This window comes from Heterodontus francisci, chromosome 18 (genome assembly GCF_036365525.1).
Source record: "Heterodontus francisci isolate sHetFra1 chromosome 18, sHetFra1.hap1, whole genome shotgun sequence".
Taxonomy (NCBI): domain Eukaryota; kingdom Metazoa; phylum Chordata; class Chondrichthyes; order Heterodontiformes; family Heterodontidae; genus Heterodontus; species Heterodontus francisci.
The window spans coordinates 39,381,104-39,453,192 of record NC_090388.1 but is presented as its reverse complement, the minus strand read 5'-3'; the positions used below and the strand labels follow the sequence as shown (position 1 = coordinate 39,453,192).

Sequence of the window (72,089 nt, the reverse complement as noted above, 5' to 3'; positions counted from 1 at the left end):
GCATGGGGTCCAAGGTGTACTAGCTAGATGGATAAAGAACTGGCTGGGCAACAGGAGACAGAGAGTAGCAGTAGAAGGGAGTTTCTCAAAATGGAGACGTGTGACCAGTGGTGTTCCACAGGGATCCGTGCTGGGACCACTGTTGTTTGTGATATACATTAATGATTTGGAGGAAAGTATAGGTGGACTGATTAGCAAGTTTGCAGACGACACTAAGATTGGTGGAGTAGCAGATAGTGAAGGGGACTGTCAGAGAATACAGCAGGATATAGATATATTGGAGAGTTGGGCAGAGAAATGGCAGATGGAGTTCAATCAGGGCAAATGCGAGGTGATGCATTTTGGAAGATCCAATTCAAGAGTGAACTATACAGTAAATGGAAAAGTCCTGGGGAAAATTGATGTCCAGAGAGATTTGGGTGTTCAGGTCCACTGTTCCCTGAAGGTGGCAACGCAGGTCAATAGAGTGGTCAAGAAGGCATACGGCATGCTTTCCTTCATTGGACGGGGTATTGAGTACAAGAGTTGGCAGGTCATGTTACAGTTGTATAGGACTTTGGTTCGGCCACATTTGGAATACTGCGTGCGGTTCTGGTCGCCACATTACCAAAAGGATGTGGATGCTTTGGAGAGGGTGCAGAGGAGGTTCACCAGGATGTTGCCTGGTATGGAGGGCGCTAGCTATGAAGAGAGGTTGAGTAGATTAGGATTATTTTCATTAGAAAGGCGGAGGTTGAGGGGGGACCTGATTGAGGTGTACAAAATCATGAGAGGTATAGACAGGGTGGATAGCAAGAGGCTTTTTCCCAGAGTGGGGGATTCAATTACTAGAGGACACGAGTTCAAAGTGAAAGGGGAAAGGTTTAGGGGGGATATGCGTGGTAAGTTCTTTACGCAGAGGGTGGTGGGTGCCTGGAACGCGTTGCCAGCGGAGGTGGTAGATGCGGGCACGATGGCGTCTTTTAAGATGTATCTAGACAGATACATGAATGGGCAGGAAGAAAAGAGATACAGACCCTTAGAAAATAGGCGACATGTTTAGATAGAGGATCTGGATCGGCGCAGGCTTGGAGGGCCGAAGGGCCTGTTCCTGTGCTGTAATTTTCTTTGTTCTTTGTTCTTTGTATTCATTCCCTCCACCACCGACGCATAGTGGCAGCAGTGTGTACCATCTACAAGATGCACTGCAGCAAAGCACCAAGGCTCCTTAGACAGCACCTTTCAAACTCACGACCTCTACCAATTAGAAGGACAAGGGCAGCAAATGCATGGGAACACCACCACCTGCAAGTTTCCCTCCAAGTCACATACCATCCTGATCTGGAATTATATCGCCGTTCCTTCACTGTCGCTGGGTCAAAATCCTGGAACTCGCTTCCTAACAGCACTGTGGGTGTACCTACCTCACATGGACTGCAGCGGTTCAAGAAGGCAGTTCACCACCAGCTTCTGAAGGGCAATTAGGAATGGGCAATAAATGCTGGCCTAGCCAGCGACACCCACATCCCATGAATGAATAAAAAAATATACACACACACACACTACAACACACACACACTACATTTCACTGACCAATAAGTAGGCAGTTTATCTATTTCTGTGGTATCCTTAAACTCCCTCGGAGGGAGAACACAAAAGGGACCAGTGGATACTCACTAATTGTCTTTTTCCCCTCTTCCCTGGTGAAAAACAACCATATGCTACCTGCCTCTGATAGTAGTATTAAGATTTGAACTTTCTATGTGATGAATTAGTGAAATGAAGCCAAATCTGAATGTGGGAGTGGGAGCTAGATCCCCATATTTTGTAGTTCTTACTCACTCTGAAATGGAGCTTTGTTTATGTCTTCAAGCTGTTATTGTAATCTCCAAAATTTTAGGATCTGACTGAATTGCTTGATTTTAAAATTTAGAGATAAATGTTTCAATCGTCACATATTCTGTCATGTAAGGTATTTTCATTAGCTTACCTTATGCAGCATGAGGAGGTACATCATAAAATTCTTAAAACTCACTTAGATTGGCACTGATATTATTCCGGAGCTCCATTTGACTGCATATTCTGGCTAATTATTTGTGTTGAATTGATGGCAGCTTTAAGTTTTCAGATTCATCTGATGGTGCAATGCTTTGGAGCCTTGGCATCCTGCATCATGAAGTGTTGGGATGTGCATTTGAGCATGAAACCATGAGGAATGAATTACTGATGTCAGCAATGTCACCATAGAAAGACAGTGAGAGAAAGTGATGAATTTATTCACAAAATGCAAGGGAAAACACTTGTTCTATTCTTATGCATGACCTTCTGGCCAGCTTCAGAACAGTATTGGCAAAGATCTCACAGAAAGGTTCTCCCTACTCTCCCAGCCAGGGATTATGCAAGTTGCAGGGAAACCTAAGAAATGGGAGAATATAATTTTAAAAGGGAATCTCACTCTCAAATAAACAAGCAAACCAATTCACTGATATTCCATGAAGATGCTGACTTGCATTTATATCAAGTTAATAGCAGGCAAATTCTCTATTAAGTCAACTGGCCTGTCAACCCTCATTTCTGATATCTTTATGTCTGAACCTTGCGTATGCTGATATTTATTTTTTTATTTATTGATACAGCACTGAAACAGGCCCTTCGGCCCACCGAGTCTGTGCCAACCAACAACCACCCATTTATACTAATCCTGCATTAATCCCATATTCCCTACCACTTACCTACACTAGGGGCAATTTACAATGGCCAATTTACCTATCAACCCGCAAGTCTTTGGCTGTGGGAGGAAACCGGAGCACCCGGCGAAAACTCACGCGGTCACAGGGAGAACTTGCAAACTCCGCACAGGCAGTACCCAGAATTGAACCCATGTCCCTGGAGCTGTGAGGCTGCAGTGCTAACCACTGCGCCACTGTGCCACCCGATATTGATGTAGACTTGCACAAGTATGACAAATTAATTAGGATGCATGTATGAAATAATATCACTGCAAGAAAGTAAAGAAGCTGAGCAAATCAATGTTGCAAATCTGAGTTCTGGGGTTTAGGTAATGGCACTAGGCCCCAGTCGAAATATGGTATTAATTTATTGCTGGTCAGAGGTCAAACCTGTCGTAAACTTTTTCTGTTGTTTCCATTCATGAAAACAGTGACTACATTTCAAAAATATACTTCGTTGACTGTAAAGTATTTTGGGATGGAGTGAGGTCATATAAAAACACGTTTTTTCTTCTTAACCGACAGCTAGGTTTTGTCATGGAATTAAACTGCAGTGCCGGCAAGTTCTATGCATTTTACACAAGACATTGCATTTTGTAGAAAAATATCTCTGTAATGGAATCTCTAAAATCTAAATAAACATTCAAACTGGGCTAGTTTGAAGAACTGACAGAAATCTTAGCTTTGTTACTTTCTGGCTCTCACTTTTCTTTGTCAGTGGTAAAAGCAAATCCAGGATTTAAATCAAGTAAGGATGCCCCTATTTAGCTGGAGAAGGGAGCAGTAGTGTTAATAGTTTGGATTTGGCCTGGATTAGATGGAAAGCCATTTATTCATCTCTATGGTAACAGAGAGGCTGTAGAAAATGGTAACAACAGAGAAAAAGGAACAACATTGTGTTCTGTTACTGAGTGCTTCATTAAAGGAAAAAATCTATTCCATAGAGGTTTTGCACCAGATCCAAGGCTGTTGTTATTTTAGAGTTCTACCATTTCAAGAACTTGACATTACAGATAGGACTGAATAAATTTGCTTTTAAAATAGCATAAATCCAAACTAAGGCTTAGTTGTTTTTGTCGGCTTTCTCGGTAAAATGCAATAAAAATAAGTAATTCACTGTGTAAAACAAATATAACAAAATCTAAAAACAAAAAATGCTGGAAATACTCAGCAGGTCTGGCAGCATCTGTGGAGAGAGAAGCAGAGTTAACGTTTCAGGTCAGTGACCTTTCATCTCTGCTTCTCTCTCGACAGATGGTGCCGGCCTGCTGAGTATTTCCAGCATTTTTTGTTTTTATTTCAGATTTTCAGCATCTGCAGTATTTTGCTTTTATAACTAAATCTAACCCAGCTTGTATAAGAAAAACTAATATGGAAAGCAAAAGTTAATTAAATGTTTTTTTTAAAAAGATTCACAATAGCTGGAAAGTACTAGGCTGCAAGAAATGATGTGTGGTTGTAGCATATCTAAACTAAAACTATTGTACTGATCTTACCCAGCATGATTTCTTACAACTGTGGGATCCTGTTCTGTTACCTTGGCTGGAATTTTACGGACCCCCAACAAGCAGACTGGTGGCGGGGGGGTGGGTGGGGGGGGGATGGCCATTAAATTGAGTGGGAGGCAGAGGGGACCGTTCCCGACGCCTTCCCGCCCCCGCTGCAATTTTATGCCGGGCGGCGGCGGCGAGAAACGGCTGGCCTGCCACAGGCCAATCAAGGCCCTCAAGTGGCCAATTAACTAGCACTTAGGGCCTTCTCCCGCGCCGCTGGTATTTTACCCGCAGCGGCCGGACGGCAAAGACACTAAGAACACCGGCAGGTAAAGCGTGGCAGCTTCCTTGCGGGTTGGGTGGGGGCCCTCTTGATCAGGCACCGTGTGTTCCACGGAGGGCCGTCCCCAAAGCCTCAAACACCCCCACCGCACAACATTCCCGCACTCCCCAAACTGACTTCCCCCCCCTCTTGCCTCGCCGGTAAAGGCCTGCTACCCGACCCGAACCCAACGGGACCTGATGACATGTGTTGGGTTCAGGTCACTCTTCCGGTTCCGGCTTTCGGGCTTGGGTCGGGTCTGGTTCAGACACACAAAGTAAGTATTGAATTTTGCTCTGCTGGTAAGTGTCAAAAGTTGAAAAGCCTACCTGAGCTGGGAGTCCGAGACATCAAGGAAGGAAACTCTGAGTCTACGCAGCGAGTGAGTGAGCGTCTCTATGATGTCAACATGCTCATGGTGCAGCTTCCTGCAGATTCGAAGTCACAAGGTAGGTAAAGGGAACATTCCAGTGGTCGGGTCAGGCTCGGGTCGGGTTGGGTCAGGCTCGGGTTGGGTCGGGCTCGGGTCCGATGTGGTTCTGTCGGGTTCGGGTCGGGTTTTTTTTCCCTGCCCTGAGCAGGTCTTTACTCACCGGTGCCCAGCCAATTGTCCCTGGCGAGGCCCCAAAAACCTACCATCTTTCGGGGGCCGTCGTCCCTTCTTGCTTCTGATGGCTGGGTGTAGTCCCAGTAGTGGCCACCACTCCCGATGGCACTGCTGGGACTAAGAGCTGCTGGCCTGTTGATTGGCCGGCAGCTCCATTAGGCGGGACTTTCTGCCTCAAGGAACTGGAAGTCCTGCTGAAGATCAATTATGGACCTGGGGAGTGAAAAATCTCGGCATGGCTCCGCAGGCCCGGCGGAGGCAGGCTCACCCCCGCGTTTTCAGCCGATGGGTAGGGCCTCCAAGGCCCTCCAGCCTTGTTCTGAAATAAAAGAATGGTCAATTTAATTGAAATGTTTGGTTTTATTCTGACTCAAAATTGTTGATTGGCAAGCAAGAAAGTACTTGCATTTATATAGTACCGTTCACATCCTCAGGAGGTCCCAAAGTGCTTCGCAGGCAATTACTAATGAAATCACTGCTGCTTTGTGAGAAAACACGGCAGTTCATTTGCACAGAGCAAGGTGCCACAAACAGCAGTGAGCTGAATGGCCATGACATTAGGAGAACTTCCTGCATTTCTCTAAAAAGTGCCAGCGAATCTTTTATACCCAACTGAACAGGCAAATAGAGACATTTGTGGAAAAATTTGTTCGTGTAGTGTCAATTTCAGACTTAATTTGATTCACTGGGGGCAGACTACACTGCAGGCTGCTCCTGCATGACCCGCGCAGCATTCCCCTTTGATATTATTGACAAAACACGTGCAGGCTGTGCAGGTAGAGGCCCATGGTGCTACCTGCCCCCAGGAAATCGACATAGCCAGATGTGGCACTAGGCGAACAAATATTTCCCCCATAGTTTAATATCTTATCTGAAAGACAGTGGATCTCTGACTATGCAGCACTCCCTTAGCACTGCAGTGAAACATCATCTTAGATTAGCTGCTCAAGTCTTGAAATGGTGCTTCTGACTCATGGCTGACATTAGAATTAGTGGAGTGAAGACAGGAGACATTGAGAAACCATCCAAAACAAGAGAGGGACAGGATATATTGAGGTACTTACAGCAATTACCTTATCTATGGTGAGAAACAAAGCTAACTGCTGCCCGATCCTACCCCTTCTGAAGAGGTTAGTGAACTTTTTTGCAACACTGAGGATGAGTGGTGAAAAAGATTGTAATCTGAAATTACCCATATCTCGCTATTTTGAGTTAAATCTCAAATTATCACTGATTTTATTTAATTTGGGTTGCTTTAAATAGGGACTTCTGAGTTTTAGGATTTTTGAACCTATTTTTTCTTTCATCCAAAGAAATTAGGATTGATTATTGTTTAAGTCTTATATTTTAAAACACAGGGAAACTGCACAAGATTCATTTAAAATACCAGATATGTGTTTTGATGTCAGATGAACCAGTTTGTGGAAAGTTACAGCTTGCTCTATTTCAAACTGACAAAATGAATGCCTTTTGTCTCATCTCAGGCCCATTAGCGAGAACGGGCAAGGACACCAGGCAATTTGTTACTTCGGGCTGGATTTTGCCAGCCCATGGAGACTGGGTTGGAAGCAGGGGGGCCTGGAAAATAGGGGGAGCTGTGTCAGGATGGCTCCCTGATGCATTCCCGCTTCCGAGGAACTTTCACAGGGGCTGACTGGGAACCAGTTTGGCTGCCCACTCCACAGAGACGGCAGCCATTTTAGCCGATTAAGGCCCCTCTTAGAGGCTATTTTGCAATGGTGCCAGTCTTTTATCAACATCCGAGCAGCCCCCTGCTGTGTGGCCAAAGGCACCAAATCAATCAAGGTGGCCTCTGGGCGGTAGGCCGGGGTGGGGAGGTGGTGGGACGTGTTGCCACTGCAGCCGGAAGCTCCATGACCCAATGATGTGACCACGGGCAGGAAAGGCTACAGCCCCATCTGTCACTCGGCCTGCGGAGGGGTTTCCCCTCCAGCCCAATGTCCATACCGGCACAGGCCTCTTTATTTCATGCATTCTATGCCTTTGTGTTGAGGCGCCCCTACACTCACTTGCCTGTTCAGCAGCGTCCACTTCTCCTGCTGGAGCTGCTGGCCTGATATTGCTGCAGGCCCTCGGATTGTGCCTGAGCCTCAGGAGCCCACCCACCATCCTTAATAGGACAGTATGCGCGGAATCGGTCAATTAAGAGATGCCTTCCAGAAGGTTGCACCAGCAGGCAAGCTGGTGACATGGGCAGGCTTGGGATTCTCCATATGGGCCCGACGCCAGAGACCCGATGTCAGTCAGAAAATCCAAACCATCTCAGTTAGCTCACCTGTTGCGTGAGCACAATTCTATTTATGTGGACACTGCTCCACTGCTCCTTGATGTCAGAATTAAAATTAAGATAAAAACCCATGTTTGTGGCTCAGTTGAGTTTTAAACAAGAGACTACAAGGTGTAGACCTGTAGCCTGGAGATGAAACCTAAAATGCATTTAGGCATGTACAATTAGAAGTAACCCAGAAACAAATAATAATTTCAAAAACAAGTATCAGCCCACAGAAGGAACAGGACAGATGGTTTCTTATTAGTACCAATTTTTCAAGGAGAGAATGAGATTGATTGAAGATGTAAAATTTACTTTGACAGTTACTCTCCAGGCTCATTTGCTGTCTGTGAGATAATGCAGTTTAACAATTCAAATCTGGCCTCCTCTCACCAATCTTTCTTGCTCCACCTTCAAAAAGATTGGAGAAGCACGTATCAGGGAACTTACAAAAGTCACACTGGGGGAAACTTTCAACTGTCAGGAACCATGGCCGGAATTTTACACCCCCCACCAGCACACCCGCCCCCCCCCCCCACCCCCGCCAGGTTGGTGACAGGAGGGTGGGGACGTAAAATGGAGTTGGAGGCTTGGGGGGCCTTCCTGACCCGCACCCCCCCTCCGCTGCCATTTTATGCGGGGCAGTAGCGGCGGAAACGAGCCCGCCTGCCCCACGCCAATCAAGGCCCTTAAGTGGCCAGTTAACAGCCACTCAAGGGCCTCCGCCCACCACCATGGGGACTTTACCCTTGGCCGGTCGGGTGGCCCAGGCCTGAGAAAAGCTGCCTAACAAAAGCAGGCAGCTTTCTGACGGCCTGGGGGCGGCCCTCATGATCAGGCACCCTGTGCCCGACGGAGGGCTGCCCCCGATGCTGCAACCACCCCCAAAACCTAAGATGCCCCCCATCCCCCCAATCGAGCACCCTTGCCTTGCCTGAGCCCGACTGATCACCCCTGGCAAGGCCCCAAAAACATATCTTTTCCCAGCTCGCCCTTGCTCTTCTTGTTGATGCTGGGTTGCAGTCCCAGCAGTGGCCACCGCTTCCGGTGACGCTGCTGGGACTAAGAGCTGCCGGCCCGCTGATTGGCCAGCAGCTCCATTAGGCAGGACTTCCTGCCTCAATGAGGTTGAAGTCCTGCCTCAGACCAATTAAGGGCCTGGGAACTGTAAAATGCGGTCCAGATCCTCAGGCTAGGTGGAGACGGGATCGCCACCAACTCCCGTATGTGGAAGTAAAATTCTGGCCCATGTCTCAACTGCAAAATGCTTGATGACAGTTGAAAATTTGGTGCACCTAGTCGCTCACCTTCAATTGTCTTTATTGCTGCCTCACACTCTTTCCCAAAACATATAGGAGGCTGTTTAAATATGCAAATTGGGGTCCTACACTTGCTGTAGGACCTTAATTGCAACTTTTAAGGAGAAATGGGCAAAGCATGCATGGTACACACCAGCGCCACTTTCTTCAGACATTGAGAGGCCTAACCAGCCATCGGCAGAGTGATTGTTGGAGACCTTGCCTAAAAGGTAAGCTCTTAATTTTGAAAGACTTTTGTGTGGCTCATCTGGGCCCAATATAAACCTTCCAGCCCTGTGTTGACCCATACTTGTACACCAGCCCTGTACTATTACTCCCTCCCAATAGGCCTTACCTGCTGTCCAGTTGTGTGTAGTAGCCAGATGATTTTCCTTCTCACCATACCGGCGAACTGCAGTGGGGCATTCATTTGGTGTCCCCAGCTTGCTGGGAAATTGTTAATGATTCCCAAACCTGAAAGTGCAACCCAAGAGATAGTGTAAAGCACACTCAAAACTTCTAATAGGGACAATTGTCATCCATATTCCACATTTCCCTGTTAGTTTCCTATTATCAAGGGAAGTAGTAGGTGAACTACTGCTGCCTATAATTTGTTATTGTGGGTTTAATGTTTTAATTCCCCCAACTAGACAAAGTAGTATTGGATTCCTGATACTTTACTGGGGGGATGTGTAACCATTTTGCTCGATGATATAATCGAGGAAATATGATTACTACCCTTAATTACATTGCCAGTCTGATAGCGTTAAGCCAGAGCAATCTGTAATCAATTCCTGCTTAGTGGTGAGCACAAATTTATTTTCAGTAGTAGTCAATTATCAGGGATGTATCTATATTCCCCAATGATCAAGGTTCCGCTTACAAGACTCAGGCTTTCAGTTGTGACTTTATGAACAACTAACTTTTTACAGGTTTTAAAGCTAGAGGCAAAATCTGAGAGAACATGGTAATATCAAAATACCTGGCAATTATTCACTTTTTGAAATATAGCACAGTCCCGTTTAAAAGAAAATGACTATGTCCTGTTTCCCTGAACCCAGTTGTCTGCTTTGTAATCGTCCACTAAAAGGCGCACAGAATGAATTTTCCCCTTCTTCCTGTGGAGAAGCACTTTGCCTCCAATCACAGCTGATACCAGGAAACTCAATATGTGGAAAATTGTGAACTACAAACTACACTCTGGCACTTTGGACAACCTAACAGTTCTGTTCTGTTTATATAATTAGCTTTTTAGGAATTTTTTTTTCATAGTTAGTCTGAAGTCTTCAGCCAAGACATTCCTGTGGGTCAGAACACCCATTTATAGTCAGGAAAATGGCTCTTCTCAACTGGGTAATATCCAAAATATCCCACATTTGGGAGGGAAGCACTTAGCTGGAAAGTTATTTGAACTCTGTCAGAAATATTTGTAACAACATTTTATTGAATTGCATCGTGTACAGCTTTGGTGACATCACAGAAAAAAAAATCATGAGTTATTCTGAGCATTGTACGCATAGAGGATTTCATACATGTTTCCAATCTTTCTGTAAAATTACAATCTATATGGTAATGTTATCATAAAACATGCTATAACCAGACTTTGTTAATTCATTTAAAATTTTACAAAGTGGTGCCTGTTTCAGAAGTACGTGATAGTTTCTGCTAATTATGAGATAAGTGATTGTAAAATAATCAAAACTGGAGTGTGAAAGATGAATGTGTGATTGCATAATGAATGCAATTTGTCAAGCAAATATTTCCAATGTGCATGTGAGAGAGCGAGAGAATCAGAGATGTCAAGATTCTGATTTAAAAGCATGACAGTGAATGGATGAATTGATTAACCTATATGCAAGGTAGAAATATGTTAATCTGCACGATATCAAGAGCATTGCCATTTCCTTCCCACATTACTATATATATGGTGAATAGCTGAAGTCCCAGTACAGATCCCTGGGGAATACCACTTGTCACATCCCACCAATCAGCGAACAAACCCTTTATTCTTACTCTCTGTTTCTTATCTCCCAATCAATTACCAGCACCATGGCACTTTATTATTATTTCCTAAATTATTTTTCACTTTTCTTTTTCTTCCTGCCTTCCTGCACCAAGCACTATTTCCTTGTTAACCTACTTAGATGGCCTTGTCAATGCTGCTCTGCAAATGACTGTGCAAGAGGGACACATAAGGGGCTGGATTTTCTTCCACATTCCTATCTGAAATTAGGCAGGACCCCAATACAAAAAAGGGGGGAGAATTAGCCAGTGAGTTCTACCACTGTCTCCCACCCTGATCTTATTTTTGCTACTTAGAAAACCCGAAGAAGTGCTGGTCCAGGATAGTGGTGGTAACACTGGTGGACAAGAAAGAAATGGGCCAGGACTGCTGCTGGCCACCCCGTCCCCTCTGGTAAGGAAGCTGAACTTGGGTTCCTGGCCCATTTCTTTCTTGTCCACCAGTGTTACCACAACTATCCAGGACCAGCACTTCTTCGGGTAGTGGTGGTAAGGCTCTGAGCTTCCAGGATGGAGGTAAAGGGCCTAGTAATGGTCTCCTCTGTCCAAACAACTGCATCTGTAGACCTCAGTTGAGGCCTACAAAAATTTTATTTAAATTCTTCCTTAGGGCTATTCTGCCTCCTTTAGTGTTTGTCCATTTTCTGTAGTTCTGCGATAGTTGCACTACTCTACCACTACAATTTTTCCCTCTTGGTATTGGAAATCTCATTTGCAACCCAACCTGCATGCAGTAAAATCCAAGCCAAGAAAATCCATTCAAATCACAGTAAGGTTTGATGGGACATTTTAAAGTTCTACCCCACTACAACCCAACGCGAGATAACTTGTCCTCCAATCTCCTTCACTGGGCTGAATTTTATGTGCCCACTGCTAATTTTGGCGGCAGGTAAAAAAAAGGCGGCCCGCCCATACAGGCCACATGTCGCGGAGCCGCAATCTTCCGTGCAGCGGCTCATTTAAATAGCCAGGGCAGGACGCCCCACCCCCCGATCACATGGAGGGGGGGGGGTTGCTGTCCGTCCCCGGCAATGGCCTCAGCTGCCTGCGCACAGGCGGTGACGTCAGTTTTCAAGGGCTGTTAGCCCTACCGGCTACTTTAAATATTTAAAGGAAAAGTGAATTAAAAGAAATAAATCTCTTTTGCCCCTCTCCCACCCCCCAATAACAATTAAATTATTTGCCCTTCCCCCCCCAAAACACTTACATTTACCATCTGACCTTCTCCCCCCAAACTGCACAAACTTTCAGCAACAACCCTTCCCACCATCCCCTACACACATGACATTAATTTGACCCTGTTCCCCACACCACCCCCCCCACACTGATAAACTTACCCCTTCCCCCCTCCCCACCAGTGTGGTGCCTCGTTTCCCCGGATGGGGATCCAAAGGCACGGGAGTGCTGGCCACCAGGCTGAAGATCGCAACAAGACATCAGGTGGTGACGTGAGGTTCATTAATTCATTAATTTTAATCTATTTAAATATTCAAATTGGGGTCCTGTTGCAGAGTGGTGGGGAGAGGGGGGGCCGTCACAAGGCCTCGCTGCTGCTGGTAATATCGGGCTAGGCCCTCCTCGCGTCGGGGTGCGTGGCGGCCCTCTCCTGGAGGCATCTTCAGGCAGCACCCCTGCCCCGGAACCCGACACCTGGAGAGAACAAAATCCAGCCCACTGTGTGAGAAATGCCAGAGCAGCTCCAGATGTGACTAGAACCTCACTTGGGAAGTGCAGATGCAAACATGCATTCATTATGCAGTGGTATGAATGTTCCAATCCACCTCTTACTAATTTTTTTAAAAGGACATTTTTCAACTGGCGCCTCTTATTCAGGCTTAAATAAATTCGTAACCATGCATTATTGGTAATTTCATGTTGCTATTGAGATACGTCTGTCCTCTAAAACCAACATAAATTTCAATGAGGGTAACCCATTCAACATAGGAATGTAGAAGCCGGAGTAGGCTATTAAGCCCCTTAAAACCCATTCCACCATTCAATGAGATCATGGTTAATCTGTATTTTAAGTCCATCCACCTGCCTTGGTTCTATATCCTTTAAGAAGAAGACTTGCTATCTGATGGACCTGGCAGCCACACATTACTAGTGGCTTTGAAAGTCCCCATCGCCATCAACTTTTTGCCATCTGGTTACTTCCAATTTTTCTAATCTTCCCATTACGTATGGGCCAGCTTATGCTGTGACACAGTTCCACAGTAAAATCCCATCACTCTCCCCGTCACCCCAACAACTTGAAACAGGGACCCAGTCAAATCAAAAATGGTGCAGGCACACTGCCACATTACACAAACGCCTCTGACACTGGGACTTTAGGAATAGATTGGTGGGAGTTTAACCCTGCTGCAGCTCTTTAACCAAAAATCCTCCTGTGGAATCTTGGCTCCCCTTTATTTTTCTGTCTTTTATTCTTTCTTTCTTGGTTTCTTTCTGTCTTTTTCTCTCCTGGCTTGGTACACACACTCACAATCAAAATCACACTCACACACGCAGTCACACCTCATCTCTGTTCCAAAAATACATTCAGTATATACTTCACCTGAAAATAAAGTCTTTTACTTGATTGAATCTTTAGAAATTTGTCCTTAAACGTTTCTTCAATTAACATTGGAAAGCCTCTAGAAAGATAGGTAGCGACTTTAGAGAGATGTTTTATCAATTGGCTGAACTAAATGTTACTGATACATCCTGGGAAATTGTGTACGTTGCACACGTTCAGACCACAGGATCTGCCTTCAGCTTACATTAGCCACCATGCTAAGCAAAATTACCAGGGTGGATTTTTCTGTTTCGTGCCTACATGTAAACAATTGACTGGGCAACTTGTGGATGTAAAAGTGGGTGCGCTCTGTTATGGGTGTGCTATCCACCCCACTTGATTTTTCTCTACATGCTCCACCCAACTGATTATTTGTGGCAAATACAAAAGAGGAAAATCTGCTCCATTAAATCCATACATAGCCTTTATGGAGAGGCTGAGATTTATCCCTTCAAATAAAAACTTTAATGAAGGTATTGCTTAATTAGTGCATATATTTAATCACATTATTAGTGAAATTAATTTCCTGATGCTTTTTTTAAACCTTGTATTGGACAGTAGAAATATCAATTACTGAGAAAAATTGATGGCCAGATTTCTTTTTATCCTGACTAGTCAATAAGGACTGTTTTATTTTCACAATCCTTAGTTGTTCCACGCTGGCAGTTTTCTAGCTCCTTCCCTACTTTTGATTTACACATTCTGACCTCTTAAGTTCTACTTTGTTTTTATGTTCTTGGGATGTGGGCAAACTGACAAGGTGGAGTTTATTGTTCATCCCTAGTTAGCATGAGGGCATGAAGAGTCAAGCATGTGATGTGGGGATACCCTCTTATAAAGGGCCAAACTAATTAGGATGGCAGGCAATGTTCCTTCTAAACTGCGTGCCTCAACCCCACGCAGGCCTTGCACAAAGTGGTCCCTTTAAACTTAACCACATATATGTGTGGCTGCGCAAAAACATTTAAAGGGGTCATGGGCTTAAAGAAATCGCCTGTGCGCTCAAAGGAATTCAGAAAATATTGGTGGTGGGTTGAGTGAACGAGTTGGATTTTTACAGTGATCTGCCAGCTTGCAAGGTCTTTTTATCCCATCCTTTCCCACCACATTTATACATGCAGTTTCACAGCTTGCCTGGGTGGAAATTTAACTCGTGATTTCTGAATTACTATTTTAGTACCATATGCACAATGCTACAATATCCTGAATTTCTGCTGTTTTACTTTAAGCTAGCCAAAACAAGTGTGACAGCAAAAATATAATGACAAAAATCTGACAGCAAATGTGTCACATTAGGAAGTGTGACACACAGGAAATGCATGCTCGACACAAAACTTTCAGTATCTTAAAAGGATATAAGCCTTTTTAAAACCTATTTAGTGTGGAGAACTATAATCTATATATAATTTTAAGTAACTAACAAAGATCCATTTATGCTAACATTATTTTTTGTCTTTTAGGACCTGCCACAATTGTAACCTTTCCTTTCATTACATGAATTCTAAACAGTTTGGTTGATAGTTTCATAGAAAAATATATAAATAAAAGATAAAGCAGGTTATTTAAATGAATAAGGGAAATTCAAATGATACATACAGGGATTCAGATTTAATCCCAAAGTGTCTCATTATATAGTTGCAAGTGCAGCAATTTAAAAAAAAATGAACCTTTCCGAAGAGTCAACTGCGTGACTTTTACTCACTATATATTACATTTCCTTTGCTTACATAAATTGTTCTTTCAAAACAAATTAAATTAAAACTTAAAATGAAACTATCACTATTATTTGAAGGGTAATAATGTAGTTTCTTGCTGAAACTAGCTGAAGGAGTGCTGCACTGTTGGAGGTGCTGTCTTTTGGATGAAACGTCTCCGCTCTCAAGAGGATGTATAAGGGTCCAAGGCACTATTTGAAGCGCAGATGAATTCTTCCATTATCTCAGTGCTATTTGTGGGAGCTTGCTATGTGCCCATTAGCTGTCATGTTTTCTGCACATTTCATGAAATAATTAATTGGCTGTAAAGTGCTTTTGGACATCCTGAGATTGTGAAAGGTGCTTTAAAAATGCAAGTCTTTCTTTGAATAGGGCTCCATTTTCTTAGATGCATCTACGAAACATAGCTAACATAGCGAGAGCCCCATATCTCTAGGAACATTTAGCATATCTCGGAAACAGGAAACAAATCAATTTTGCCTAAGTTGGAGCTCCATTCCCAAGATGATTAGACAGAGTTCAATAATAATTAGAAATGTGTTTGATAAAAGATTGGTTACAAAATGTAGACATATCTTGACCTCAGACAGCCATATGGAGATTTTCTTGATCATTTTTAATGGGTACAGTGCTGATTCAGCAGAATGTTACCAGGGCTTCAAGGATCAGATTATGAGGAGTGATTACACAAACTGGGATTGTATTCCCTGGAATATAGGTTATGGGGTGATTTGATTTAGACTTTTAGAATTTTGAAAGGAATTGATAGAGAGAAACCTATTCTGCTGATGGGGGAGTCCAGGGCAGGGAGACATAACCTTAAAATCAGAGTCAGGCCATTTAGAAATGAAGTTAGGAAATACTTTTTCATGCAAAGAATGGTTGATGTGTGAAATTCTTTCCCACAAAAAGCAGCAGATGCTAGCTCAATCGTTGGGGTTGCGGGGAGAGTGATGGGATTTTACTGTGGAACTGTGTCACAGCACAAGTTGGCCCATACGCAATGGGAAGATTAGAAAAATTTAATTTAAAATGCCTACTTCCTGGTTTTGCTAAATTTGGAAAAGCAATGGATTGCTCTGAGATCAATTTTATTCCAAAAGCAGCCTTTTTAATTTTACATCTACCCTGACAGCAATTAGCAACACCCAGGCATCCTCTTACAAATAGTGCTGCCATGGTGTGAGAAAGCCTGTGATGCTGTGGGAAAGAAAAGGGGGGGATTTTAAAAGGGAAGAATGGGTGGGTTGGGGTTGAGTGTGACGTTAAATTTGGAGAAAAAATAATTGCAACTGCAACCAGTCTCCAACACACTCACCCCCGGGTAATCTGCTTGCTGGAGTCCGTGTGAACATTAGTGTATGAGGGTTGGCAATCATTTAAGGTGATAATTGAATGCAAATGAGGGCCTTTTTACTGGAATCTAACTTTCATGCAGATTTATCGCCTCCAACATAGGCTTCCCTGGGTCGGGAAACTGACCAGAAAAAGGAGGCGAGAATCAGGTGCACTTCACAGAGGTCTATCAACTTCGGATAGCCAGATAGCCCCAACATAAAGCATATTCAGTTTACAGCTGCTCTGTCAGTTCTCTCTGGCATATGTTTAGCAGAGAGTTCTTGTCACCATACAGGTTTTGGAGAATTTAGGAAGTTTTCAATCAGGTTGGGAGGTACCTTGGATGTTTTTGACTGTCCATCAGAAGAGGAAGACAATCACCATCTACAGCAGGAACGACATGCTGCAGTGGAATCAGAGGGTGTACGGGAGAGGCACTACCCACAAAGTAAGGTGTATAGACTGAGGTTCAGCTTTCTTGATTTCCCAGAAGGCTGAGGTTGTCACATCGCAGCAAGCGGTTGCAGACATCTGCAGCCTCCTGGAAGAAAACTTGCTATCTGCTGGACATGGCAGCCACACATTACTAGTGGCTTTGAAAGTCACCATCGCCATCAACTTTTTGCCATCTGGTTTCTTCCGGTATGCTACAGGAGACATGTCAGAGGTCTCGTGGGTCACCGCACATAAATGCATAAGGCAGATGACGGATGGATTGTTTGCCACGGCTGGGAGTTATATAAACTTCCCCTATGATGGCAATAGCTAGAATAAGCAGGCACTCATATTCATCTCTCTGACTGAATTCTCACAGAAACAGGGTGCCATCGATTGCACACACGTGGTAATCTGAGAACCACCACAACAACCAGGATTTTTTAGCAACCACAACGGATATTATTCTAGCAATGTGCATCTGGTGTGCAACCCCAAGGAGAGGTTCATGCAGTTATGTGCCAGATTCCCTGGGAGCTGTTATGATGCACTCATACTGCAGCAGTCCAACATTCCAGACTTTTCGTTCCAGGATGCAAACTTAAAGGCTGGTTTGAACGAGACAAAGGATACCTCTTTCAAGACTGGCTCATGGTTCTTTGAGGAACGCCACCAATGAGGGACAGTAGTGCTTCAACAAGCACCACATTACCTCCAGGTGCATCAAAGACCAAGCCATGAGAATGTTAAAGGTGCCTAGCTAGGTGCCCTTCAGTACTCACCAGTGAGGGTGTCCAGAATAATACTGGCGTATTATTCCCCCCTCCCCACCAGCGTCTCACCTCGGAACTCCAATGGAGTCGCTTCTGGTGGAATGCAAGATCGGCGTGGGACGACCGCCATCAGCAGGTGAGTAAATTTGCATTTCATTATTGCTCATTTTAATATTTAGATGAAGGCCCCTCCGACAAGCAGCAGTGGGGGGGGGGGGGGGGCGACCGCATGGAGCTCCCCCCACCACCAGTAATATCCAGTGGGGCCTTCGCGATGTCGGGGGTCAAGGCGAGCCGCTCCCGGCAGAATTTTGCAGGCCCTCCCGCCATGACCCCCGACATCGAGCGGCTCATAAAATTCATGTGTGTGAATGGGGGAGTTAGGCTAAAATAAGAAGTTATAAGGTCTTTAGACATAGGTTTATAGTAATAGTGTTTAAGATTTAGTTTGTCATAAATAGTTAATTTGATGTTGTCTGAAGATAGCTGGTTTAGAACATAGAAAATACAGCACAGAACAGGCCCTTCGGCCCACGATGTTGTGCCGATCCTTTGTCCTCTGTCAAGGACAATTTAATCTATACCCCATCATTCTCCTTTATCCATATACCTATCTAAAAGCCGTTTGAAAGTCCCTATAGAAGGACAGTTAAACTAAGGACAGTTAAACAATATGGCAGGCTCTACAATAATTCAATGCAGTGGGCCCTATAACCCATCCTCCTACCAGATTTACTTTTTCAAAAACATTATTTTTCATTTTACTCTCCTTACTCTTGCATCATTTTTGTGGAGTTGTATATAAAATGTATCCAATTCTACCAGTGACTTCTGTACAATAAACATGGCTTATATTTACTTTGTTGATCTGAATTCCTTAAGATGATGAGCGTTGACAATTCTGACAGGTTTCATGTCTGTGTGGGCTGCTCTTGAAAACTTGATGGAAATGTGCAGGTGTTGACCTGCTCTTGCTGTGCTGCAATATTGGCATTTGTTGGAAAAGCCATTGCTGAGTGTTTGATATATTTTAATGCCAGTATTTTTTGGTGGAAGAGAGGTTATATTTTGGATTTTTATTCTAGATTGAGTTCTCACTCTATTACCTAAAGTGGCCTTTACCTGACCAGTATCTGATTAATTTTTAGCAAACTGAGGAATCAAACAGAAACACTCATCACATAATCATGGAATTGTGACAGCACAGAAGGAGGCCATTTGGCCCCTCGTCTGCATTGGCTTTCTGAAGGAGCAATTTTCCTAGTGCCACTCCCCCGCCTTCTCCTTGTAGCCGTGCACATTCTTCCTTTTCAGATAACTATCTAATTCCCTCTTGAATGCCTCGATTGAGCCTGCCTCCACCATGCTGTTGGGCAGTGCATTCCAGATCCTAACCACTCACTGTGTGAAAAGGTTCTCCTCATGTACTCAACGCTGTATTTTGGTTACTGTTATATCGCATTACCCTTACATGGAAGGCAGTAGAATAAACTTTTAATTAGACCAGCTGTGGCTAAAAACTGCCAAACCAATTTATTTAACAGTAAATGGATAATGAATAGAAGCAAATGACATGCTGGGGAGTTACAGGAGCTACAGACTTCACTATCACTATTGCTTGGAAAATAGAAAACTAGCAGATTCGTTGACTGTGCTAAACTGCAATACAAATGGGAGCCTGAAAATTAACCTTCATATGTGAGTTTGTTGCTAACTGTCCAGAGCGTCTGTAGCCTATTTCTCCCTGAACAAGAAAGACTGAGAAAATGTCTCTGAAGATTACATAGGAACTAGAGTAAACCATGTAGCCCCTCGAGCCTGTTCCACCATTCAGTGAAATCATGGCTAATCTGCAACCTGCCTTTGCCCGATTTCCCTTAATACCTTTGGCTAACAAAAATCTGTCAATCTCAGAGGATTTAACAATTGATCCAGCATCAATTGCAGCTTGCGGAAGGGAGTTCCAAACTTCTACCACCCTTTATGTATAAAGTGTGTTTCCTAGTTTCATTCCTGAAAGGTCTGGTTCTAATTTTTAGACTATGCCCCCAGTCTTAGACACCCCAATCAGCAGAAATAGTTTCTATTTCTTCCCTATCAGTTCCCCTTAAAATCTTGAAAATGTAGATCAAACCAGTCCTTAACCTTCTAAATTCCAAGGGATACCACCTAGTTTGTGTAATCTTTCCTCGTAATTTAACCCTTGGAGCCCAGGTATCATTCTAGTAAATCTACGCTGCACTCCCTCCAAGGCCAGTATATCCTTCCTAAGGTGTGGTGCTCAGAAATGCTCACAGTACTCCAATTGTAGTCTAACCAGATCTTTGTATAGCTGTAGCATAACTTATATCCCCTTGTATTCTGGGCCTCTTGATATAAAGACCAGCATTCCATTAGCCTGTTTGATTATTTTCTGTACCTGTTCATAACATTTTAATGATCTGTGTACTTGGACCTCCAAGTCTCTTTGGATCACCACTGTTATTAGCTTTTCATCATTTGGAAAGTACTGGTTCTATCTGTTTTATCTATGTGTCAACGGCAAACCTGGAAATCTGGTTTTCTATCCCATCATCTATCTCATTAATAGACATGATAAATAGTTGAGGCCCCAACACAGATCCTTGCTGGACACCACTAAACACAGCCTGCCAATTAGAATACCTGCCCATTGTCCCTATTCTCAGTCTTCTGCTGCTCAGCCAATTTCTTAACCAGGTTAATAATTTACCTTCAATTCCATGAGCTTCAACTTTAGCTAACAGTCTCTTATGAGGGACTTTATCAAATGCCTTCTGTAAATTCATATAAATAACATCTATAGACATTCCCCTGTCCAATACTTTAGTCACTTCTTCAAAAAATTCAATCACGTTTGACAGGCATGACCTACCTTTTACAAATCCATGCTGGCTCTCACTGATCAGCTGAAAATTTTCAAGGTGTTCAGTCAGTCACTGTATCTTTAATTATAGACTCTAGATATTTCCTGACAACAGATGATAGGCTAACTGGTCTGTAATTTCCTGTTTTTCCTCTGTTGTCTTTCTTAAGTAGCAGAGCCACCTGGCCAATTTTCCAATCTTAAAGGAACAGTTCCTGAATCAAGAGAAATGTGGAAGATTCTGATCAGGGCTTTTTTATTGTTTGTGGGATGTGGGTGTCGCTGGCTAAGCCAGCATTTATTGCCCATCCCTAATTGCCCTTGAACTGAGTGGCTTGCTAGGCCATTTCAGAGGGCATTTTAAGAGTCAACCACATTGCTTTGGGTCTGGTGTCACATGTAAGCCTGACCAGGTAAGGACAGCGGATTTCCTTCCCGAAAGGATATTCGTGAACCAGCTGGGTTTTTACAACAATTAACAATGGTTTCATGGTCACCATTAGAATTGCTTTTTAATTCCCAGATTAATTGAATAAAACTGTTTTATTCTGGGGGTTACTTGAGTGTTATATTTGGCTGTTTTCCAGTTGGGTGGAAAAATTTTAATAATATGCTGCGACCTGTGGAGTGATGGGACTGAATTGACAGTGCATTGCTCCCACCTCGGTCAGAACACAGCAATGTGATCAGTTACTGGTGGTCAGTTATGTAGTGTGCATTATTTAAACTGCTGCATTTAGGATTTTTATTCATTCATGTAACTAAATCAACTACGTAGTTGGATTGAACTGACAGGTTATGTAAGTATGATTACAATTCACTGCTGACTGGTCAATTAATCGTTAAAGTTGCTGTGCAAAGACTTATCACCTCATTTTTGTCCGCTTCACTGAACTTTTTTTTTAGGTGGCTAATGGGGTTAACGACGTCTGTAAGAGCCACAGGCACCTCGCTCAGTAAAATCTGGCGAGGGAAAAGAGAAGACCCTCTAAGGTATGTCTCTAAGGTATGTAAGAAACAAGGAAAGTCTTGACCTCTGCTGCCCCAAACTCCCCTCCTTCCCACTTGTGCGGTGGCCCCAATTCCCCCCAGATGTCAAACTAAGGTGCCACCTTAAAGAGAATAACAACATCAATGAGAGAAGAGTCAGTTGGCTCCTTGCACATGAAGTTTTACCAAAAGCACCAACCTAGACTCTGGAGTAAGAAGATAAAACCAAAGTTGCATATTTTATCAGACAATCTTTATGATGCATTCTACAGCCACCTGTCACAACAAAACAATCATATTCCATAGCTCATATTCCATAAATCTCATTAGTCCAAACTACTAGCAAAATAACAATGAGAATATTGGTTACTGCAGTAAGAAGCATTTCCCTCTGGGCAGAATCTGTTGTCTGGTGTTCAGCTGTTGGATGCAGAAATCTCAACCACAACAACAAATTGGATAGCACCTTTAACGTTAACAAATGTCCCAACGTGCTTCACAGGAGTATTATAATGCAAAATTTGACATTAAGCCACAAAAGGAGATATTGGGACAGATGACCAAATGCTTGGTCAGAGATAGGTTTTAAGGGATGTATTAAAGGTTGAAAGTGAGGTAGAGAGGTGGAGGTTTAGGGAGGGAATTCCAGAACTTAGGGCATTGGCAGCTTAAGGCATGACAGCCAATGGTGGAGCATTTAAAATCAGGGATGCTCAAGAAGCCAGAATTAGAGGAGCGCAGATATCTTAGAGGGCTGCAGAGCTGGAGGAGATTACAGAGATAGGGAGGCATGAGGCCGTGAATGGATTTGAAAACCAGGATGAGTATTTAAAAATTGAAGCATTGCTTAACCAGAGGCCAGTGTAGGACAACAAGCACAGGGACTTGGCGCAAGTAAGGACACGGACAGCAGAGTCCATTTCCACTTCTAACCAGAGAGAAGCAAAGGCAAGTTAAGTTAGTCAGGATTCAATAAAGCACCAATATTATATTGAGAGCAAACTATTCACCTCATCAGTTTGGCAAGAAAGGTGCAACTTAGAAAGTGCAGCAACGAGGATCCCAGAAAGCCCCTCTTCACAAATTGTGTGTCAATCAAGATGGAAACCAATAGAGAAGTGAACCCTTCACTGAAATTATGAGATTACTGGCGACCCAGATCAAAGTGTTTGTCACAATCATTTGTTTGATGGCAGCTCCAGTGATACACATTCACTCAGTTGCCAATTCCTGCGCTGGAATGGGTAGGCCTGAGGCACAGCTGATATTGGGCCTCAGTCCTCATTTATAGGAGAGTGGCGAGCTGCAATCACTCGTTGGGTGCCCTAGGCCGCTTGCCAGCAAAATTAATTTCAATTTTGGGCCGCTACATCACCAGACAGACCAAGTCGGGGAAGGTAATCTGTTTCAGGTGCAACGCTAGATGTTTCTTTTCTTGCCTTCGCCAACATGACAGGCAGTGCACTTAGTCATGGAATTTCCGTGTATCTGCCAACCACCAAATTGGATGATTAGGCACAGATTTTATGCCTGTAAAACATGCGCAATGTCAACCAGTTTCGAGGCTAACATATTCATGATGCCCACTGTTCTGTGAATTTTGCTGCCACTAGTTGGTACACATACTACAATTGTCCTCTTCAGAAATCTTTAGCTAAAGGATAGAATTCATAAACCAGTGTTTCAGGCCACGTCTTTTATTACCCAACAGGTGCCTGCATGCAAACATTTAAATAGCCGAGGCGGGCCACCCCACCCCACCCCACCCCGATCACGTGGAGGGGGCGGGCTGTCTGTCCCGGTAATGATGACAGCTGCCTGTGCACAGGCGCTGACGCATTTTTAAAGGGCTGTCAGCCCTCCCGGGAACTTTAAATATTGAAAGGGAAATAGAATTAAAATAAATAACTACATCTCTTATGCCCCTCTCCCATCCCCCCAATAACAATCAAATTAATTATTTGTCCTTCCCCCCCCCCCAAAAAAACATTTACTTTACCATCTGACCATCCCCCTGCAAACAGCATAAACTTTCAACTACAACCTTTCCCACCATCCCCTACACCCATGGCGCTAATTTGACCCTGTTGCCTCCCCGTCCCACACTGATAAACTTACCTCCCCCACCCATCCTGCCACAAGTGTTCCACCTCTTTCCCAGGGCGCGAATCCGAAGGCGCGGCAGTGCTGGCCACCGGGCTGAAGATCGCGGCAGGACATCAGGAGGCGACGTGAGATTAATTAATTCACTTATTTTAATTTATTTAAATATTTAAATTGTGGTTCTGTTGCCGAGTGACAGTGTATTCATACGAGGCCTCGCCACCACCAGCAATATCAGGTTGGGCCCTGCTGGCACTGAGGTCCATGGCGGGCCTCATCCGGGGCCATCTTTAGGCCCTCCCGCCACAGATCACAACGTCGAGGGCTCCTTAAAAAATCCAGCCCATAATGTGGCACTTCGCATTGCAAACCAGTTGTCGACACATTGAGTGAGTCACTTTCAGTTCTTAGAATTCATTCAAAGAAGTTTCTTACAGTTTAATCTATTGCTCTGGGGATCCTGTAAAAATCTAAAATGGATCTGATTGCTTTTTGAGTTGCTTTTGCTCCTCTGAGGTCAAACAGAAGAAAAACTGATGATCAGCCTGACTGATCAATGTAGACATGACTTGACTAATGGTGTTATACATGACAGACTAGCTGATGCTTGCAGAATCCCCAGTGAGTGCCTGTAACAAGCCAGTAGCATAAAGTTGTGCACTGTTTCTAAAAACTAACATAAGAGTAGCAATGACAAACTCACCTTCTCAATGTTGCTGTAAATAAATCCTCACGTGAATCAAGTACAATTCCTTGTCTTTGCAAAAATGTCCTCCAAGTTCTCTTTTAGTTCAGGCCAACAATTGATCTTCTAAGTCAATACATTATATTAGAGTAGGTGTAGCATTTCCTTGCATGCTTCCACAACTACCTCCACTTTTGGGCTTGCATTTCTCCTTCTGGCTTAATTTGTATTCATACCAATTTTCAGCAAGTGTTAATTGCTCCTCTGTGCCAGATAAAGAAATAGATAATAGGCCACACAGCAAAATGAAGCACTAATGTGAAATTGCCAAAACAGTATTTATTGATTTATAATCCTTTTCCTGAACTTTTCCATGTGTATTATTCAAGGCAAAACATATCGTTTAACCATAAGGCAGTGGTAAGTAACATAAAATATATATTTTTAAATAACAAGTAATTTTCACTGTGTAACTGCTTAACACCATAACCTACTGACACCTACACAGTCCTAAAGAGTGAAACAACAAAGTATCTGAACCAGTGCCTCTTGGAGACATTTAATAATGTTCAGCCACCTGTAGTCACAGTGATTATTTTGAATAATGCCTTGGCAATCATATGATATCATTCTGAAGATTTAAAGTGCATTGATACTACTCCCACACAGTGCCCTTCAGAAGCAGATAAGAAAATCCACATTAGGCACTAGTTTCATGAATTAGCAAAAGCTAACAATACCTTTGTTTGCCATACTTTGTGTACAGTATGTTAACCCACCAATGTAATCAAACAGGAAGATTGTACAATGGTACAATGCTTTTCGCATGGCACTGAAAATTTTCTTTTGACTTTCTTCATGCAGTAGGTTTTACATGTTACTTTATTTCAATAAACTAATGATCCTTGCTAATTTATTGTTGTGAGTCTATCAAACTCACATTGGTTCATTGTGAAGTTACTAGGTAAGACTACTGCTAATTTTTAAATTACATTTGACTTAAACCTAAAATTAGCTATTTACTTTGGATAAATGGGCCGGGATCTAACGCGGAGGTGGTGGCCCTGCTCACCTGCTGGAAAGTCGTGAGCAAGCCCACCTCGGCCAGCCCTGGAAGCCCCAGCTGTATTTTACGGTCCTCAGGCAATTAACTGCTTGCAGTCATGGCCTCTATCCCTCTGAGGCAGGATGTCCTGCCTCCAAAAGCTGCCGGCCAATCAAAGGGTCAGCAGCTCTTCAGTCCCGGCAGTGCCACCAGGAGCGGTGGCCATTGCTGGGACTGCAACAGCCATCGAGGAGGCCCGGAGTACAGATAGGTGGGGTCAGGGATCACCAGGGCCAATTGGCAGGCCCTGTAGAGGTGGGTGTCGACTGCAAGGGCATGGTGCATCTTCCAGCAGAGGTGGTACTTGCCACTGGAGCGGCCCTCCATCGGGTACAGGGTGCCCGATCAGGAGGGACTTCCCCACTGAGGCCACAGGAAGGTTGGCGGATTTTATTGGGCAATCTCCCCAGATGTTGAAGTGCCCATCTACTGCTGGTAAAAATACCAGAGGAGGTGAGTAGGTAATGGGCATAGCACCCACCGCCATCCCAGATCACTCCTGGCAGGGGGTGGGGGGGGGGGGGGAGTGAAAGGGAGGTGTGTAAAATTCCAGCCATGGTTATCTTGGTAAATTCCACCATTTGCACATCGGCTGAGAAAGGCAAAAGCACTCAGTCTTCCACTTTAAGAGAAATTTGGGGATTTACGGTAGTGAAGTTTGTGCCAAACTCCTTTTTCCTCTGGCAAAATTACATCATCATATATTAATGTAATTTGAAAAATGGTGGTGGCTATATTAAAGCTATATATTACTGCTCCAGTTATTACTCCCAGCTTAGCAATTGTCACTCATAGTTAAGGATATCCTTAATAGTCAAGGAAAGCTCTAAATCATCTGGACTTGTAGATAGTTATGAGTATGATGGTTTTCATTATGGTTCTAATTTTGGCAAAATTCCTGCATACTGCTGGGAGAGCACAATAGTTTTTTTTTAAATCATATTACTGTAGTTGCTGAATGCCTTTACTTAATATTTTGTAGCTGTTAACTGAGCTCATTCTTGGAGGTAATTATTTTCAGCTTGTAATTTTGAGGGTGGAAAGTGATATGTAGAGTATTAGCCAATGGCCCTTTATCCAAGTAACCACATTGTAGCAATTAAAAGCCAATGTTTTCTGTTGTATTACTTTGTTATTCTTTGACAAAATATTCTAGAGGGTCTGGAAATAAAAGCAGCTAGTTATTACCACACCAATTTGAGTGTTTACTCGGACACGACATCAATGAAGAAAGCAGAGATGTGCAGCTGGCAGAAGAATAGCACACAGGAGGCCTTACACCATGCATTTCCTCCGCAACCAAATTTCCTACCTCAACTTTAGTGAGAAGCTGTGTGGCCAGCAGCTCCACTTCACCAAGCAGGCTGTGACAGAGTTATGTCACTTGATGCAGCACTGGAGCATGCATGTTGTTATAAACGTCACTGTGGCGTGAAATTTTTATGCCTTCAGAGCTTTCCAGGCAGAGACTGGTGACATTAGCAACATCAGTCAATTTGCTGTGCAGCAAAAACTATATTTATTAACAAAATTATACATAAGGTACAGCAAAGAAAAATACTAAAAATAGTACCAGACAAATCTTCTCTTGTGGGTGCACACACAGCTTAGTCTGTTAACAGGAAAGAAAAACTAAAGGTGTACCTCCAAAGAACACTTTTTGTATACAACAGAGTGAAGAAAACAACAAAATGGCAAACAATAGCACAAATATCTTATAGAGACAGTTGGTGATTAATTTCTCCTGGATGATGGAAATTTCTAATTGTGTGAGGAGGCTAAACAAATGAGAAACACATATCTCAGCAAGTAAGATCACACTGTCCCAAACGGTTTCACTTAAAGGGGGCATATTTAAAGGTGTACTTCAATATAAACTTTTCCATCCATACCTGTATTCTGAAAAAAATTGTTATAATTCTGAACTGCTTCTCCCTCCTTTCCCAGGATACCCTTTACTTCATGTCTCCACATACAACTGGAAGCCCTTCGAATAGCATCACGCATAAAGGAAAACCTATAAACCAATATCTGAGGCAGTTCTGAATGTTAACTGAAAGACATCATATATAGATATCACACAAGAAATAAAAGATATTTTTGTGAATCATTTGTAACAACTTTAATATTTTACCATTTAGAAAACCAAACTAGATTTCCATCCACTGACTGTAAACGGGCAAAAGTTATATGATGTAAAGTATGCAGTAAATGTTGGGCTAGCTAATAACACAAAGTTATGGCAGCGCACAAAAAAAATTTGGTCAGAAATTATTGTGTGAACTGCACTCAAATGAGAGAAAAAAATGGTCACATAAATTTCACAAAGAAATTTTCAAGCCAAGTTTCTTTAAAAAGTAAATGTCAATGATATTACTTTTTACAAAGACAATTGGCCATAAAGTTAATTTTCTGAAAGCTTATCTCTCCAAGGTACTGTTTTTTTTGACTTATTTGTGAGTAAGGCATTTCGCTAGCATTGTCGTCACATTCACTGTTTAACCTTTTGAGGACTGCAATATTACTTTGCATCACAACCAAGAATAAAACAAGGCTATAATTATTTTGGTTTATTCCAAGAATGCTATGAATTATTAAATAATACAGGTTTTGAAAATGTGATTAATTCAACCTTGTAATATTGGTAGAAATGTAGATAATCATTTTGTAGATGTATTGAACAAACGATGTATGCATTCTGAAAAGCAATGGCTAATATCAGTACTCAACTGGTTAACGATTCCAAAAACCAATTTCAGTTCTTCATAAAATGCAATCATTGCCTTTCCTTACATCATTCAATCAAATACAAACACCTGTATCATTCTTTTCTGACAGAATCACTGCTTGTTTCTCCTTCACAAAACAACCAATACAATGAAAACAGGTAAAGTGCAAAACACCCTATAAAGTCATAATGATAAATAGTAACTAGAAACACAAAGAACAAAACAAAATAGCAAACTTTCCATACCGTGTTTTTTAAAGTAATTTCATCTGCAAATGTCTCTCTCTGTGACCGTGATTCCTCACTCTTAACATTACCATCACAAGCTTCATCTGCCTGCTCATTCTCAAGTGTTTTCTCATTACATTCCTCAGAATCTAACCCTTCTGAATATGGATGGATATTACCAGAGACATCACTGTTTGTTTCCTTTTCCTCATCCTCTTCAGCTGGTGTACTGATTAATATGACTGGATCTAAGTGTTTGTGATGGCCATGCAGCTCAGAATTATGTGGTGGAGTGGTAATTCTGTTTTTCTTCTCCCATGTATCGCTTGATGTATTTGGGGTTGAGCCGATTTTTGTAATATTTTTAGGCCTTACTGCATTTTGATTGCTGTTTTCATTTATTTGCACCTGTTGAGTGTCATGAAAAATTTCTACCTTTTCAAAACTATGGGCACCTATTGATTCAGAAAATATATCAACTCTTTCTCTGTCACTGTCCATAATAGCTTCATTGTCTGTCCCACATTTTTGCTTATTGACTACCTCATACTCTTTACTGGTTTCCTGGTCTGCTTCTTCTTCTGCTATCTGCTCAGGAGCAGACATAATTTCCTTTATAGTTTGAGATATACCAGTAACATTATGTAATTGGGTAAATCCCATTGATCTTGATTCATCTGTTCCACCATTGTATTGCAAAATGCTTTTTATGCTCAATGCTTCTTCTCCCTTAAGACCTGCTTTCCCCACCTCTATAGATTCTTTAACATCTGGTACACTGTAATTATGTTTAAAGTTCATGTCTGAAACATTACAGTTCTGTGTAATGTCTATATCCTTCTCATTCTCATTGTAATGCACTTTTTCTTCTGGGAGCTCCATAAGGTTAATAGCCAACTTCTTTGCAACCTCTGTATGTGCTTGTTTAACTTCACAATTGTCTGTTATTTTAAGTTCCACAGATTCAAAAATATTTTCAGGAATTCTCTCATTTGTATTAGTGGTTTCGCAAGAGACTGTCTCTTCTGCTTCTTCCTGAAGATCAGGAAGCATCTTCATTGAATCGGCAACACCTTTTTCAACCTCTGTAATAATTATGACTTCACTTTGCTTCTCCACAGCCTTTTGAAAATCAGCAATGAAATTTTGTGCAACTTCAGAAGGTTGTCCATAACTACAAGGTGCATCTGGATATTTTATATTGTCTGAAATTGGTACAAATGTCTTTGTATGCAGACTTATTGTAGGAGTTGCTTCCTCCTCTGTGTTTTTTTGAGAAGCATTAGATAGATCCTCTTCCATTTGTGGACACGCTATGCTAGTTTCAGTTAAATGTTCATCAAAGTTTGAAACACTTTTTGCTATTTGTTCATACGTAATGTGGATTTTTGAAGGTTGTTCATGTTTTGTTGTTAAGTGAAAAGCTGTGGTCACCTCTGGTATGGACTTTGAAAATTTTTCTTCACTTGGCAAATGCTGCATGGCTTTCCTTTTTAGTGATACAGCTGTAGTAGTTCTTCCTTCATCTCCAGTAATTTCAAACAGAGCTGCTTCTATTGCTTCCTTTACTACAGTATCAGCTAATATACATGATGGAGCACTAATGCACTGCTTTGCAATTCGTGTGGCTTCTACTTTATTTTCTTTTTGTTCATTAGCAGTATCCTTGTTAGGTGAATCAATCTCTGGAATTTGTGTCAGAATTTTATTCATTTCACATGGGTGTTGATATTTCTCTTCTAAAGATCCCTGCAGAGCAGGAATTTCTGTAACCATTGCTGTAGTTTCGATATTTGGCGCATTTGTAACTTCCGGTTGTTTACTAGATGTGGTCTGGAGACAAGTCCCAAACTCGTTTCCTGTATTTTGATGCTTCCCACTATCTGAAGCACTGTGCTTATTTGTATATTGCAGGAATTCTGTGACATCTGCAGTGTCTGTTTCAATTCTTCTGTCATTTGAATACATATCACAAGAATTTTCTTCTTTTGCAGCAACTTGAAATGCAATGGCCATTTCTTTTCCAATTACTGAATGGTTTGTAACTTCTAAACGATCAGTAAATCTTTCTTTTGCAGTAACTTTGGGAGCTTGTTTAATTGAACTTTGCTCTTGCATACTTTCTGCTCCCTTGTTTGTTAAATAAGGTTTCTCAGAAAAATAATTTTCTTGCTTTACATCTTCCAAATTCTCAGCTTTACTGTAAAAAAGAGGTGGTTCTTGTGTCTCACTTATTTTTGTTCTGAAAACCTTTTCTTCCTTTAATGAGATTGATCCATGGACTGAAGAATTGTTTCGATCTGGCTCAAATTCCAAATCAGTGTTGGTGCACACTGCAGAAATAGGGATGGATTCTGATTCATTGATTGTTAATGTATCGTCAGTTAAATAAATGTATTCACCACTTAGATTTTCAGCATCTGTGTTCTCTTGCAGGAATTCTGTAGGATTTGGTGTATTATTACAGTGCTTATCACTTTCATCTATAACCCCATGAATGATTACCAAGTTATCCTGCACATTATTAGCAAAGACACTGTCTGTGTTGCTTCCTGAGAAACTATTCATTTCTAGTTCAGGTTTAGTCGATGTATCAATTACATGTGATGTAACAGCTTCCTCCCCTCCCTGAGAGAGAAGGCTGCCCTCATGTAATAAATGTGCTTCATCACAAAACAAATTAGAAAATTGGGTCATTATGTTGTCATTACTTGTTACAACATTAGCATTATCTGTTTGTACTGTTGTATTTATACTTCCCTCGTGACTCTGAGTTGACAGATTGGAGGTGCTTCTGTTACTGTCGAAGAGGATTCCAACCCACTCATATTCTTTCTCTTGCTTTACCTTGTTCTCTGTGCCATTATTTACACTTGTAAACTCGTTATGTTCAACTTCAAGGTCATTCTGCTGATTAGTTGGTGATTCACTTACTGCAGTGGCAGCCTTCTCATTTTCTTCTGTAACTTGAGAGTGTGATCCATCCATTACAGTTAAGTTAGTTTCTTGACCTCTTGGGGTGGTCAATGAAATGTGCAATGGAGGATGTATCTGTGAAAATAAATTAATTAGTAATAAATTTACCTGAAGACAGTTATGTCTTCATAAAAACAATTTTCACACATTTAATAATATTTAACACTTGTGATACCCACAAACACAGTTATGAAAATAAAAATCTCATGAAACAAATGACCACTTCAATCAATTGTTGGATCAACATACTATGGAAGTTTAAGCCCATTCACAGCCCAGAAAAATAATAGTCTTGGGACATTTAAATCTGCAGTCACAAACAAAATATGTTCAATACCCTTATTACTGACTGCATAAACTAAATGACCCTGTGCTCCATGCCAGGTGTAAGTTATTAATCAGAGCACACACAAAAAGTTCTTTAAACTCCATCACTGCTTAATCTGGGAAGAGTTACGAATCTAAGAAAAAGTTCCCTCACTATGATACCTAACTGATATATAACAAAACTGTACCTCAGTGAAAAAAATTGGCCAATGGCCTGAAAGCAACACTTTGATAAAATGCACCAAGAAAAGTCAAAATAAGTTATAAATTCCTTTGTTTTACACAATGAAAGAGGAAAGGAGAGGTTAGAAGCAAAAATTTTCTCCACAAAATGTCTGATTCAAAACCAATCCAGAGCAAGTTTCAGGTGGGCACGAGTGGAGCGAGTGCAAACTGCATTTACTGGCCCTGATCTCATCTACATGCCACCAATCAGCTGCTCACTCGACATGGGCAGAAAGCAGCAGCTGGTCGGCATGTGGAAAAGGAAGTTCAGGTTGCCCGAACAAAGGGAAGCCTTGCTGGTGTTTGGCATGGTCTCATGGGAGGGAAGGTGGTGGGCAGGGGGAGGTGGTGTGACAGTGGTGTTTGGAGAAGGGGAGGCTGTGGCTTTCCTATGAAGCCTGAAGAAGCACCCCTACTCTTTCTGACTCCACAAAAGAAAGGTATACCTTGGGAGGACCTCTTCTGTCTGCAGCCGAGCCACTGATCTGCTTTATCTGGTGGGAAAGTCACAGCAGCTACACCACCCAAACACTGCTTAAAATGCAATCAGGGTATCATTGACGTAATTGGATCCTAGTACACAGAAATTCATGAGGCGCCTCTTCTGCCTACAGAACCCAGCAGAATAAAATCCAAAATGGTCTGGAAAGGTTAGGTGACCTGATCATTTTCACCTTCACACCTGACCTGCTTCTGCCTGGAGGTTAAAGTTGACCTCCAAGAATAGATTTCAAAAGTGAAAAGATTCAATAGATTAGATAACCAATTAGGCACAATGATATACAACGGAGTTCATTGATCATTTATGTCTCAATTTAATTGAACTAAATTATCCAGCTAAGTATTAGCTCATTGATCATCAAACTATCTTTGTTACTTGTTGAAAAATCTGATTGTGACGTGTCAAACAGGATAATGAATAGAAAACAATATATTAAAATTATAAAAAGTTATTGTAATTGTTAAATGAAGCGATATTTTCATGTACACTTGCCCAGCTCAACATTATACATGAAAGGAAAAACTTGTAATTACATAGCACCCTTCATGGTCACAGGACACCCAAAGCACTTCACAATGAAGTCCTTTTGAAGTGCAGTCACTGTTGTATTGTAGGGAAACATGGCATTCAAATTATGTACAGCAGAGTCCATAAACACAAATGAGATAGGAGACCTACTAATCAGTTTTAGTGATATCAGATGAGGGACAAATATTGGCCAGTAAAACAGGGAAACCTGCCTGCTCTTCTTCAAATAGTGCCCTGCAATCTTTGCACTGACCCAAAAGGGCAGATGGTGTTAAACTCCAGAATGCTTGTGATGGAAGGATAATACTGGAGCCTATCTTTACTCAGTTTCATATTTATTGTGCAGAATAAAAGGATTACAAACATATAACTCCTCACTCAAAACCCTCCACATGTTTCAGTAAGTGTCTGCTTATAATTACTCAAGTAAGACCCCAATTAACACTATCCACCAGCATATAATCAAACAATTGATACACAATTAACAGATGGGACTTCAGTCTAATGTCTCATCTGACAGACAGCACAACTGACAGTAAAGCACTCCAATAGTACTGCACTGGAGTGTCAAGTGTAATTAAATGTTCACGTCCTGGAATGGTACTTGAACCATCAACCTTCTGACTCAGAGGTGAGAATGCTGCTAGTATGCAAAGACTAAAGTGTGCTTGCATGGTACTTAACTGGATAATTAATAAACATTAAAAGTCTTCAAATTTTGCATGTTCATAAAAGCCACAAGACAGAAATAAATTAGTGATTTCAGTTAACCTATTAACCTATTGTTTTGCAGCAAACATTTAAAAAATGTGAACAAAACAATGCATAAAATTATTGCATTATTTAGTGTTAGCTGAAAGTCACATTTAAAACAGACAGAAATTTGCATAGCCAATATATTATTTATAATTTCAATATGAAAAGAGGATTTAAAAGGCCATTTCACCTAAGATGTGCCATTTATTTGACAGACTCATAAGAGCGAAAACCTTTAATCAACACTACTCATTTTTATTTCGAATAAAATCTTCACAGATACTATGTAGTGAAGATGCTAAATTACCATGTAATAGAAATTTCACAGTGTTCTATGAGCCATTGAATAGCATACCTCTGATGAACAATATTTACCATCTTATAAAAAGCAAGTACAATTATAATAATAGTTGTGCTTTGTATATAAACAATTGATTATAGTAGACTACGTGGTAGACAAGGTCACAGCTTTGATTCTAGAAAACTTGGACTGCTTATAGAAATTACCAACAAACTGAAACAGCTGAATTGAAACGTTAATGAATATGGATTCACAGTGGAATAGACATTCTATTCCTTCTTAAACCAGAGCAATTGGGGAAACCATTATGGGACAAAATATCATCTAGGGAGAATTATATGGAGGAAATTGCAAGTATCCATACATTAACACCTCATCTTACTAGGTGTAAGATCAATTAAAATCTCAGTTTGTTTGTTTTACTTTAAAAGAGATAGCTATAACATGAAATAAATCCCATGGCATAAATCACAGCTTGGGTTTTAGTTCTGGTGAAAGCATCCAAACTCAATGGGCAAACTGGAATTTGGGTCATTCGTGTACAACATTTTTCAATGCAAGTCTACCAAGGGACAAATCTGACCATTTTGTCAAAAAGTCTTGTTGCTGATGAAACCATGTAAGATATACTGGGGTCTAATTTTAACATCATGGCACCCATTTTATGGGCCTAAAATGGGCACAGTAATAATAATCAATTTGATAAGGCAGAGGCCTGCATCTGCCCGGTGTGGGCCGATTAGTCAGGACCTTTTTTAGGCAGCAATGCACAAGCTCATTTTGGTATTTCTGGGACTGATCAGCCTAACCAATGACCTTTAAGGGGACCATTGGAGGTCACTCAGAAAAATGCACCAAAACATCCAGAAATATGGTATTTGGGGAGTTGGCTGCACAAAACCGCGGGCACCTGCTAGCCTGCCCTCGACTCCTCCCAATCGCCTTTCCCCCACTCCCAGACTTACATGTGTGTCTTGATAAAGGGCGAAATTGATAAGGACCTGATGAACAAGCTGTATTAGAGTACCTGATTGGTGCCATAGCTTGTATAAACTATTATTATGAGGCCCGAGGGTGAAGTTAGTTTGGTCCTCTCAATTCCTGCATGCCAGCACTGCATGTCATTGGAACTGCACCTGGTTTGGGTGCAGTTTAGGCCCCATAATTTCTATAAAGAGTTGATTAACCCCCTGAATCTCCCGTCACATTTTTTTTTTGCTGTTGAGCATCTCCCTGTGCCTTTAGCTTCTATATATTAGTTAATTTATAATAAATGTGACAAAGTAGTTTTAACCTGCACAAATTAGTCAATAGCACAACAGTGGTTATTTTGATAAGAATGGACATCCCACATATTCTTCAATAAGCAACGGTTAATTGCTGAACCAGGGCATGACAATTCAATACATAGTTCGCATAAGATCACAGATTTTGGTTCATAGAACACATGGATTTATTAAGAAAACTGCCATCTAGCCATGACACAAGATGTGGGACAAAGCTTAAACCATTATAGTCACTTGCCAAACTAGTGATGGAGAGTGAGGAGAAGAAAGATGAATATATGTTGCCCAGTGTTCTAACAGGAGAATGCATCTGTGGAATGAGTTTATGACAAATTCCTTCCAGTTTTTGATGAGGAATCCAGAAATATCTGATCTCCCTATAATACACCTTCCTGTTTCCACGGCAGGAATTTTTTGCTTGTCGGACGGGCACCGTCCACTGACCAAAAAGTTGGTGGCGATCCCGCCTCCGCTGGGCCTGGGGATCCAGACTGGATTTTCCGGTCCCCAGGCCCTTAATTGGTCACAGGCGGGTCTTCCACCTCATTGCGGCATGAAGACCCGCCTAATGGGGCTGCCGGCCAATCAGCGGGCTGGCAATTCTTAGTCCCAGCAGCGCCACCGGGTGCGGTGGCCACTGTTGGGACTACACACAGCTTCAAGATGAAGAGGAAGGAACGGCCCAGAAAAGAGGTAGGTTTTTGGGGCCTCGCTGGGGGTGATCTTGTCGGGACCCGGGGAGGCAAGGAGGGTCAATTGGGGGGGTGGAGGGCGTGTTGGGCGTTGGGGGTGGTTGGGACATCGGGGGCAGCCCTCTGTCAGGCACCATGCCTGATATGAGGGCCCCCCACCCCCCTCAGGCTGTCAGAAAGCCACCTACTTTTGTCAGGCATCTTTTCTCAAGCCTAGACTGCCTGACCGGCCATGGATAAAATCCCCATGGTGGCAGGTGGAGGGCCTTAAGTGACTGTTAACCAGTCACTTAAGGGCCTTGATTGGCATGGGGCAAGCAGGACAGTTATTGCCACTGCCACCCTGTGTAAAATGGCAGCGGAGGCGGGAGTGGGTCGGGAAGGGCCCCTGAGCCTCCCACTCCATTTTACGGCCCCCCACCCCCCTCCCCACCACCAGCCCACTCTTTGGCGTAAAATTCCAGCCCGTGCGTTTTTATTTTATCTTCGTTTCTTATAATTTAATTAGTCACAGCAGTTTCTTGCATTTTTGTCGCATGCTGCTATTACCCACGAGGCCCCAAATGGGTCATTGTCTGTTATTACAAGGCTTGTTTTAATTCAGGCAATCCTGCATTTAATTGTCCAGATAATAGAAAACAGAGGGTAATTATCAATGATAATTGCTATAATTGGTAGGCAGTGACTAGTGAAGACCCCCAGTGATAAGGCCTTAGACCCTAGTTGTTAAGATCTTGATGGGATTATTGTAACACACTGTCTAAGTTTAAGGATGACACCACTTTTTTGGGTAAGCAGTTATGCTCCAGTGAGTACAATAACATTCAAAAAATCTACAAAAACCTAGCAATTTAAGCAGATGAATACCAAATGACATTTCATATCAAGAAACATAAGGTTCTCCATATGGCTTAAAAACAAAAAGTATAATTACATATTTAAGGGATATTTTGTTACTAAGGTGCTGCAGGACTAAGAATCAGGTGAACGGGCTCAGTTTAATCACATTAATATAATGACAATTGCCAAGAATTCTGAGTCCATATTCACTGCTGTTATTAAAACAATTTCTTGGTACCATAAGCTAACGGAACCACATTATTGTCAGATACCGTCAAAAACCTTAAAATCAAACATCTACAAGGTTCTATATAAAGAAACTTTGAATAGCTAAGCCTTTTTATTACAATATTTATTATTATGTACCATTTATAATGAGCTTATGTAATGGTCATTTTACCCGTCAAATCTGTGAAGGAAACTCAGTCGCATTGATATGATTATTTATTTGTGGTCTCCACAAATTTGTAAGAGTGTAGTGCCACTATAAATGATGAAAGTCATTAAATACAGAAACCCTATTTTTTTTTTAAAAAACAGCCTACATTTTTTTAAAATGATTTTGGTGGATTGCTGTACTGACAAAGAAAGTAATCCTGATGCTAAGGAACGGGGCATTTTCAATGTTTTTGCACACAATGTCAGCACCAAGCATTCCCTCAACATGGTTTATCTAAATGGCAAAACTCCCTCTATTCTGTATCATCATTAAATCTTAAACCAGCTTGAGAAGCACATGCCGACTGTGCCAGGCTGACATCTCTGCTTCCCTCATTAATCAATTCTTTTTGAAAGAAAAAAGGCTAATTTTCCAAATGTGTGCTCCCAATAGGAGTACACATTCAAAAAGTTGGTCATGGAGTGTCTGCTTTATGTCTGACAGTTTTCTACAATAGATTCATACATTTTAGAAATTGGGTTACAACTGAGCAAAATCATTTTACAGTACAGTTGACAGAGACTGATGATTTAGCTTCATTTAACTGGGATGGATTTGAACCAAAGTATATCCATCCTTGACATACACTTTTCAAATCAAAACTGAAATGCTAACATGAGCTTCTCACTCCCAATCACAGTAGTTAAGATATTTGATTCACAATTCATTGATAAAGGCTTGAACAGTTAGGTTTTACCTCCTATGCTTTTGTTTGATTATTTTCTAGATAGGTTTCAAAGCATTGGATTTCTTAAGCTAAGTGTGAGGAGGAAACATGCCACGTTGTCATAGAGAAACTTGGTGTAAAAGTAGTTGAGGTAGTTATGACTCCTTTGCCAACCTTCCCAGCTGAAGGCAACAGCCCTTATTTGGGTAAGGGGGTCAAAATATAAATATAAAACAAATTTACAATGAGTAACAAATGAAATATTCCATACCTGTGTGTCTGGTTGTTGTTTACTTTTTTCTTCTTTTTGTTCTGCATTTTCATCAAAGAGGCTTTCGGTATTACATTGCGTGATTGTGTTTGTTTCCAAAATTGTCTCTCTATTTTCCTGTTGGGCTGCGTTTGGGTAAATTCAGAACAATGTCAGTAACTTACCATGGGGAGGTTTTTAGCAATATTATGTCAAAGATATATTGTGCTTAAAATGGAACAATTTATACCTTTACTACTTGGTAGTATCGTACAGCCATCATCATAGGATGTTTCCAGAATCTCTTTGCTTTAAAAAAAGGAGAATATATAATTTAGTTTAGAAATACAGCACTGAAACAGGCCCTTCAGCCCACTGAGTCTGTGCCAACCATCAACCACCCATTTATACTAATCCTACACTAATCCCATATTCCTACCACATCCCCACCTGTCCCTATATTTCCCTACCACCTACCTACACTAGGGGCAATTTATAATGGCCAATTTACCTATCAACCTGCAAGTCTTTTGGCTTGTGGGAGGAAACCAGAGCGCCCGGAGAAAACCCACGCAGACACAGAGAGAACTTGCAAACTCCGCACAGGCAGTACCCAGAATTGAACCCGGGTCGCTGGAGCTGTGAGGCTGCGGTGCTAACCACTGCGCCACTGTGCCGCCCAATTTGTAACAGCTACATCACAGAAAGTTTCTTGAATAAAATTTAACCAGAGCAGACTTTAGTGTACACATGTTACTTTAGCCAGAGTTTCTAAAATACTGAGCGGGGTCTAGATTTCTCTCTTCAATCCTACCTGATATGAGACAAAACTTCCCAGCCTCCATGGTCCATTTCTCTGGAGCCACTGCTGGATGCCCCTTCCCTACCAAATGCATGTAAATGCCAGCAAAGAGGACATGGCCCAGCTTCTTGGTCCATTCTTCTTCCATCTGCTGCTCGTACCATTGATCCCCAATAGAATTCATAGAATCATGGAATGGTTACAGCACAGAAGGAAGCCGTTCAGCCCATCACGTCCATGCTGGCTCTCTGTAAGAGTGACTCAGCTATTCCCACTCCCCCATCTTTTCCTCAGAGCCCTGCAAAATTTTTTTCTCTTTAGATAATTATCCAATTCCCTTTTGAAAGCCATGATTGAATCTGTCTCCACCACATTCTCAGGCAGTACATTCCAGATCCTAGCCACTCGCTGTGTAAAAATGTTTACCCTCATGTTGCCTTTAGATCTTTTGCCATTCACCTTAAATTGATGTAGTAGGCGCAGGCAGATAGTGCAGGAGTCCCCTGTGGCCATCCCCCTCTCAAACAGATATACCGCTTTGGATACTGTTGGAGGGGATGACCTCCCAGGGGAAAGCAGCAACAGCCAAGTTCGTGGCACCACGGAGGGCTCTGCTGCACAGCAGGGGAGGAAAAGGGTTGGAAGAGCTATAGTGATAGGGGATCCTATCGTAAGGGGTGTACCACAAACGAGACTCCAGGATGGTATGTTGCCTCCCTGGTGCTAGGGTCAAGGATGTCTCGGAGCGGCTGCAGGACATTCTGAAAGGGGAGGGTGAGCAGCCAGAGGTCATGGTCCATATTGGGACTAACGACATAGGCAGGAAGAGAGATGAGATCCTGCAAAGTGAATATAGGGAGTTAGGCAGAAGGTTAAAAAGCAGGACCTCTAGGGTTCTAATCTCAGGATTACTCCCTGTGCCACGTGCTAGTGAGGGTAGGAATAGGAGGATTAGGCAAATGAATGCATGGCTGAAGAGCTGGTGTAGGTGGGAGGGCTTCAGCTACTTGCATCATTGGGATCTCTTCTGGTGCAGAGGTGACATGTACAAGAGGGACGGGTTGCATCTGAACTGGAAGCGGACCAATATCCTTGCGGAGAGGTTTGCTAGTACTACTCAGGAGGGTTTAAATTAGTCTTGCAAGGGGGTGGGACCCAAAGTAGTAGTCTCTCAGATAAGATAGTTGAGGCAAATGTAGAGGTTAAAGCAAGCTAAGCCCAGTAGGCAGGCCGGGCAGGGGCAGGACAGGAAGCTTGGACGGTCTGGTAGGCTAAACTGCATTTACTTTAATGCAAGAGCCTTTCAGGTAAGGCAGATGAACTCAGAGCATGGATCAGTACATGGGATTTTGATATTATAGCTATTAAGGAAACGTGGTTGAGGGATGGGCAGGACTGGCAGCTCAATGTACTGGGGTACCAATCCTTCCGGCGTGACAGAGGTGGAGGTAAGAGAGGAGGGGGAGTTGCACTACTGATTAGGGAGAACATCAAGGCAGTACTTAGAGAGGATATCCCGGGCGGAATGTCCAGCGAGGCCATATGGGTAGAACTTAGAAATAAGAAAGGGGTGATCACTTTGATGGGATTATACTATAGGCCCCCCAATAGTCAGAGGGAAGTGGAGGAGCATATATGTAGGGAATTCACAGATAGGTGTAGGAATTATAGGGTGGTAATAGTAGGTGATTTTAACTTCCGTAATATTGACCTAGACTGCCTTACTGCTAAGGGATCAGATGGGGAAGAATTTGTTAAGTGTGTCCAGGATAGTTTTCTGAAGCAGTATGTGGATGGCACTACTAGAGAAGGGGCTACACTCGACCTCCTCTTAGGAAATGAGGATGGGCTGGTGGTTGATGTGTCAGTGGGGGAGCACTTTGGGACCAGTGACCATAACTCTATTAGCTTCAAGATAGTTATGGAAAAGGATAGGACTGGTCCTCAGGTTGAAGTCCTAAATTGGGGGAAGGCTAATTTCGATGGCATCAGACAGGAACTCTCAAAAGTTGAATGGGAGAGGCTGTTTACAGGCAAAGGGACGTCTGGCAAGTGGGAGGCTTTTAAAAGTGAGATAGGAAGAGTTCAGGGCTGGCATGTTCCTGTTAGATGGAAGGGCAAGGCTGGCAAGTTTAGGGAACCTTGGTTGATGAGGGATATTGAGGGTCTGGTCAGGACAAAAAAGGAGGCATGTGTCAGGTATAGGCAGCTGGGATTGAGCAAGTCCCTCAAGGAGTATAGGGGATGTTGGACTACACTTAAGAAGGAAATTAGGAGAGCGAAAAGGGGCCATGAGATTTCCCTGGCAGATAAGATAAAGGAGAATTCTAAAATATTCTATAAGTATATTAAGAGTAAAAGGGTAGCTAGGAAGAGAGTAGGTCCCCTTAAGGATCAGTGTGGCAGTCTATGTGTGGAGCCATGGGAAATGGGCGAGGTCTGAAATGAATATTTCTCATCCGTATTTACTGTGGAGAAGGTCATGGAAGGTAGTGAGTTCAAGGGAGGGAACACCGATATCCTGGAGCATATCAACATTACAAAGGAGGAGGTGTTGGAGGTTTTGAAGTGCATTAAGGTGGATAAATCCCCAGGGCCTGACCAGGTGTATCCTAGGATGCAATGGGAAGCAAGGGAGGAGATTGCTGGGGCCCTGGCAAAGATTTTTGCAACATCGTTAGCCACGGGTGAGGTCCCGGAAGACCGGAGGATAGCTAATGTGCCTTTATTTAAGAAGGGAAGCAGGGATAAGCCAGGGAACTACAGGTCAGTCAGCCTTACATCAGTGGTGGGAAAGTTATTGCAAGGGATTCTGAGAGACAGGATTTATATGCATCTGGAAAGGCATGGTCTGATTAGGGATAGTCACCATGGCTTTGTGCGTGGGAAATCATATCTCACGAATTTGATTGAGTTTTTCGAGGAGGTGACCAAGAGGAGTGACGAGGGCAGGGTGTTGGATGTTGTCTACATGGACTTTAGCAAGGCCTTTGACAAGGTCCTGCATGGTAGGCTGGTCCAGAAGGTTCGAACACATGGGATCCAGGGTGAGCTAGCAAATTGGATACAAAATTGGCTTGGTGATAGGAGGCAGAGGGTGGTAGTGGAGGGTTGTTTTTCAGATTGGAGGTCAGTGACCAGTGGTGTGCCGCAGGGATTGCTGCTGGGCCCTCTGTTGTTTGTCATATATATTAATGACTTGGATGTGAATGTAAGGAGCATGATTAGTAAGTTTGCAGATGACACCAGAATTGGTGGTATAGTGGACAGTGAAGAAGGTTGGCTAAGGTTACAACAGGATATAGATCAACTGGGAAAGTGGGCAAGGGAGTGGCAAATGGAATTTCATGCAGACAAGTGCGAAGTGATGCATTTTGGGAAGTTAAACCAGGGCAGGGCATATACAGCGAATGGCAGGGCCCTGGGGAGTGTTCTTGAGCAGAGAGACCTTGGGGTGCAAGTACATAGTTCCCTGAAAGTGGCAACACAAGTAGACAGGGTGGTGAAGAAGGCGTATGGCATGCTTGCCTTCATCGGCCGAGGCATTGAGTACAAGAGTTGGGATGTCATGTTACAGTTGTACATAACGTTGGTTAGGCCGCATTTGGAGTACTGTGTGCAGTTCTGGTCGCCATACTACAGGAAAGATGTGATTAAGCTAGAGAGGGTGCAGAAAAGATTCACGAGGATGATGCCTGGTTTGGTGGGCTTGAGTTATAAAGAGAGATTGGATAGGCTGGGTCTGTTTTCCCTGGAGCAAAGGAGGCTGAGAGGGGACATGATAGAGGTATATAAAATTATGAGAGGCATAGATAGGGTAGATAGCCAGAGTCTGTTTCCCATGGTGGGGGTGACTAAAACTAGAGGGCATAGATTTAAGGTGAGAGGGAGGAGGTTTAAAGGGAATCAAAGGGGTAAATTTTTCACACAAAGAATAGTGGGTATCTGGAATGAGCTGCCTGAGGAGGTGGTGGAGGCAGGAACAGTAGCGACATTTAAGAGGCATCTGGACAGGTACTTGAATGAGCAAGGCATAGAGGGATATGGAATTAATGCAGGCAGGTGGGATTAGTATAGATAGGCATTATGGTCAGCACGGACGCGGTGGGCTGAAAGGCCTGTTTCTATGCTGTACAACTCTATGATTCTGTGACTCTATGAAGTGCAGAGATTGTTGTTTTGTTCCCTCATCAAAAAACTCAATCAAGTTAGTTACTAACAAATCCATGCTGACTTTCCTTAATCAATACAGATTTGTCCAAGTGACAGTTAATTTTGCTAGAAGGTGGCTATAGACTGGCTTTACTGGTGGTAAGGTGCCAAATTCTGACAATAGAGGACGAGGCCTACAACGCGACGATGTTTCTATATCTTCAGGGTTCTTTTGCCTTCCCTTGCTATCACTTTTGATACTGCAGCACTGCTCCACTCCACCACCAAACTCCCAAATTACCATGACTTAAAATGGCAAGCTCCTACTGGTGACAGGACTCCGAACAACAGCCTGCCTTACATGCAAAATGACCTGCCAGGAAAATGGGTAGTGGTTATGATAGAGTCAAAGGAGCAGGCAGGAGTCTGGTCCTGCTTCTACTCTTGCTGCAAAGTGGAAAATACTATCCACCAGGTCTAAGATTACTACTAAACCTAAGATACTATTTACAGCAAGTCTAAAAAAAATACATTACCTGTAAGTCTCAAAGCAGTTTAAATTGTATGCCAAATAGTAGAGAGGTCTAATTTCTTCAACTTCAATATGACAAACTCCCTCTAGTATTTGAAATTGATTTCCACCTCTCATGAATACTAAGCAGGGTATTGCCATAGTTGCTGATGATACTAACATTGTATCCAGCAAGCAGATAAACTGTCATCTACATACTCTCTGAATGTTGGTTAAACCCCTACCACTGCTCAAGTCTCAATTGTCTCTTCGACTTTCTGTTACCAATAATCAGGTGAGACAATATTAACTTTAAAGCTTGCTGAAAGTCAGTTTGTCAAAGTACAATGGACTTTCAATTAGCCAAATCATTGGTGGGGGAGGGGGGGGGGAACACAATATCATCTTGGATCTTTGAGAGGCTGCTTCTATTTAGTAGAGATGGAGCATATTCTCAGTGCAGTGCCAAATGATATAACAGATTTATATTTTTCCCCTTTGTAATATCTCTGTGGATGTGTAAAAATACAAGTAAGAATGAACATATATCTATACAGTCTTTACTGCGGACTAAATACAGGCAGATTATTTGAAGAGCAAGATCTTGGCTGTCCTTCAACAAGACTCTTGTTTTGATTTCCCCAGTGCAGGTCAGATGGAATCCATTACTCTTTTTCATTCTCAATGCGTTTACTTAACAACAGTCTAAGCACTTCAAAATAATTCATTGCATTGAAACACTATAACACATTTCTGAGAGACGTAATAAGGTGCTTTTATAAATGTAAACCAATCTACTGGACATTGATAGATCCACTAGGAATACAAGAGATCATTTAGCCCCTTGAGCCCGTTCCACCATTTAGTGGGATCATAGCTGATCTGCGACCTAACTCCATATAGCTGCCATTGCCCCATATCTCATATTACCTTTGTTTAACCAAAATCCATCAATCTCAGTTTTAAAATTAACAATTGATCGAGCATCACTTGCCATTTGCGGAAGGCAGTTCCAGACTTCCACCACCTTTTGTGTCTAAAAGTGTTTCCAAATTTCACTCCTGAAAGGTCTGGCTCTAATTTTTAGACTATGCCCCCTTGTCCTAGATTCTGAATCAGCAGAAATAGTTTCTCTCTATCTATCCTATCTCTTCTTAATATCTTGAAAACTTCAATCAAGAGCACTGCTTTGTACTCTTCAGTCTTTTGTAGCATTCAAAAATTGCTGTCTGGCCGAACACAGTAACACTGTATGTTGCCATTTTTACAATGACAGAAATGATTGGTTGAAACTTGGCCATGCATTAAAGCATCCCAAGAGGGTATCCTCAATACCATGCTTAATTGAGTTATGAATTTGTCTTGGGCAGTAGTGCAAAATGGGTGAAGGCGAATTGACAACACTTTTTGCACTCTGCAACATTTTCTTTTCCATTGACTTTGATGAATTAGACAGTGGTGTGGATTCCAAATTTAATCTGTGAAGCACCAATAAAAATCTCAGAATAGCATTGAATAAGAATAGAATTTGGGATGTTATCCCCTACAAGGCATGAATACCATTATCGTCATAAAGTAGCATATCCTCCATCTCAATGCCACGAGAGATCTGATAATGCTGTACAATAAATAAACAACCATGGAGCAAAAAAAAAATACATGTATATGTGTGAGAACCTGCCATAAAATATTGCTGTAATAATGGTACTGGAATACAGGGCTAATTTTAACCCTACCTGCCAAATGGAAACCAAATGGGTGGACAATAAAATTGGCTGGTAGACTTAGGCACCAATGTCCCACAGAGATTCCACTCTTTTGAGCAGGTGACAAGGACACCCACCTAAAACCAGCGGAATCCTTCATTAGATATGTAGATCAGGATCCATTAACATCAGCCATCCATGACTACAATTTTATCTGTGGTTTTAGTGGCAAAGTTATTGTGATTTTTCCTACCAAGTGAAGACAGTGGGAAGAGGATCTAGGAATAGAAGAGGCCATTTAAGGTTTTTTTTTAATTTTCCATGTTGGGCCAGGTGGAGCAGGAGTGCTTCTCTGGGTCCCACAAGGAAAGTTGAGGCTTCTTCTGGCCTGGACTTCCGCATTCCCTTGTCTCCTGCAAGGGGCGGCACAGTGGCGCAGTGGTTAGCACTGCAGCCTCACAGCTCCAGGGACCCGGGTTCGATTCTGGGTACTGCCTGTGTGGAGTTTGCAAGTTCTCCCTGTGTCTGCGTGGGTTTTCTCCGGGTGCTCCGGTTTCCTCCCACAAGCCAAAAGACTTGCAGGTTGGTAGGTAAATTGGCCGTTATAAATTGTCACTAGTATAGGTAGGTGGTAGGGAAATATAGGGACAGATGGGGATGTTTGGTAGGAATATGGGATTAGTGTAGGATTAGTATAAATGGGTGGTTGATGGTCGGCACAGACTCGGTGGGCCGAAGGGCCTGTTTCAGTGCTGTATCTCTAATCTAATCTAATCTAAACCCATCTCGCAATCTACTTTCTTGCTAACAAACATCCCCTAGGTGACAGCCAGTGGCCTCCTGCCACTTAAACCCCTGCCCTCACCCATCAGTCAGCTGCTACTTCCTGCTCATTATGGGCAGGCAGTTGACTGGGGGCATGTAGTTGAGACTTGGGAGCTACAATCACCCAGGCCTCACGCTGTCATGGTCAGCAGGAGGAGGGTACAGTGCTCGATTTGCTTCACCCACCTAAATCCCGCTCCGTTAAAATCAGCATTATGAAATGTATTCTCAAAATTTCTTCTTCTATCATGCATGGGATTACATAGAATATACGGCACAGAAACAGCCCATTCGGCCCAACCAGGCCATGCCGGCATTTATGCTTCTTCCAAGTGTTGTTCAACATGGAGGAGTACTGATTAATCAGCTGGGGGGGGGGGGGGGGGGCGGTGCCGTAGGTGGTAATCAGTAGGAGATTTCCTCATCCATGTTTGACCTGAAGCCATGAGACTTCATGGGGTCCAGAGTCAATGTTGAAGACACCCAGGGTAACTCCCTCACGACTATATACCACTGTGCCGCCACCTCTGGTGGGCCTGTTCTGTTGGTGGAACAGTACATACCCAAGGATGGTGATGAGGCAGTCTGGCACATTGGATGGAAGGTATGATTCAGTGAGCTGTTGCTTTACTAGTCTGTGGGACAACTCTCCCAATTTTGGCTCAAATCCCCAATTTTGGCATGTCCCCAGATATTAGTAAGGAGAACTTTGCAGCGTCAACTGGGCAGGGTTTGCCATTGCCATTTCCAGTGCTTGGGTCGATGCCAGGTGGTCTGTCTGGTTTTATTCTTTTTCGACTTTTCTGTAGAGATTTGGTACAACTGAGTGGCTTGCTAGGCCATTTCAGAGGGCAGTTAAGAGTCAACCACATTGCTGTGCTGTGGGTCTGAAGTCACATGTAGGCCAGACCGGGTAAGGACAGAAGATTACCTTCCCTAAAGGACATCAGTGAACCAGATGGGTTTTTACAACATAAAATAAAAGCAAAATACTGCGGATGCTGGAAATCTGAAACAAAAACAAGAAATGCTGGAATCACTCAGCAGGTCTGGCAGCATCTGTGGAAAGAGAAGCAGAGTTAACGTTTCGGGTCAGTGACCCTTCTTTGGAACCCTTCCGAAGAAGGGTCACTGACCCGAAACGTTAACTCTGCTTCTCTTTCCACAGATGCTGCCAGACCTGCTGGGTTTTTACAACAATCACCTTTACTGAGACTAGCTTTTAATTCCAGATTTATTAATTAATTGAATTTAAATTCCACCAGCTGCTGTAGTGGGATGTGACCTGTGTCCCCACAGCATCAGTCAGGGCCCCTGGATTACTAGCTCAGTAGCATTACCACTACGCCACTGCCCCCCGTCAGTATTGACTATCTCCTCACCCACACACACACACACACAAAATTTGGTGTCATCTGCAAATTTAGAAATTGTGTTTTGGATTTCAAAGTCCAAATTGTTAATGTGAATTGTGAACATCAGTGGTCCCAGCACTGATCTTGTGGAACACCATTACCCACCCTCCATCACTGAATAGCTAGCCTTTACTCCCATTCTCTGCTTTCTATCTTGAAGCCAGCTAGCAATTCATTCTGCCACTTGTGCCCCTGACCCTCCATTCTCTGACCTTATTCATTAATCTAATATGGGGCACCTTATCGAAGGCCTTTGAAAATGCAGATAAATAACATCTATCACATTAACATTATCTACTCTCTCTGTTATCTCCTCAAAAAAGTCAATAAGGTTGGTCAAGCAATATTTTCTCTTTTGAAATCCATGCTGACTATTCATTATTATACTTTTTGTTTCTAGATGTCCTTCTATTCGCTCCTTTAGTTGAGATTCTGTTATTTTTCCTATCACTGAGGTGAAGCTGACTGGTCTATAATTCCCTGGACAGATTCTACCCCTCTTCTTTTCTATAGCTATTACATTAGCTATCTGCCAATCCTCTGGCACTATGCCTTTTTCTAATTAATTATTAAGTATGTGTAGTAATGCCTCTGATATCTCTTCCGCAGATTCTTTGAAAATGCGTGGATGCAATCCACCCAGGCCAGGGGTTTTATCCTCTTTATTTGATTAGTTTATTTAATACATCCCTTTTTATTTTAAATGCAGTTATCTTATTACCCAACTCATCATCCAATGTCATGTTCACCTGTTCTATCTCCTTGGCAAATACAGAAGTGAAATAATTATTTAATATTTCTGCCATTCTCCATTGTTACCTTTCCCTTCCTCTGCTTTCTCCTCGCCAAATTCACAAAAGTCTGTGCAAAATATTTGCCATTCTGCATGAAATTAACCATTTACTCATACAGTTTGACAGGCACATCCAGTATCAGCAGCCCACACCCATTAAAGAACTCTGAGTAGGCGTCTGTGTGTTGAGTTTCAAAATAGATTTCTTTAGTTAGTGAAACTCAGGCCTTATCCGAGCTATTACTGCAGAAGAATTAACAGATGAGTTTTGAGATTTTTTACAAACAAGTGCCTCTTCTAAGGATGGTGCATGTTAAATTTACTTAAGAATTTTTAGATCTACATTGGAGAACTGAGGACATGAAATTTGATATTTATCTGCAATGTCGTCAATATTTAACTCTGAGCCTCATTGGAACTTCTAAAAACATGATTTTTCAGCAAATAACATCTAAAATAAAGATTTATTACAATTATCCCACTTAAAAAGGAGCTTTGTGTTTTCATTTTGAAAGGCAATTCAATATTTACAAAGTCCATCAAGGGTATAGCTCTTGAAACAAATCAGTGGGACAATTGCATTTTGGCACCAGATTGCCTGAGATTTCAGTGGACAGGGATTAATCATTGTAGTTTGATTCAAATGTTCACATTGAGGATCATAGCAGAGTGGCAAATATATATCACACTTCTAATTAATTAAAAATATATATCTGGCAGATTCCTGGTATTAGAGCCACAACTGCGAACAATGTATGGATTTTTAATAATATTTTCAAAAATCCATTTGAAAATAAATATTGAAAGCTGACTTTTATTTAAATATATAAAATTCAATAAAAACAGACAATGTTGGAAATACTCAGCTGGTCAGGCAGCATCTGTGGTGAGAGAAACAGAGTTAACGGCTGGGATTTTACAGGCCCCCACAATGCAGGATCGGAGGCGAGGGTGCACGGAGAATTGCGACAAGTGGCGGGGGCAGGGGGGTGGTGCGGCGGGGCTTAGGGCCCGTCGCCTCCCCATCGCCCAGCGATCTTCCCGGGGGCGGGATAGGCCGACAACGGCCTTTCCACCCAGAGGCAAATTGAGGCCCTTAAGCGGCCTATTTATGGATCAATTAAAGGCTTCTGCTGCACAGGCACCCCTCCTGCGGCCTCTGTTCTGGGGTTCCAGCGCTGGGCTTGGGTCCGAGGCCTCTGCAGTACCAGCAGTGGCCACCACTCCTGATGACGCTGCCAATAAGTCTGAGCTGCCGGCCTCTGATTGGCGAAAGAAAAGGCAGTGGCGGGTTCCCCCCACCTTTTCAGCTCGGCACAAAATCAAGCCCAACATTTCAGGTGCATGATCTTTCGTTGGTTGAAAGGTCATTGACCTGAAAAGTTAACTCTGTTTCTCTCTCCACAGACACTGCCTGACCTGCTGAGTATTTCCAACATTTTCTGTTTTTATTTCAGATTTCCAGCATCTGCAGTTTTTGCTTTTTCATAAAATTCCATTTTGAATTCTTCCAATGATTATTGGTTCTTATTTCAATTTTATTTACCATGTATAGTCAGACTAACACAGGGCTCAATCACTACATTATACTATATGAATTACTAAAATTGCTTGACTTAGGAACTCATTTATGTAATCAACCTAATCATTCAGTTCCCGAGGCAACATTAATGGACCTTTTTCTTTATTTCAATATAAAACTAAGTCACTTCAATCCAGAAAATCAACAAATAAGTTCAAACAGTATTTTTACATTTGCAAATGGAACTATGAGGCTTCAACCTCCAGATTTTTTTTATCAACCGATAACAAGTAGCATAGCAATAGACTGGCATCAGTTACACCTTACACCAGGAATCTTGGTTGAGAAGAGACCATGATCATTGCCTTTTGATCCTGGGTAGGCTTTGAGTAAAATGGCTATAACCAATCTTCGAGCTTCGGGCCAGGGAGTGCTCAACACCATTCGGGTGGTCGTGAAGGACAAGGAAGGAGATGCACCGGTCGATCGCACCTTCTTCATCAAGAAAATCCTCTTCGATTGCTGTGGATTTCAAGCTACGGACGTCTTCTGCCTGCAGGATTTTCTCAGCAAGGGATACTTTGACGTGACGTTCCGGAACGTGACGGGATGCATCAAGTTCCTGAAGGCGTTCAAGGAGAAAGGGGACCGGGCGCCACTGTCGATCGTCACAGCGGAGCCGCTCTTCACGCTTCCGTCACAACGGGACCGGGTGGTGACGATTCACCTCTACAACCCCCATGTTCCGGTGGTGGATGTACTCACCTTTCTCGCCAGGTACGTCGAGGTGGCCGGCAGCAGCACTGATGTCAAGGACCCCTTTGGGATTTGGACCAGCAAGTGGCAGGTCAAGGTGACCTTGAAGGTCGATCCCAGTGGAGCCATCATCCCTCTAGCTTCGCTATCGGGGGAAGTCGAGGCTTCTTGGTCTATGCTGGACAGCCCAGAGTTTGCCACACCTGTGGCAAATCTGGTCACGTGGCAGCCAACTGCAGCATGGTTGTTTGTAAGAACTGCAAGGAGGAAGGCCATCAGACCAAGAACTGTAAGCAGACCAAGTGTTGCAACTTGTGCGGTGCGGGAGGCCACCTCTACAAAACCTGCCCCAAACGCTGCCTCAGTTATGCTCAGGCGGCAAGGTCCAAGGAAACGTCGGGAGAAGGTTCAACGAAGGCGTCCGGTGTTCGAAAGGAGACCGGCAACCTTCTCCACAGTGAGGAACTTCAACCTGAGAAGGAGAAGGAAGGGGAGGCAGCTGAAACCAGCGACCCATCACCTACCCTGCGCCCGGAAACCCCTCCTCCACAGACAGATTCAATGGAGGAGGAGGCAGCAGATGGACAAACAGGTCAGTGGCAAGTGGTCCAGAGGAAAACCACAAAGAAAAAACATCCCAAAGCGGAACAAGCCACCACCCAAACCAGTGGCAAGAGGAGGCTATCTTCTGAAACAGACTACAACAGCGCCTCTTCACTGGACGGGGAACTGCTGGAACAACAGCCCCTTCAAAAGAGGCGGCAGAACTCCAAGGAGATGGAAGATAAAGCATCCCAGCCCCCGGGCACTGGAAGCTGTGATGGGCCCGGCGTGCCCCAACCCCAAAGCGCCACACGTAACGACGTCGCCAACGCATCTCAGCTCCGGGACACCGGGAGCAAAGACACATCTGGCGCATCTCAGCTCCGGGAAGCCGGGAGCAGTGATGTTTTCGAGGAGGAACAGATGGAAGCAGCAGAGGATAACCCAATCTTTGCTGCCTACAAGAACCCCCCAATGTCACCCCAGCGGAACAAACCCTGCATGAAAAACCTGGAGGGGTTTCTGAGCCCAATTATTGTGAAACAGCTTGCTCACACGATGGGTATGCAGGAACATCCCGAAGGACCGGGACTAGCAAGGACAAATGGTATGGGAAGCAACAACTAACTTTTAAAAAATGGGTGTAAGGATTACTTCCATTAATGTGCGTAGCATTAAATCTACTACGCGATGTGTTTCAACTTTGGATTACCTCGCCAAGGTCAAAGCCGACCTACTGTTTCTGCAGGAGTGTGGAATACCACACCTCAGCACCTACAGGCAGTGGTCACGATGGTGGTCCCACGGGCCATCGATCTGGTCGGGGGGTAATGATTGCCGTTCCTCCGGCCTGGGTATTCTGCTGCGGGGAGGTAACTTCACCATCTCCGAAGTTAAGGAGGTGGTGGGCAGTCGCCTCCTCGTAGCAGACGTAATGTACAACAACGCTCCGCTCCGGTTGATCAACGTGTTCGCCCCGGTACAACGCAGCGAGCGGCTGACCGTCTTCCAGCAGCTCCCACTGCTGCTGGCGACGTCCAGGCCGGTCATCCTAGGCGGTGACTTCAACTGCATCATCGATGCAGCTGGACGATCCGGCAGTGACGACAGCAAACTGGACACTACGTCCAGATTCCTAATAGAAACAGTTAAGGATGCCAAACTGCACGACGTCTTCAGCAAACCTGCAGACGGAGCGCAGCGCAGATACACATGGTCAAGATCGGATGGGTCTGCCCGTTCCAGGACTGACTTTCTGTTTGTGTCCCGTGCTGTCACGGTCGGATCCACCGACGTCAAGCCAGTGTTCTTCTCCGACCACTGCCTCTTACTGGCCAACTGTCACTTACAGGATGACCAGTGGGTTGGCAGAGGGACGTGGAAGCTCAATGCTACACTGCTGACCCCAGAGAACGTTGAGGAACTCAAAAGGGACTACAAAGGTTGGAGGACCGTGAAACCCCTCTTTGAGTCTCCAGTTCACTGGTGGGAAGCGATCAAGGGGAACATCAAGAGGTGCTGCATTCACAAAGGTGTTCAGAGGGCGAGAGAGAGACAGAGGGAAATGTGGGACTGGGTCGGCCCGGACCTGCTGGAAGTATACATGAGTATGCTCCTGGCCGGCAGCATGTCAGAATCCATGAGGAAAGGCATCATCACCCTCATTTACAAGCGGAAGGGGGAGAGGGCAGAAATCAGAAATTGGCGGCCCATCTCACTGCTTAATGTTGACTACAAAATTCTGTCCAAAGTCATAGCCAGTCGAGTCAAGTCTGCTCTGGAGTTGGTGAATCACCCAGATCAGACCTGTACTGTACCCGGCAGGAAGATCTCTGATAGTCTCACGCTACTCAGGGACACGATCGCCTATGTACGGGACAGGAGGGTGGACACCTGCCTCATCAGCCTGGACCAGGAGAAGGCTTTTGACAGGATATTGCACACCTACATGATGGACGTGCTTTCCAAAATGGGGTTTGGGGAGGGAATCTGCAATTGGATCAAACTGCTCTACACAAACATCAGTAGCGCAGTCTCAATCAATGGGTGGGAATCGGAAAGTTTCCCGATCCAATCTGGAGTCAGACAGAGCTGTCCTCTCTCCCCGGTCTTGTTTGTTTGCTGTATAGAACCCTTTGCTGAGTCTATTAGGAAGGGTGCGAGCATAAGAGGGGTGACAATCCCAGGCAGCGGAGGCACTCAGGTTAAAACCTCCCTGTACATGGATGACGTCGCCATCTTCTGCTCAGATCCGCTGTCGTTGCGCAGACTGATGAGCATCTGCAACCAGTTCGAACTGGCCTCGGGAGCCAAAGTTAACCACGGCAAGAGCCATGTTCTTTGGGAACTGGGCTGACCGATCCTTTGTCCCCTTCACCGTCAGATCAGACTACCTGAAGGTGCTGGGGATATGGTTCGGAAGGGCCGGGGCGTGCACCAAAACCTGGGAGGAGCGAGTAGCCAGGGAACGACAAAAGTTGGGCATGTGGGGGCAGCGATCTCTCTCCATTGTGGGTAAGAACCTGGTCATCAGGTGCGAGGCGCTCACGTTGTTGCTGTACGTGGCGCAGGTCTGGCCCATACCCCACTCCTGCGCTGTGGCGGTCACCCGAGCCATTTTCCGCTTCATCTGGGGATCTAAAATGGACCGGGTCCGGAGGGACACGATGTTCAAATCTCTGGACAAGGGCGGGAAAAATGTACCCAATGTGGCCCTCATCCTGATGACCACCTTCGTGTGCGCCTGCATCAAGCTGTGTGTAGACCTCCAGTACGCAAACTCCAAGTGTCACTACGTGCTGAGGTTCTATCTGTCCCCGGTGTTGCGAAGGATGGGCCTGGTCACATTGCCGAGGAACGCTCCATGCAGTTGGACCGTGCCGTACCACCTATCCTTTGTGGAGCAGTTTCTGCGGGAAAACACTTTTGACCACCGATCCATCAGGCAGTGGTCTGCACGGAATGTCCTCAAGGCCCTACAGGAAAAGGAGACGGGGGATCCTGTCGGATGGTTCCCCGAGCAGACCGCCAAAGTCATTTGGCGGAATGCCTCATCACCAGAACTTTCAAACAAGCACCAAGATGTAGCTTGGCTGGTGGTGAGAAGGGCCCTCCCCGTCAGATCCTTCCTGCATGCCCGAAGTCTCGCCCCCTCCGCACAATGCGCCCGTGGTGGCTGTGGTGGGGAAGAGACGGTTGCCCACCTCCTCCTGGAATGTGTCTTTGCAAAGCAGGTGTGGAAAGAGATGCAGTGGTTTATGTCGAGGTTCATCCCCAGCAGCTCGGTAACACAAGAGTCTGTGCTCTACGGGCTGTTCCCAGGGACACACACCGAGACAAACATCAACTGCTGCTGGAGGACTATCAAATCGGTGAAAGACGCCCTTTGGTCTGCCCGAAACTTGCTGATCTTCCAGCGCAAAGAGTTGTCCACGACCGAATGTTGCAGACTGGCACATTCCAAGGTCCAGGACTACGTGCTGAGGGACGCACTAAAGCTTGAGGCAGCCGCAGCAAAGGCTCAACGGGGAAAGACCACAGTGTAAGGTCCCCCCACCAAGCTGAACTGAGGGGCTGGATCCATGGGAAACCCCTCGAACTGGATCGGGAAAATTTTCATTTGCTGTAAATGTACAACTGTAATTGGCATGACAAATGTGAAATGGAAGGGTTGTGAAGCAACTCATGATTGTATTGAAGGAAACTGATCTCCCTTGCAATGTTTGTATTTTTTGACTTGATGCTGTTTTAAACTGTTTGGGAATGTAATTTTTATAGATTTTTATGAATAAAGTATATTTTGGAAATAAAAAAAATAAAAAAATCTTGAGTTCTGCCTGCTCTGCCATTCAATAAGATTATGGCTGATCTGATTGCGGCCTTAACTCCACTTTCCTGCTGGCCCCCCATAACCCTTTACCCTTTAACCCTTTACCAGTATAATTTATTTTAAAATGTTTTATAGCAATGATATTAGCAGAAATGCTCCACACTCAGATCTCTCAATTTGAACAGCATATTCTCCTGCTTCCTTATATTTCCCGGCATCATGCAATATTGCCTGATGCTTTAATCTTGAGTTAATTTATAGGATTTCAAGGCATTCAGTTTAACTGACCTTTCAACTCTGAGTACCAACATGTTACAATATCCTAAGGGCAATTAGAGTATCAAAGTGAATTGAACAGAACTGAAATTAATTTTTAAATTTGGAATAAAACTAAAGTGGGATAACTAGAGGGGATGAGAAATTTTACTTAATGAAAAAAAAATAGATATTATGATTTTCTGACGAAAGGCTGCTTATGATCACATCAAGCTGGTTAATTTAAGATATTAGTGAGTGGGAAAATCACTCTGAACCTGTTTTAACAAGCAGCAGTAATGATTATCTCTAAGGTCCACATTAAGGGTTTATTTGTCCTTGGGCTTAATATGAAACTCTCCCGCCCAAATAAATTCTGATTTCTCAGCCAAAGGGCAGCAATGAAAAATACATTCCTGCAGCTTAATGGCACATAATTGTTCTTGGTTTTAACAGGGTTTGAAATTATATTCTATGAGTTATATTATAACAAAATAACAGAAATAAAAGTTATATTTTAAAGCTGAAACCTATATTTATCATTGCTTGACATGGGGCCAGGGCCCACACAGATGACAGTGCAGGCAAGAAGTTTGAAGGTTGATAGTGGCTCAGGCAGGTTTTGGTGCTAGCTTAAAAAAGCCAGATCTCAGAGGAGCAAGAATTAAAACACTACCAGAAACAGCAGTATAGAGAGTTTGTGCTATGTTCAGTGTTTGTGTGTGTGAGAGAGATTGGGGACTGGATCCAGGTGTGGAGGGCGGCACATTGGCGCAGTGGTTAGCACCGCAGCCTCACAGCTCCAGGGACCCGGGATCGATTCTGGGTACTGCCTGTGCGGAGTTTGCAAGTTCTCCCTGTGATTGTGTGGGTTTTCGCCGGGTGCTCCGGTTTCCTCTCACCACCAAAGACTTGCAGGTGATAGGTAAATTGGCCATTGTAAATTGCCCCTAGTGTAGGTAGGTGGTAGGGAATATGGGATTACTGTAGGGTTAGTATAAATGGATGGTTCTTGGTCAGCACAGACTCGGTGGGCCGAAGGGCCTGTTTCAGTGCTGTATCTCAAAATAAAAAATAAAATAAATATTGTATGTTCTTGATCTCAGAAATATTGGGATTTTCACTAGGTGGCATCAGTAAAGCCCTCAGAAAAGATCATTTGCCCATCCTCTTGACTAGGTAATGGCTGATGATGATGTAAAAGAAGTTTAGATGCCAATGGCTCAAATTTTGAATGATCAGCATTCCTGCTCCTCGTTCCTCTCCTCTGCCCATCACATGTCCAAGGCTCTGAATCTGCTTCTGAGGATGTTGATCCTCATCACTACTCGTCCCTATCTCCAAGTATCTTAATCCCATGTCCAGCTGTTGCCTTGCTTACCAAAAGCTGTACTCACAATGCTTACTGTACCACCCCCCACCCCCCACCCCCTCCTTTATGGCCCCACGATCCCTGGAGGGTCATGACATCCTCAACTGGTTAAGCGCCCACAGACCACTTGCTCTGCTAACCCGATGGCAACTGCGTGTTAATAGATGAGCATCCCTCTCAGCCGTGCATCCTTTCATGAGCCCATCTCATTGAATGGCATGGCTATGACTGGCTTCCCGCAGTGTGCCACCTCCTGATATTTGAACTGTTCCATATCCAGCGTGGATCCTGAACCTTCCCTCATCAATTGCAGACTAGCCCTTAACAAGCTGACAACAAGCTCATTCACAGGCTTAATTGGTCATTGCTGAGCATCAGGCCGATTGCCAGATTCCCCTCATCACAACAATCGCTGACCATCAAGAAGCCAGCACAACAGCCGGAATCAGGAAATTACATGCCTATCCACCTCAGTTCCCACCCCTATTTGGCCTCCAAAACCCTGCCCAAAGTGGCAAAAAAGCAGTAGGTAATGACTTGGAGCAGTGACTTGAGTGCACTATTGCACCCATGCAAATCTTTAGCTTGAAGCATGTTGAGCCCCTTCCACTTTGCCAATGTTTGCAGACAAAAATCAGCACAGGATTTAAACTTCCCTATTCACCCTGATTGCCATGTTGCATAAAGCTCTTCTGGCTACATGCAGATGTTCTAGAGGATCATGTTCCTTTAATTTTCCTCAGGCACCAGTTTAAGGCATGGAAATAGTGTCTATTAGATACTATTCAGGCAGCATGTGGCATCTGAGTGTCGGGGTGGGATGGACAGAATATGGGCTGGCACTGAAACAGTGTAAGGGTGGGGTACCTGAGTTTGTCTGTCACAGAATGGAGGCGAAAGCTTCTGGTGACACAGTATGGGGTTAGAGTGCCTGGTTCACTGTGGGGACGGGGCTTCCTGGTTGTAGCCGACACACAATGATATTGGAAATACAATGTATGAATGTTTTACATATGGCACTTGGGATAGCCTCTTCAGTTCTTTTTTTTATTCTTTCATGGGATGTGGGTGTCACTGGCAATGCCAGCATTTCCTGCCCATCCCTAATTGCCCTTGAGAAGGTGAGAAGCGAGTTCCAGGTTTTTGACCCAGTGACAGCGATATAGTTCCAAGTCAGGATGGTGTGTGGCTTGGAGGGGAACTTGCAGGTGGTGGTGTTCCCATGCATCTGCTGCCCTTGTCCTTTTAGGTGGCAGAGGTTGTGGGTTTGGAAGGTGCTGTCAAAGCAGCCTTGGTGAATTGCTGCAGTGCATCTTGTAGATGGTACACACTGCCACTGTACGTACATCAGTGGTGGAGGGAGTGAATGTTTAAGGTAGTGGATGGGGTGGCAATCAAGTGGGCTGTTTGTCCTGGGTGGTGTCGAGCTTCTTGAGTGTTGTTGTAGCCGCGCTCATCCAGGCAAGCAGAGAGTATTCCAACACAATCCTGACTTGTGCCTTGTAGATGGTGAACAAGCTTTGGGGAGTCAGGAGGTGGTTTACTCACTGCAGAATTCCCAGCCTCTGACCTGCTCTTGTAGCCACAGTATTTTTGTGGCTGCTCCAGTCCAGTTTCTGGTCAATGGTAACCCCAGGATATTGACAGTGGGGGATTCAGCAATGGCAATGCTGTTGAATGTCAAGGGGAGATTGTTAGTTTCTCTCTTATTGGAGATCTTCATTGCCTGGCACTTGTGTGGCAAGAATGTTACTTGCCACTTATCAGCCCAAGTCTGAATGTTGTCCTGGTCTTGCTGCACATGGACACGGATTGTTTCAGTATCTGAGGAGTTACGAATGGTATTGAACATCGTACAATCATCAGCAAACATCCCCACTTCTGACCTTATGATGGAGGGTAGATCATTGATGAAGCAGCTGAAGATGGTTGGGCCTACAACACTACCCTGAGGACTTCCTGCAGCAATGTCCTGCGGCTGAGATCATAATAACATAGGTCATAGTAACAAGAGGTACAAAGAGTGATGGTGGAGATCGGGAAGAAACTGACCTGTCAAGGTTAGAGTCATTGGGAGAATGCGGAGGTTGGTAACAGGGGAAAGAACATTGTTTTTTGAGTTGCCAGCTTTTTTTGAATGTGTGTCAGTATTTCTGAGTTTTATAAGTTGGCATGTATGAAGGTAGAAAATATAACAACAACTTGCATTTATACAGCACTTTTAACAAAGTGAAATCTCCCGAGCTGCTTTACCGGTGTATTGTCAAATAGAATTTGTCATTGAGCCACATAAGGAGATATTAGGGCAGGTGACCAAAAGCTTGGTCGTAGAGGTCAGTTTTAAGGACCATCTTAAGGAGGAAAAGGCAGTAGAGAGGTGGAGAGGTTTTGGGAAAAAATTCCTGAGCTTAGGGCTTTGGCAGCTGAAGACGTGGCCACTAATGGTGGAGCGATTGAAATTGTGAATGTTCAAGAGACCAATTGGAGGAATGTAGGTACCTGGGAGGGATGTAGGGCTAGAAAAGATTATAGCGATACAGAGGGACAAGGCCAGGGAGGGATTTGAAAACAAGGATGAGAATTTTGAAATCAAGGTGTTGCTTAACCGGGAGCCAATGTAGACCTGCGAGCACAAGGGTGATGGGTTAGAACACAGGCAGCAGAGTTTAGATGACCTCACATTTATGAAGAGTGCAACATGGGAGGCCAGCCAGGAGCACATTGGAATTGTCAAGTCTCAAGGTAACAAAGGAATGGATCAAGGTTTCAGCAACAGATGAGCTGAGGCAGGGCAGACTCCGGCAATGTTAGAGTGGTGGAAATAGGCAGTCTTAGTGATGACGTGAATATATGGTTTGAAGCTCATCCTGGGCTCAAATATGGCCCCAAGGTTATGAACAGTCTAACTCAGCCTCAGACAGTTGCCAGGGACAGGGATGGAGTTGGTGGCTAGGCAATGGAGTTGGTGGTGGGGACCAAAGACAATGGCTTTAGCGTTCCCAATATTTAGTTGGAGGAAATTTTTGCTTATCCAGTACTGGTTGTTGGACCAATAGCCTGATAATGTACATACAGTGGAGTCAGCAAAAGAGGTGGTGGTGAGGTAAAGCTGGGTATTGTCAGCGAACATGTGGAAACTGATGCTGTGTTTCTGGATGATGTCACCAAGGTTCAGCATGTCGACAAGCAAAGGAGGAGGCCATGAATAGATCCTTGGTAATGAAGTGACAGTGGGAAGAGAAGACATAAACTGTATAAAATCAGAGAAGATAATTTGTGTGTATATGTGCAGTTCATGAGAGACAAGGTTATAGCATAAAGAAAGCAAACAAAATATACCATGTTGGTGGCGAATGCAGAAACAAAAGAGCATAGAGATATGAACCAAGTATGTGGCATTAGAGATTTCTGGAATCATGGTTGTTGAGATTGTTAGGAATGAGAGGAACACTGGCTGGCAGTGTGATGATGAAAATTAAGACAGCAGCAGAGAACTTGTTGGGATGAAGTATCAAATCACCAGATGAGAAAGTGTTCAGGGTAAAAATGACAATGCAAGTATTCAGGAATGATAGGAAAGGAAAAAGAGCTGGTGGGGGTGGGGGTGGGTGGCGACAGTACTCATTCAGGATGATGTTACAGTTTTAAATTAAAAGGATTTACTAGATGCTTTCAGGACTGAATCTACTTGGCTTGAATTCAGGAACAGAGAGGGAGCTGTTACTTTTGCTTTTTTTATATAGAGCTCCAAACAGCGAGAAGGAGATAAATGAGAAAACTTGTCGGCAAATTTCAAAAGGCCTGTAACAAAAATAGAGTAGTAGGAGTCATTAATTACCCTAACATAAACTGGGAAAAGCATAGTGCTGAGGGTAGGGAAGGCAAAGAATTTCTGATATGTTAGCAGGAGAACTTTCTCAATTAATATGTCTCCAGTACAACAAGGAAAGGAGCAGTTTTGGATCTGGCCCTGGGAAATGAAGTAGGGAAAGTGGAGTGTGTGGCCATAAGAGATCATCTAGCTAACAGTGACCACAACATAATTCGATTTAAAGTAATTATGGACAGAACAAAAAATATCTAATGTATAAATGCTCAAATGGGGAAGAGCTACTTTCAGTGATTTAAGAGGCCTAGCACAGGTAGATTGGAAAAGGTGATACCAGGATAAAACAGTAACTGAGCAATGGAAAGAATTCAGGAAAGAGGTAGTTCAGGTACAAGGCATCTTCCTTTGAAGGTAAACCTAAAGCATCCAAAGCTAATATGCCTTAGATGACAAAGGAAATAAAAGTTAAAATAGAACAGAAAAAGGAGATTTGTGACAAATGTCAGGAGCAAAATTCAGTTGTGACGGAAATCACACCTGCCAAATGGAAACATATTAATTTCATCATATGGGACACTGCTTGAACCTTTTACTGGACGCTACAAATTACTTTTCAAAAGGAAAAAGCAGAACTGAACAGCTAAAAAGATGGTCGCACATTTGCATTCTGAGAAGACAAGGGTTGACTGAGAGACAGCTGAATAGAGAGACAATGGGAGTGCTCCCTGATTCAATTAGTAAGATTGGTTTTGCCAATAGGGGTAGTCAAAAGACATCAACATCCTTTTGACTTTATAAGAGCCAAACTCCATCCCCCAACGAGTATGTCTGAAAGACTCTAAAGTTCAAAGACCCCTCTAGAAGTTGCTGTTTCAAACAAAGAGATGGTCACATGACATACCTGCTGGTAAGGCTGAGGTTTTTTGAATTGTGCCTTAGACTGAACAAAAGCCTGCAATTGGACTAGCAGAAAAAAAGTCTCTCTCTCTCTCCAGCAGAGTCCCAGGGAAACCATGGTGGCAGCTTGTAACCCCTAAGAATAGAGAACTACAGACGGCCAGCAAGCAGATAATTGAAAACTCCCTTCAGCCTTCTGGTACCAGAGAAGCAAGCCTGAAATTGTGCACGTGGCCCCAGTGAGGACTCCCAGACTTTAACTTCAATCAAGGACGTTACATCAAGGACACTAAGGACAGTATCTGTATTCCATTTATTGCCAACTCTACTTCAACCTCCCAATTCTTTCTTTCCCTCTGTATCTATTTGTGTATGTGTGTGTGCCTCTTGTGTGAATGTGAGCATGGGCATGTCACATATTTTAATAATTTTAACTGGGTTAGAGTGATAAGGTTAATAAACTTACGAATTTCTTGTTTAAACCCAAGAAAACCTGTCTGATTGGTTAATTTGCAATTGTAATGAGAGTGCAGTGAGCAAGGGCTCACTGAGGTGGTAAACTAAAATCACTGTTTAAAAAGATAAACCCTGTTATGGCCAAACCAGAGAAGGTGCGAGAGGGGAGCCTGAGACCCCTTCCTCACCTGGTCATAACACAGTTAATAACCAGGAAGATTATGAAAAGTATAGGAGGGAATTGAATTGGAAAATATAGGAGGGAATTACGAAAGTTAATATGGGAAACAAAGAGAGGTTGTGAGAAATGATTAGCAGGCAATATTAAATTGAAGCCTAAAACATTTTATGAACATATAAAGTGTAAGCAATTTGCAAGGGAAAATGTTGGGCCTATTATGAACCAAAAGAGAAATCTTCATGTAGAGGCAGACATGGCAAAAGTATTAAATGAGTACTTTGCACCTGTCTTCACAAAGGAAACAGATAATATGAGGGTTACACTAAAGGCAAAGATGGATGTTATGGACAGGATAATAATAGTTAGAGAGGACATACTAAAAAGATTATCATTTCTGAAAGTTGGTAAGTCATCTGGTCCAGATAAATGCATCCAAAGTTGCTGAAAGAAGTAAAGGTAAAAATAGTAGAGGAATTGGTCACAATCTTTCAGTCCTCATTGGATACAAGAGTAGTGCCAGAGGACTGGAAGGTTGCTAATGTTACACCACGATTCAAGTAAGGGGAAGGGGATAAACCAGGAAACTACACACCACTCCGCCTAACATCAGTGGTGGGGAGGTTATTGGAAACCAGTATCAGGGACAAAATAAACTTTAAATGGAAAGGCATGGGTTAATCAAGGAGACCCAGCATGGATTTGTTAAAAGTAAATTGTAGCTGACTAATTTGAATTCTTTGAGGTGACAGAGAAGGATGATCAAGTATGTGCAGTAGCTGTTGAATGTAGGGATATTCGGAAGGGATTTGACAAAGTGTCACACAGGAGGCTTATTAAGAAGATGGAAGCTTATGAAATTAAGGGGAAAGTCAGGATATTGATACAAAATTGGCTCAGTGACAGGAAGCAAAGGATAGTGGGGGGTGGATGTTTTTCAAAGAAGGTATGCAGTAATGTTCCCCAAAGGTCCATTCTGGGTCCATTACTCTTTGCAACTTTTGTAAACGACTTAGACTTGGATGTAGGGAGCAATATTATAAAGCTTGCAGATAAAATGAAACTTGACAAAGTAGTAAATCATAATGAGGAGAATTACAAGTTTCAGGATGACCTAAATGGGCTGCTGAAAAGGGCAGAAGTGTGGCAGATGGAATTTAATGTGGAAAAGTGTGAAGTGATGCACTTAGGAGGACTAATATGGCAAGACAGGATCCATGGAAAACCCCTCGAACTGTATCGGGAAATTTTTTGTTTGCTGAAAAATGGCATGAAAAATGAAATGGAAGGATTGTGAGGCAACTCACTCCTGTATTGAAGGAAATTGACCTCCTTTGCAGTGTTTGTATTTTTTTACTTGGTGCTGTTTAGAACTGTTTTGTAATGTATTTTTTTTTACAGATTTTTATGAATAAAGTATATTTTGGAAATAAAAAAAAATGGCAAGACAGTATACTATAAATGGCATGTTTTTGAAAATGTAGATGAGCAGAGAGACCTTGGTGACCATATACACAAATCCTTAAAGGTGCTAAGAATGGTATATCTTTCAATGAGATCACCTCTCATTCTTCTAAATTCTAGGGAATGTGGGCCTAGTCTACTCAATCTCTCCTCATAGGACAATCCCCTCATCCTAGAAATTAGTCTTGTGAACCTTTGTTGCACTCCCTCTAAGGCAAGTATATTGTTCCTTAGGTAAGGAGACCGAAACTGTACACAGTACTCCAAGTGTTGTCTCACTCTGGCTCTATATAAATTGTAGTAAGACTTTTCTTCTATACTTCGATCCCTTTGTAACAAAGACTAACACAAAATTCTGTTTTTCTGTTTTTCCTTCCAAAATGGATAACTTTGCATTTCCCCAAATGATATTCCATCTGCCATGTTCTTGCCCCCTCACTTAACCTGTCTATATCCCTTTGCAACCTCTTTGCGTTCTCCTCTCAGCTTACTTTCCCACCGAACTTTGTATCACCAGCAAATTTGGATACATTACATCTGGACCTCTCATTCAAGTCATTGTAAATTGTAAATAGCTGAGGCCGAAGCACTGATGCTTGTGGTACCCTGCTAGTTACAGCCTGTCAGCCCAAAAATGACCCCTGCATTCCTATTTTCTGTGCAATGAGATTGGGTGAGGGATTTCAGTTATGAGGAGAGGTTAGAAAAGCTGCAACTGTTCTCTTTGGAGCAGGGAATGTTAAGAGGTGACCTAATAAATGTTTTCAAGATGATGAGAGGTTTTGATAAAATAAAAGGGAATAAATATTCCCACTGTTCAGCGGGTAGATAACTAGAGGTCATGGGAACTAGAGGTCATGGGAACAGATCTCATGGGAAAATTAGGAGAATTTTTTTTCACTCAGAGCGTTGTCAGGATCGGGAACGTTCCATCTGAAAAGGGTGATGGAAGTTGTTTCCCCAAATAATTTTAACAGGGAGTAGGATAGGTACTTGAGGATGAGGAACTTACAAGGTTGCAGACAAAAAGCTGGAATGTAGGATGAAACATGACTGCTCTTTCAAAGAGCCAGCATAAATATATCAGGCCAAATGGCCTCCTTCAGTGCTGTAAGTTTCTATGATTCTTCTATGATTTTACAAGAAAAATAATTATTGCACGTGTAATTCAGAAGTTGGAGTTAAACTGCATTATTGGAGCAGCAAACTAGAAATTTTAATCTGTGTCTAACCTGTGTTCCCCTAAACTTGAAATTCTTAATGCTAACATTGGATGTGAATATGTAAAATATTCTATAAACCATCATTAGCAAAAGGATTCCTTTACCTCAACTATAAGTTGGCACTCGCAACAAGTAAACAAAAAATGGGAAGCCAGCATATTGACTATACTAAGTCTTTCTATAATTAATGAATGCCATTGAATCATAGTGCTTCCAAGTCTTTAAAATAAGCATGTATATTCTCCACGTAAATAAAAGTGACTGCACTCTGCTATGTTGCTTGTCAAATATTCTGTCAACTTAGCAGACGAAAAACTTGTTTATTTGTATTAATAGGGATCCAATTAATAATCTTTGCCAAATTTAATTCAAATGGTATCTAAATGACTTTTTACTGGAAATTCTTTGTTTTAATGATTATTCATGGAAACAACTTTCATTTTAACTACATTACCAGCATTGCTCCTTGCACTTCTGCACCTACTAACTCACTAAAAGTGATACAATACCTAGCTTTACCTCTCCACCATCTTGTTTCACCATGCTTTCACAACTGACCTGATATCAAGTCATTGATGAATCAAAAGTTCCTCTAAATAAATATTAGGGAGATCAAGGCCACTACTTGCAGGCTCTGACAAGTTCCTGGGTCCTATTTACATCATAGAACCCCAATTTCCATGTTAAATGGAGTCTATCATCTGAAACAGGTGGGTGCTTTGAACACCCAGTAGTCAGCCCCTTTTAAAATGGAGTGTGTTACATCACCAGTGCTAACATTTTGAGGCTGTTACGGCTCCGCTAAAGCCAGGTTATGTTTTTGGACATTATAAATTGTAGTCATTAAGAAAATAATGACAGCAGAAAGGATTTGGAAACTTTTTAAACAATTAGCTTCCTTGGCTAGCCCTATATAAGATAAAGGGTACAATTTTAAAATGGTACAGAAACAGAGAGACCTGGGGCTACACATGAACAAATTGTTGAAGATGGCAGGACAGATTGAGAAAGTGCTTAAAAATACATACGGGATTCTGGGCTTTATATATAAAGGCATAGATTACAAAAGCAAGGAAGTTATGATGAACCTTTATAAAACACTGGTTCTGCCTCAACTGGAGTATTGTGCCCAATTCTGGGCACTGCGCTTTAGGAAGGACGTGAAGGCTTTGGAGAGCGTGCAGAAATGATTTACGAGAATAGTTCCAGGATGAGGGACTCCAGTTATGTGGATAGTTTGAAGAAACTGGGGTTGTTTTCCATGGCAAAGAGAAAGTTGAGAGACTTTATACAGGTGTTCAAAATCATGAGCCATCTAGACAGGGTAGATAGAGAGAAATTGTTCCTATTAGCAGACGGGTCAGGAACCAGAGACACAGATTTCAGGTGATTGGCAAAAGAAACAAAGGCAATATGAGGATTTTTTTTTTACGCAGTGAATGGCTAGGATGTAGAATGTACTCACTGATAATGTGGTGGAGGCAGAATCAACCATAGCTTTCAAAATATCGGCACTAAAAATCTTGCCTTAATTTTTCCCTAGCCTCAAGAAACTCAGCAGGTGAAAGGAGGTGAGAAAAGCTGAATTCATAATGTAAGTGACTTTACAGCACTGCTTGTGGTCCAGGAGGAGAAGAAGTGTTTCCTCCAGGCTTAACAAGTTACCCAGTAAACTCCACCCCAATTTTCCTGCTCACCACTCCACAAACAGAATCTCCCCCTACGATCAGACTCCCTCAACCATCTGCTCCTCCGTCACCTCTAATCGTACCATTTCCACGTGATCGGACTGTCCCCAACTACCATCTATTTCCCCCTCCCCATGCTTGAACCCTCTGTGATCGGAACCCCCCCCACACACCGCATCTGGGCCTTCTCCCCATGATCAGATCCCCTCCCGCAGTCAAAGCCCCACTCCACAACCATCACCCACCCCACCAAAATCTCGCCCACCCAGACCAATCTGCTCTCAGCACAGCTTGGCTGTGGTCTTCCTTGTGTTGTAGGATTTCCCTCCTGACTGGCAGGCAGCCAATCAATCAGGCTGGCTGTGGGCAGGAAACCTACAGATAAAAACTGCAGGATACTTGGGGAATCTGTTCTTCCCAGTTTCCGGATCTCAAAAGAGCCTCCCCACCTCTGAGCTAATATCTAGCCCTATATGTCTGATTTCCAATCCTACCATTTCTCTCTATCTCAAATAGCCAATCCAACCAGACTGAGTCCAATATCTTATCATTTTAAAACCTCTATCATATCTCTAACCCCATGCTGCTCTGACGTAAATAAGTAAATAAGCCTAACTCAGAATATATCCTCATGACTAACTGAAAGGTTTGTTGTTATCCTTGTTCCCCTGCACCTTATATAGAGCCTCGATATCCTGGGTATCTGTCATTCCCTCTGACCAATGTTCTGTGCTCTAGACAAGTGGTTTATATACAAATACTAAAATACCAACCATAAAATGAACTTTATATAGAAAGGTGCAATTATTAATGCAGCTTTTATATTTTCTTATTAGCAATACAGTTTTGTTATCATGAATTATTACTGGCTACTGTAACAGACAATTATTCTCTAACCAATGATGGCTGGCAGTAAGCTACAAAGCAATAATTTAGTCAAGAAGTTCTGGTGCTGAGAATGAAGTTAGACATGTTCCTGATTGCCAGAAGACTCCAGAAATTTAACTCCTGCCTTGAACACACTGTGAGCCAATTATTATTCAGCCAGCTTTCCTTCCAATTTTCTTCTCTATCACTTCCATTCTGAAAGGTAGAAATAATGAACTTGTATTTAGATAACACCTTTCATATGATCAGAATTCCCCAAATCATTTCGCAATCAATGAATTACTTTTGAAGAGTTGTCACTATTGGAAGCAAGGTGCAGTTTGTGCACAGTAAGATCCCACAAACAGCAATGAGATTATTGACCCAGTGAACGTGATTTTGGTGATGTTGGTTGAACATGGACCATGACTGGGTTTGGATACAACAGCAAAGACCAAACCTTCTCTTATCCTATTTCAGCCCGGATTCACACCCAGCAGGATTGATTTACAGTGATCAGAAGCAAAACTTCAGCCATTTTATTTCTCCCTAGTCAGACCAATTTTAATATAGTCACTGCCATCAACGCTGAGATAAACTAATACAGTGTAGACCAAAGATCACAGTGGGACTTTTCTGGTCTGCTTAGCTCAGTGACACACCATGTGGTACATCTACCTCACTGAGTAACTAACATTGCAGAGATGGTGTGATATGAGTAAAAGGGTAATATAGACAATAATGGCATAAGAACTGTTAGTCATTATATGAGTGATACCACAATAATGCATGTTTGTCAGAACACAGGAAACAGCATATATGCAGTATACATCATTATTGCACATGGAACGAATAATAAACTATTTTTATGTGTGTTGTATTTTCAAATTAGCTCAATGAGCCTCCTCCCCCCATGTCAACATAAAAAAAATCATGGCAAAGAATTATTTTGATAAATGGAAGATGCTGATTACAAAGAGCATTTTACACGTCCTTTAGCATATGGTGATCTACAACTTTGGCACGGAAATAATAATGGGAATTAACCCTTTGAGTTTCTGAAAAGTGGTGTAATGCTGAGTGCTGTGATCAAAGGTTTTAAAAAGCCAGTGCCCACTCAATTGTTAAAGTCTTCTCACCTATACGAAGTCTTTAGACAGCTTTTTAAGTTTCGATCATCGAGTTCTTCTTGAAATTTTTCGTTTGCGTTCGGGTCGTCCTTCTTGTGACATAACATCACGTAATTTTTGTGATCATTGTTTGCCCAGTAAATAGCGTCACGAGTTTCATAACGAATAGCAAATTCGACTTTGGTTCCGTCTTTCAAGTAAGGGGGAACTAACAAAATTTTAAATGTGAACTGGTCAGTTGCACCGTCACAAGAATCAGCCACATAATCGGCCAATATGTCATAGTAACTGTCCCAGTGGTTTAATGTCATCCGGATGTACACCAGCTTTTCATACGATATGTTCAAGACACGAATTACTCCTTTCATGCATGTTATACCCGGAGGAAACTCTGCTGATTCTAGTTCCACTTTCTGGGCATAAAGTTTTCGCATCAGATCCTCAGGGGAGGATGGTAACTCAAAAAGTGGTAATAAAAGACATTCTTCAAGAGGTGGCCGCTCACCCTGCGGTTCACCGCCCAGTGTACCAGTGGGTAGATCCCATTTGTCATATTCTCTGACAGATACAAGTTCTAGGCCAAATGCATCAGCAAAGGAAACTTTTCGATTAAGAGTTAGGGGAGGTTCTGACCCCTCGTCTGAAGAATTACTCCGTCTTCGAGGAAGCGGGGACAATTTTGGTTTTATCCAAATTTCATTAGTGTCTTCATCCTCAGCAAATACATCATCTTCAGCTGGCAGACCGAGTAAACTGGCTGCAAAATGTTGGTTTTGGACTTTTTCCGCCGACTCCATTAGTGTGTTTAAAGTTAACCGAAGCAAGACCTCTCAACTAGTGGCTGTAGATATTTCAGGCAAACACATTTTACGGCTTTGGTTACAGTTGACATTGTAAGAGAACTCAGGTCTATTAATAGCTCCACTGACTTGTCAACTATGCTCGTCTGCCTTCACCAAGATTTGCTCCTCCTAAAATCAGTGCACCGTGCACGGAGAGCTGGCTAAACCTCGTTTCCCAGCTAACAGAAAAGAAGCTTGAACTGTGCAGAAGTGATTGTGCTGCAATTAAGGAAAGCAAGTCAGGATATTAGGAAGTGATAGATTGTCTTTGCCAGTTTAACGGAGAAGTAAGCAATTCTCAATTCAGATAAATTGTCATCTTAGTTAAATTATTTTGTTGAATATATATTTGACATGAATTAGAGCACAGATAAGTCAAAACAGAAAATGCTGGAAATACTCAGCAAGTCACGCAGCATCTGTGGAGAGAGAAACAGAGTTAACATTACTGGTCGATGATCTTTCATCAGAACTGGGTCTGCATGAATTCTAATTGCAAGGACATAGAGAAACTGCGGTTGGAATTTTGCCACTACAGCTGAGGGCCCACCACCGGGGGCTGAAAGAGGGAGGTGACCCCGCCTAGGTGGGCAGCAAGAGCCAGACAGGCATCTTTCTGGTAGTGGCAATGAACAGGCCACCAGCGGGGCTGCCGCCATCCTTATTAAAGACAGCGGCCCGTCCCCAAGAGATGCCAGCCCAATCAGAGGACCGGCAGCTCAGTAGCACCACAGTTAGTGGCAACCATTGCTGAGGCTACAGGTGCGAGGCCGAGGCACCCTCGAAAAGGGGTGTATTCAAGTATTCTTGGGGATGCCAAAGCCATGCAGGCAGGCCGGGTGTTGGGGGTGGCGGGGGTGGGTAGTAGTGGGGCTCACTGAGAGCTGATGGTGCATTTGCCGCTAGGACGGCCATTGGCACCAAGGGCCCACTCAGGGGCCATGGAGTGCCCAAAAAGGAGTACCTCCCCCAATGGAGTCCACTGGGAGGCCGGCAGGTTTCAGTGGATGGGCGGTGGGACCCACAAGATGGGAAAAATGCCCATGAAGGTTGGAAGTGGCCCTTAATTGGCCTCTTAAAGGGTTCAGTTGGGCTCCGGGCGGGCGGGCCATCTGCCACCTTTCCTGCTGCTGGCAAAATGGCCTTCCCACGCCATTTTGCCAGCCTTTCCGACTCAGTCCATCGCTAAAGGGCAGGTAAAATTCAATCTGTAGTTCTGGTAATGTTTCCACTTAGTATTAAGGAAATGAAGTGTTTCAAATATGTTATTGCTGAGTGATGTGAGAGAAAAGTTTGGAAGTTGCATTTACACTGCAAGTTATCATCAATGTGAAATGATTTCAGCTTTGCATCAACAATAAACTGGTAAGATTGATATGGACCTGAAATATTAACTCTGTTTCTCTCTCCACAGATGATGCTTGACCTGCTGAGTATTTCCAGCATTCTCTGTTTTTATTATAGATCTGGAGTCACCCAACCTGATTCTGGAGCAAAGCAGTAAGGCTCCTTAGAGGGGATTGTCTCACAAGCTCTGGTTTGACACTACACAGAGCATAAATCCAGTGGAATATCAAACTTCATTTACAAAATGTTCATGGGGTCTGTTGAACTCCCGACTTACTTTGTAAATTCACCTAACCTCAATTTAAATGGGTAGAGAACAGGGAGCTTGAGAAACTGAGATCTTTTGTCCCCACTTTTTGAGGAAGGACCTTCTCCCCACCCCCTCCCTCCCCAACTCCACCAATTAAAGAGATCATCAACTACTTACAGGTTATTTACTGGTTGATTTCTTCTGGCTATTGCTTCAATTCTGCAAGTGGTTGGTGCTTCCTATACTTGGTTCAAGTTGCTAAAGGGAGAGGTATGGCAGCGGCTGAAGGATTTTGGCTATCTTCAAGGCTTCTGCACAAACCAGTTGCTCCCAGACATGGGTGCACGAGTAGTCATTCCCCTTGGAATACATCATGACTTGGAGAATGAACAGATGTCATAAAGAACAGGACAAGCTGCAGGGAGAGGGGCAGGAGGACTCTCAGTAGGAGAGTAGGGAACAATTCTCCTACCTGAACCTCAGCAAGGAACAATTTGTGCAACATCTGCACTTCGGCAAGGATGTCCTCAATGAAATCTGCCACCTGGTGCAGTCACAACTGCAACCTCAAAGCAGGGCAAGGACAGTACTGACAGAGGTTGTGAAGGTGACTGTGACCATGAGCTTTTATGCATATGGTTCCTTCCAGACTGGAGCTGGAGATATATGCAACATCCCACAGTTGGCCATCCACTGTTGTGCAAGGGAGATCACTGAGGTTCTCTACTCAATGAGAGATAATTACATTTCAATCACTCTTGCCAGAGACAAGCAAGAATGCAGCTTTGCTAGGATTTCAGGCTTCCTCACGGTGCAGGTGCCATTGTCTGCACATGCACTGCTTTGCAGGTGCTGCATGTCAACTCTGCTCTATACCAGAACCGAAAGGAATTCCACTCCCTCAATGTCCAGTTGGTGTGTGACCCAAGGAATCATGTAGGTCCATACCCGGTATCCAGGCAGCATTCATGATGCTTTTATTCCATGGCAGTTCGCAATGCCAGCTGCATTTGAGCCACCACCAACAGTCCCACACCTTCCCTTCCCACTTCACTGACTATAATAGCAACCATTTGGCCACAAAGCAAAAGTAAAAGCCACCACAAGATAAACTTATAAACAACATCATGCCATATTGCATGCAGATATCAACTAATCACCCTTGAGCATTCCCTTAGTGCCTGTTTTCCAAGTACCTTTGCCTGTACTAGTGCTCTAATGTAGTGCTACCCCAGTGGCTGCAGCATGGTTGGTAAAAGGCTATTAATTTTCAGTGGAGGAGACTGCAGATGGCCTTGGAGGAAAACATCAAGCAGCTTTGGCCCTCGGACTGTACCACCTCAGGATGGGTGGCGGCAATCTGGGCT

At 43.1% G+C, this 72,089-nt stretch overlaps 1 protein-coding gene across 1 annotated transcript; it reads right to left on the bottom strand.

Moving 5' to 3' along the window:
- Positions 1–26,875: 26,875 nt before the first annotated feature.
- ppp1r3ab (protein phosphatase 1, regulatory subunit 3Ab) lies at positions 26,876–69,194 on the bottom strand. The gene is made up of 4 exons (XM_068051241.1): positions 68,293–69,194; positions 38,321–38,379; positions 38,092–38,216; positions 26,876–31,332 (listed from the first exon to the last, which is right to left on the bottom strand). The coding sequence occupies exons 1-4, from the start codon at positions 69,078–69,080 to the stop codon at positions 28,147–28,149; spliced, it is 4,158 nt and encodes a 1,385-aa protein (XP_067907342.1). The 5' UTR covers positions 69,081–69,194; the 3' UTR covers positions 26,876–28,146.
- Positions 69,195–72,089: the final 2,895 nt, after the last annotated feature.

Coding starts and splice junctions, on each gene's coding strand:
- ppp1r3ab (XM_068051241.1), bottom strand. CDS start 69,080: ATGGAGTCGGCGGAAAAAGTCCAAAACCAACATTTTGCAGCCAGTTTA. Junction 38,217..38,320: donor GATACTACCAAGTAGTAAAG/GTATAAATTGTT, acceptor ACCCAAACGCAG/CCCAACAGGAAAATAGAGAG. Junction 31,333..38,091: donor AACAACAACCAGACACACAG/GTATGGAATATT, acceptor TTATTTTCACAG/ATACATCCTCCATTGCACAT.